At 34.7% G+C, this 61,275-nt stretch overlaps 1 protein-coding gene and 1 pseudogene across 1 annotated transcript; one reads left to right on the top strand and one right to left on the bottom strand.

The window, feature by feature from the left end:
* Positions 1 to 1,407: 1,407 nt before the first annotated feature.
* Positions 1,408 to 42,989, bottom strand: LOC149417725 (chymotrypsin-like elastase family member 2A). Its single transcript, XM_089639396.1, has 9 exons — positions 42,773 to 42,989; positions 39,736 to 39,842; positions 20,703 to 20,829; positions 19,271 to 19,413; positions 11,519 to 11,625; positions 10,191 to 10,343; positions 3,337 to 3,445; positions 2,366 to 2,497; positions 1,408 to 2,057 (listed from the first exon to the last, which is right to left on the bottom strand). Exons 1-9 carry the CDS (start codon positions 42,840 to 42,842, stop codon positions 1,899 to 1,901), a joined length of 1,107 nt encoding a protein of 368 aa, XP_089495522.1. The 5' UTR covers positions 42,843 to 42,989; the 3' UTR covers positions 1,408 to 1,898.
* Positions 42,990 to 58,113: 15,124 nt separating this feature from the next.
* On the top strand, positions 58,114 to 58,843 carry LOC149417724 (uncharacterized; annotated as a pseudogene).
* The last annotated feature ends 2,432 nt before the right edge of the window (positions 58,844 to 61,275 follow it).

The following is a 61,275-nucleotide window of genomic DNA, read 5'->3' as shown; positions in this document are numbered from 1 at the left end:
TATCGATAAAACCAAAAACTTTTTAGCGGCAAGTCCGGATGGCCTTATCGGTGAGGATTCTATAATTGAAATTAAATGCCCTTATAGTATAGCAAATATGTCACCAGAAGAGGGAATTGCACAAAAGATAATTGATTACTGTAAATTGGAAGACCATTCTTTAACATTAAAACGGAATCATAATTACTTCTACCAAGTACAAGGCCAGTTACATATTACTCGTCGTAATTATTGTTATTTTGTTGTATGGAGTCCAAAAGGTTTGCTGTATGAAAAAATTGAGAGGGACGATGAAATCTGGCAAAAAATCGTTCCACTGTTAGAAAATTTCTACCACCAATGCCTTTTACCAGAAATAATTGACGGTCGCATACCAAGAAATTTACCGGCGAGGGAAAGGTCTGGACCATAAATTGTTTTAATTTCATTGTGTAGATGTTAAACAGTAATTTTTTTTACAATAAAGCGTTTAAAAACAAAATATATTAGATCATTGAAGAAGATTGAAAATGTCAAGTGATGTAGGAGGTATTCCCAAAAGTGCATTTTTCTGTAATAATATAACGTATTAAAAAAGTTAAATAAAAACTAAACTAGTTATGTGTATGTACCTAATATGTAGCACAATAAACAATATGGTGCCTCTTATACATAGATTTCAATATTCATTTGTATAATATGATATTATAATAACATAATCGATTCAACAACATGTGGTAGATGCATGTACCACTGAACATACGCTGTACCAGCATTCCATCAAACGATCAGTGGTGTATGTACTTACCATCACACATTTTCTTGTAAAATATAATTTATTTTTTTTTAATCTAGAACAATAAATTTAGTCAAATATAAAAGTTTTTTTTTGGTTCGGTAGTTGTATCTTAAAAAAAGTGTCCTATAAAGGGATAATATTATGTTGAGTACAACCTTCAAAAGTTATCAAAAAATATTTTAATTAATTTTTGTGTTCCATATCCAACTCGGCAATACGGAACGGAATCATCTCGGGGTCTGTCTGTAACAGGTGTTTTTTTCCAATTTTTTTCCATTAATTTATTTGACGTAAACAAATTAAATTTGTCACAATAACTTTAGTAAGTAAGCTCGGTAAGTATTGGCACACTCAAGATAAGTCACCAAACAGAAAAATAATTTTAAAAAAACATCGATAACTCGGGACATGACAACACTAGTGGACTAGTGTATCGACATAATTATTGAGAATGTCACATCACTTCGTTGACTGTATACGTATTCAACAAAACCCTCTCCGCCCCCCCTCACCCCCGAATACTGAGAGAAAGGGACACATGCACCTCAGCCTGATAATACCTAAATAAAATTGTCAAAATCGAGGTTTTGTAGTCCTCGTTTTTCTACTCCAAAACTGAACCGATTTCCAAGATTTTTTTTACCAAATGTATTGGAAGAAAACATTCTATGTCTGTACGTTTTGTTTTTTTTAAAAATACATCGTCTTATTTGTATACTGAACGTTTGTTGATGGCGTTAAAAAAAGGCAATTTTAACAATTTTTGAAGGGTTATAACTCCTATAAAAAGTAACTTATCAAAAAAATCAAAACGTACCGACACGCTTGCGGTCAATATTCATATTATGTAAAAAAAATATTTTCTCTAGTGTCAAAATCCAGAGAGGGAAATGAGGAATACGTTTGTATGGAAAAAAACACCACCCGGTTTCCTCTTAACAATCAATGTAGAAAATTACAACACGCGTACTTATGGAAAGCACAATACTCGTACATATTGCTTGTGTATCGGTTATTCTCCCACCGAGCTGTTTGAAGCCACAAACGTCAAGACGTAACGGATTCTATTGAGGGTTCTTTAATGCCATTCTGCAGTATCGCTGTGCCGATTGAAGAGCCACTACGGCCAGACGATGGTCTCAATCCAGGGAACGAAGGCGGAGACCCGCGAGGCCAGTGCGAGGCAGTCCGGGGCGTATATGCCGACCCCAACCAGCAGGTAGGTGCACGCCACCCGGTCACCGTTGTACACCTGCAGCGGCCCTCCAATCCCGTAATCCTGAGGACACGACATTATATTTGTATTATCACTCTATTCTCATCTACTCTGAAGATGTAACTTGGATTTTATATCTATGAAACATGCTGTTATTGGCATATGATCAATAGCCAAACCTGATATTGTGCACTATGTTTGTTTCTGTGATAAATATGGCAGATTATAAAACCGTTGTTACAGATTTTTTGTGCCATACATTTGAATTATCTCAAAACGGTCGTAACTTAAAAAGGCAGTCGCATGTAATACACATGCCACATATGTACTAAATCTGTTTCACGTGTATAGCAATAGAGGTTGTCACGTACCAAACATTGTGATCCCCCGGTGTCTATCGGCCTCGCACAGATTTGGGTGGTATTCCGCACCCCCCCTAGTAGCCAGCTGTCTTCGGGGAGCTTTTCAGTGCACTCCGCGTAACTCAATTTTTCCATGGTCCACTGAAATATTACAACTGAATTAAAACTCTAAAACTATTTAATAGGTTGGGTTTGATGCGATATTTCTGAAATTTCATTTCCCCGCGAAACCTGTCCTATAAAATTGTCATACCTGCACACCCAAACGGATTTGTTAACGCCCACCACTAATAAATTCAATAGCTACGTACAAGAGTTCCATAGTCGTTCAAAGATAAGAGATGAGAAATCATAATGTTCCAAATTTTGGATTACCGCCGTCTTTTGAGATCATTCCAAACTAAAATTACAAATACTCTTCACGTGTCGTGTAATTAACTAAAGCCGCCATGTATTTAACTGCCATTTGTAAAAAGGGGCGATATAACTCAAGATTATTTGACATAGACTAATAACCTTTCCACTCGGTGAACATTGCTGGCAATATTATTCTGCTTATCGGTCGGTAAAATGCCGATGATTCTCAACTTTTAAAAAATTACCCTATAAATTAAATGATTTAAACATATATTATACAGGGTGGTTGTTAGAGGGTAAAGTGCGTTTACTTCGGGGGGGTCATTCTACATGATTGTACAAGTGATACAAATAAATAACTTTTTAAAAATTCCAATGTTAAGAAAATAAACATTGGAATTTCGAAAAAAGTTATTTACCTTTTTTACTTCTACCATCATGTATAATCAACTCCCAAAGTTATTACGCTTTATCCCCGGACACCATGTTTTAAGTATTTTTAATACATATTCATTCTTTAAAAAATATTGTAAACTGTGTCTGTACTCAACACGGGACTAAGATTAATAAAAAAAATAAAATGAAAATATACATCCTTCTATCCTTGTTACATATGTACTCACTTTGTAAAATTCCATCCCATCATCAAACCTAGTGAGGATCAGTCCATTGCTCTGCAGAGGGGTTCCAGTATGGAGGCAGGCTGGGAGGACTTGTTTGGAAAACGTGACTCTGAAAATGTACATTTGAAAGCACCGTTATCATCCAGGTTCTAATAGACCAGTAACCTCGTCGCCTGTAAGGGGGGACCTTGCATCAGATCCGCTACCTCTGGTTTTATGCCGAGTTCTTTATGATGTTGGCCCAATGAATAATTCATGTTTTTTAAGTTAAAAGAAATATACACGTTTCACTTTTTTAACTTATAAGTACACATTAAAAATAAAAATCCAAATATTATTGTTTACTACATAACTTACGTAAGTACATTTTGATTTTGCTCACTGATCTTAAGAGCAAACAGTTTTTTCTGAAATATATTCGTTCTATTTACTGATGTCAAGCGAATGTATAATATTGGGAAGGAGATTGTGTATGTGTACACACTCGTGGCCTATGTTTCTTTTACCACGTTCAGTCTTTGCTGAATATGCGTTTAGTTTATTACGTTGTCTTGTGTAGTGTTCATATACTTGTGATGTTTTTATAAATGTTGTATTCGTGTGTATAAATCCATTCTGGATTTTGTAGATTAATAAGAATATGTTTTATTCGTATGGTTTTCGGATTTTCAATCATTTCGTTTCTTGGTATACTTTTTTGCCAGGGGTATCTGGGTTATAATTAAAAAGTTTTTATAACTCTATTCTGTATTATTTGTAAGTCTGTTTAAATACGTAATGTATGTGTTTCCCCATACCAAATATACCAATTAGTGGAATATATTTTTTTCTAAGTTTTTGCATGTGCTGATTAAATGATAAGACAGATCTTAGAAAAAACGTTAGAATACAATGTCGAGACTCATCACCTCTTTGTAGACTTCAAGGCCGCGTATGACAGTATTAATAGGAACGCATTGTATAATGCAATGAGTGAGTTTGGAATACCGCGTAAGCTGATCAATCTGGTGAAACTGACAATGTCCCCAGTAACGTGTAGAGTCAGGGTTGGCAGTGATCTGTCCGAACCATTTGAAGCGCTCTACGGGGTGAGACAAGGAGATGGATTGGCCTGCCTCTTATTTAACATAGCCTTAGAAAAAGTTATTCGTGACTCAGGCATTGAGAAAAGAGAAACGATATTTAACAACTCTGTGCAAATATTGGCTTACGCTGATGATATCGACATAATTGCGAAAAATCCCGATGATTTACAAGACGCCTTCATAAATCTTGAAAGTTCTGCCAAAAATATGGGTCTTGTAGTAAACCAGCAGAAGACCAAATACATGGCCGTAGGATGTACCCAACAAACCCCATCTCTCGTATGTGGAAGCCAAAATTTTGAAACGGTACCAAGATTCACATACCTGGGCTCCCTGATAACAAACAATAACAACACTACAGAGGAGATCCAGAAGCGCATCGTGAATGCAAACCGCTGCTATTTCCGCCTACAAAAATAAATAAAATCCAAACTGCTTTCCAGAACCACCAAGGTATTAGTGTACAAAACACTAATTAGACCAGTGCTTACGTACGCAGCCGAGACGTGGGTTCTAACTAAGAAGAATGAGCAAGCACTGTACGTTTTTGAAAGAAAAATTTTGAGGCGCATCTTCGGACCGGTTCTAGAAAATGGATTTTGGCGCAGACGTTATAACAATGAGCTCTATACTCTGTTTAAGGAGCTAAACGTCACAAAATTCATAAAACTGGGAAGACTTTGGTGGCCAGGTCATGTGGAGAGAATGACCGAGCATCAAGAACCAAAGTCCCTGCTGAGCTCAAGACCGATAGGGAGAAGGAGCCTGGGAAGGCCAAGGTTAAGATGGAGCGACAACGTCCTCAAAGATTTGTCTGCCTTGGAGCTTCGAAACTGGAGAGAGCTGGCGCGGGACCGAGATGAGTGGAGGAAGACTCTTGAGGAGGCCAAGACCCACCAGGAGTTGTAGAGCCAAAAGTGATGATGATGATGATGATTAAATGATAAGTGTTTATCGATATGCAGTCCCAGATATTTTTCACCATCTGAAATTTGTAGGTTTTTTTCTTCTTAGCAATGGTTTATGAGATGGCGTTTTCTTTTTGGTGAGAATTTAAGCATTTTGACTGATCATGTAACTCGATTTTTTTTAATTAGTTGTTTATATATTTTTAATTGGCAAGTTGTTTAATAGGTTTAGATCCAGTTGTGATTTTTCAAAGTTTTTACCGAAGTAAAATATAGCGGTATCATCTGCGTAAAAATAAATTCCGCCATTTAGGTTTAATTAATATATCATTTATATATATATTGGAAAAAGGAGTGGCCCTAATATGGACGATTTGTTTGTTAGTATGTTCCACATTTTCTGCGAACCATTTTCGTAATTTTTAAAGAGAGCGGTATAGTGTTTTTGTTTTAATATTGTTTTGTAATATTATTTCATTGTAGAAAGCAATCACTTTGTGGTTTGACATATTTAATAAAATAAAATACTTTTTTGTTTTAAAACCACGATATTTATTAATTTAAGAACCGACCGGTTTCGCTTTACTTAAGCATCATCAGGGTACAAATTAATACTAAACAAGAAGTACATAATGTGTGTATATATATATAACAAAATATAGAGGGAGACAACATGATACAAATATAAGCAACACAAAGACGGTCATAAAACACATTAACATAAGTGCACAAGTAATGGAAAAACCGCTAGATAATTATGTAGACTAATGGGTTATATCAATTTTTTTTTTTTTTTTTTACAGTAATACCGCACAAGAGTCCTAACTGCTCCCGTCTGGAGCCAGTGAGACTATGGCATCCCCAATTGGGGTATGTTGTGAGGCTGAGGGTATTGGGGAGGGGAGGGAGATGGGGAAGAGGAAGGTGGGGAAGTACCTGGCTATTCAGATCTGGTCACCAAACACGGCTAAAGCCATTTCAAGCAACGTTTCAATTCTGAATGGTGGTCTTACACCAGGGCGATACTGAGAGTATCTTCCACTCTGGAACGTGCCGCAAATATACTATATATTATTTTAAATTAATTAATTGTGAAATAACACAAATTAATCAAATAAAATTTATTTGCGCACGCCGGGTTCGAACCCGCGACCTTTGGATCTGTAGTCAAAAGCGTATACCACTAGACCACGCCGGCCGTCAAATAATATCAATAAATCGGGAGAAACAAAGTTTGTGTTGCTTATATTTGTATCATGTTGTCTCCCTCTATATTTTGTTATATATATATATATACACACATTATGTACTTCTTGTTTAGTATTAATTTGTACCCTGATGATGCTTAAGTAAAGCGAAACCGGTCGGTTCTTAAATTAATAAATATCGTGGTTTTAAAACAAAAAAGTATTTTATTTTATTAATATTATTTCGTACGTTTAGGAATTCAGTTTTCAATGATAAGTTTGTAGGTTGTTTTTTTTACTTTAAGGTGTATTTTTTTCTTTTTCAATTAGTTTTAAGAGGTCTTTGGTTATCCAATCCCGATGACGTTGATTTTTTTTTGTGTACAATAGATAGTAAGAGTTATTATATTTATCAGGCAGTTCATAAAATTGTTAGAATTTGACATCGAATCGTCATTTACGTTGATAACAAAGGGATCCTGGAGGATATCATTATTTAGTTTATCTAAATTAATGTGTTTGTACTCGTACGAAGACGTTATGGATGAAATATTAATATATGTGTGAAGGACATCAAGGAGTAATAGGTATATTGTTATCGGATATTGAATTATCGCAGTTCGTTAGTGAATACGATAGTGTGATATCGGAGAGAAGGTGATCTATGATTGTGTTTGTATTTTCTGTGATGCGTGTTTGTTGTTTATTTTGTTTTTTAAAATACTATAATTATTTAATCTAATTGTTTATGTGTACTTACGTGTTTGTGTATTTGTTGTGTCAAGTAAATTAATGTTGAAATTTCCAAAAATTATATACCTTTTGTGTGCTTCTAGTTGAGGAGTTAATCTTATGCTACGTATACACCCACCAGCCGAACTGCCGTACTGAACCTCAACTTATGGGAAAGAAATTTCGCGTTTCGGTTCGCAAATGTATTCGTACCCTAAAAAGTCTAAAGAGTTACGCTAGGTTTTTTATACACTACACTGATGTTTAAGTTAAGTTTTTTTTATATGTATCCGGAGGAAGTTGTTGTCAGAGTTCGTGCATGTTGTTGATAACATTATAATCCATGGTGTCTCTGGTAAATATGGAGACCAGCTCCTTGTGGGCGGCAGGATGCTTCAATTCAGTAGCCTTCAAGATTTACATATTTTACTTCTCCTTCTTTAAGCCAGGTCTCACTCACCAGAATAATGTTGAAGTTGGACTCTGTGGATTTGAGTAGACACTCGATGTCTTCAAGTTAACCTTTTAGACTTCTTACGTTCAGGTACATAAACGAAAGAGAAGTTAGTCCTCTTGATGTTCTTGACTACTACTTGTACTATTTAAGTTATTTTTAGGGTGATTTCGTATTATTTGATAGGCACAGTTAGTGAATCTAGCATGTTTAAATATATTTTTTTAATGTAACACGTTTAGCTACTTGTTTTATGTGACCGGGTGTATTAAAATATTTGAGTGTTGAAGATTTTGTATTATATAATGGTGATTACTAAGCCGATTTGTCGGTGATTTAACTTGTTAACCTGAATACAGAATAACAATATCCATTTTTGTTAGATTTTTGCTTTATTTTATACATTTGACATTTAATTTTCAATCGTAGCATCCCGGTAAACGTGACGAGCATTTTGAGTGAATCGGATTCTTTTTAAAATTTTCTCCTCAGTCGTTTACCCTGTTTGTCACCCAATATGATAATATTTCTTTTTTCTCCCTCCAAAGGAGGACCATTCGTTATTATTTTTATTCTCTACTCCTTGATTTGCTGTCTGTGTAGTGAAATTATATTTTCCGGTGAAGTTGTGGTTTTCAGAGTAGTCTGCTGATTGGTCTGCTTTCATTATATCAGCTATCAGCCTTCAGCGGTTGAGTATTGCTGGTCGTTTTTCCACGGTTTCGAGTATATTTTTTGTAGAGTTTTCCAATGATTGATTTTCATTGATGTTTTGTTCTATGTTTGTAATTTTAGCTATTATTTCTCGTTGAAAACTTTCAAGTAAAATGTATACCTATATTGATCGACATCTTTTGGAAAGTTCCGAAGTTTTCATTCAGTTGCCTTATTATTGATATCAATATATGATCGCTTGATGGTTCATAATTTTACTATATAATTGTGAAAATAAATGTTTTATGCACAATTTGTTAAATGACAAAAGATTATAATTGTTTAATTGCTTTTTACAACACAAAAGTTAGTTTATGTTAGTTCAAAGTAAGATTTCGAACAAAACAATGACAAGTTCGACGTACGTATTTCACATTCATTAATATTTGATGTGCAAAATGTTTGTTAAATAGTGTCAAAAGGCAGCGTTGTTTAAATTGCTCTTCACTATAGTTTATTGGATAAAATAATTATTTAAGACAGTTTTTTTAAATTTTCGTTTCTGTAGACACCAATAGTTTCGACAATACAGTTTTTTAAAATATGTATTTTTTCGAACTAGGAAATTTTCAGAAATATTTTGTTATTCTATGGGAATTTCGATCCTCTGGAATAAAAAAAAATTCAATAAATCTGGACCTCGAAAAGGAAGCTACCATTTTTGTCAACATAACCTCTAAAACTGAATAAATAGATGTAGCCTGATTAAGGGAGCGGATCACTGTTACAAAGGTATATCAAATAGAAGAAGCCTGATTAAGGGAGCGGATCACTGTTACAAAGGTATATCAAATAGAAGTAGCCTGATTAAGGGAGCGGATCACTGTTACAAAGGTATATCAAATAGAAGTAGCCTGATTAAGGGAGCGGATCACTGTTACAAAGGTATATCAAATAGAAGTAGCCTGATTAAGGGAGCGGATCACTGTTACAAAGGTATATCAAATAGAAGTAGCCTGATTAAGGGAGCGGATCACTGTTACAAAGGTATATCAAATAGAAGTAGCCTGATTAAGGGAGCGGATCACTGTTACAAAGGTATATCAAATAGAAGTAGCCTGATTAAGGGAGCGGATCACTGTTACAAAGGTATATCAAATAGAAGTAGCCTGATTTACCTTTGTAACAGTGATCCGCTCCCTTAATCAGGCTACTTCTATTTGATATACCTTTGTAACAGTGATCCGCTCCCTTAATCAGGCTTCTTCTATTTGATATACCTTTGTAACAGTGATCCGCTCCCTTAATCAGGCTACTTCTATTTGATTTTCATATCAAAAAACGTACTTGAAAGGTCAAGAATACGGACAGGTTATCACGAAAGAACCTTGTTCAGCTGTCGAAGATGGTGGTACAGAAGTTATTTCCAAGGAGAAAATGAGTGAAGTTTATGTTAATTTATTTAAAAAAAACCGCAAATCCTTCCACAGTCGAGATGTCGAAAACAAGAACTCATGTCGAAAATAAATGTCAACCTGTTATAATTGTTGAGTAAGACTTTGTGTTTTGGTGCGGCTGTTTGAGAAATACTTACGCGCTGTCAAGCTGTGCTAGAGCGATGTTATTGTGAATGCCGGAGTGACTCCGGTTGAAGCCCGGGTGGATCACTGGGTAATAGTTTGTGTTTTGGTGCGGCTGTTTGAGAAATACTTACGCGCTGTCAAGCTGTGCTAGAGCGATGTTATTGTGAATGCCGGAATGACTCCGGTCGAAGCCCGGGTGGATCACTGGGTAATAGTTTGTGTTTTGGTGCGGCTGTTTGAGAAATACTTACGCGCTGTCGAGCTGTGCTAGAGCGATGTTATTGTGAATGCCGGAGTGACTCCGGTTGAAGCCCGGGTGGATCACTCTCCGGGAGATGACATAGACGTGACTTAGCGCTGAACTCCCTGCACCCATCCCCAGACCCACGAACTGTACTTCAGGACTGCAAATTAAATATTAAATTTGTTAGGGTTTTCAATTTTAAAATAACTTACATCATTTATCAATACGCTGCATTGCAGTATTAATCAATGAATATTTTTTGCATTATTACACCCATACGTAATACAAAATATTTTTGTCCATCTCCCCTGAATATTAACAAAATTTACATATAAAATTTGGTGTTATTTTGCTATCGAAGATTGGCAATCAGCAATCAGCAAGGTCAATAAGGTCCATTAAGCAAAACAGATCAGTCCTCCCAAAGGCAAAAGAAGCGGTGGGGATTCGTGAAAAATCCGCACATCTGAAAATTTTACTTCTTTTTAAGGCTAGTGAACACGAAGTTAAATTGCCTGATATGAGAAACTCTAGCATTCAATAAAAATTACCTTTAAAATTATTTCTTTTGGAAAGAATAATAATAAAAATTGGAAACAATTAAATTGGTTTTAGTTAATTTTTACTTTTGTTTAAGAATCTGTTATCTCTACTGCGTACGTGAACCATTAACTTTTATGAGAAGGTCATTTAAGACATGTGTAATATATATACGACCGGTCAGTGATTGAGTTGCGATCGCCTCTGGGTCCCAGCCAAGCGTAGTGAGTTCAATTCCTCGGTTGGCTAAGTCCTCCGTCACGACACAAGCAACATATACCGCTTACTGGGATAGTAGTAGGAGCTCTTTGTTACACGAGAATGATTGTCTTACTTAAAAAAAGTATAAACATGTATATGCATTTTTTAATGCAATTTGAACCTTATTCACAATAGATTTTTATGCTTTATCTTATCAATAGTCCCATAGGTACACCAATAACTGGTGAAAACTTAACTAAAAATGATATCGCTGTATTTCTATATATATATATGTATAAATATATATTTTAATTATCCACAAAAAAGTGAATTATATAATAAAATCACAGTACTATCTTTGTCAAGTGAGTATGTATGTCTGTTGTTCGTGAGGTTTTCACAACAACTTTGAACCTGTATCCCTTTTAACAAAATCATTAATGTTCTATGATATAGAGTTCCTGCAATAGTATCTGGTACGCTGTACAGTCGAATTTAAAGCAATACGAGGGAATAGTTTATTTATTACCCGAAACACAATTGGTTACTTTGCCCAACTCTACCTTAGAAGAAGGTAGTTTTGGTGTCGCTCACCTCGGAACCGTGAGACAAAACACGGCCGTCAGCACCCATCGCTCGCTGATGAGGGAGCCAATACATCGCCATCTGATATTATTAGTATCTCCGTTGCCCATACGTGCCTGGAAATAAAATAAGTATAATACACATCACTGTTTAGTGCTCCAAGAATAATAAGTGGCTGAAACCAAGAGTCACGGACATCGTATAAAGACATAACGAAAGCAACTGAATCAGATACACGAGTCACGTCATACCGGGAGTCGGAATAGCATACAAGTATTTAAGAGTCCTCACCGACACCTCCGCGTATTAAGTAATAGTTAAATAGAGTTCATTCAATCACTCAATACAAATTACTTCTGTGTAGATATTATGCCGCGCACCTTCTTCGTGTGTTACAACTATTCTCATAAGTGCATAAATATGTGAGAAAATATTTCAGTAATAAATAGAGAGATAAAAGTTCATGCATTTAAATCCTCAAAACATACTTATCTATATTCGAGTATTATTTTAGACAGGCGTTCTTGACCCAATATTCTTTTACCGATTTATAACGTATTTCCGTTGAACGCTATAAGATTTTAAGCTCTTAAAAAAATTATTTTTTATTTTATTTTATTTGGAAAACCAACAGATATAATTATTACAAGGTGTGGTGTTTTAAGTGTTTATTATTTAACCAATAATAGGTTTTCACTTAGGTATTTTAATAATTGAGTGAATATATATAATATTTATGTAAGAAAAAAAGTTACATTAGCCTATAGGGATGGGATGGCGGAAGGGAGGGGTATGGGATGGATCTAGTCTGTGTAATGTGTAGCATGTACGTATGTGTAATAAAAAAAATAATGATAGTATAATTATTCTTTGATTTTAGGTTTGAAATTGTGGGGTGCTGAGTTAAATAAGTCTAATTCACTGTATGAAGTATTAAGATTGTATGAAGCACGGTGAATAAAAGCATTTTGTTTTGATTAAGTATTACATTTTTTTTAACATTATTTCTGGCTTTCACCCTTCAAGGGTGTTCTTGGCCATCATTTAAAATTATTGAGAAATGGAAGGTGAATTTAAATATTAATTTTATTGAAATGGGCAAATTTCAAAATTATAATGAAAATTGGAGTCGAGTTCAGACTTAGAAGAGATGAGATGTTGAATGGAGGGGAGGCAATTTTAGATAAGGCTTGATAGAATAGAGGATATTATTTGTTTAGAGAGGGACAACCAAAAAATATGTGATCTAAAGTTCCCACTTCTAGACCACAGAATGTACAATCTGAGGAGTCAACGATGTGAATTTTAAAAAGATGGGAAGGAACGGAACAATGTCCGATCCTCATTCGAATGAGTAAAGAAATTTCTTTTTTGGAAAAATGAGGGAATTGCTGAAACCACGGTTTTGATGGAATAGTCCTTTGTATTGAGGCATAGCAGGCTCCCTTGGATTGACTAGCAATATGCCAATACTCAGACCAAACATTGCGGGATCTATCTTTGATGATGGAAAAAATGTCAGATAGGGGAATGTGGTTTACGAGGGTAACAACAGGGTTGGACGCTCCTTGTTTTGCCAAGGCATCCGCAATATCATTACCCATGATACCAACATATCCAGGAATCCAAATCAGAGTTATAGTTTTACCAGAGCTTTGAATGGAGGCTATCATCTCTCGAATAAGGCATACAAAGTGATCATCAGGATGAAGAAGAGGACTGGATTTAAGTTTTTGGAGGGAACTGAGAGAGTCAGAGAGAACGAGGGAATGTTCGAAATTATTTTTGATTATATATTTGAGAGATTCTATTATTGCAATGCACTCGGCTGAAAATATTGAAAATTGATTTGAAATTGAATGAAATATTCTGTCATTAGAATTATTGTGGTAAACGTATATACAACCTATACCACTGTTAGGAGAGTCGGGAGATTTGGATCCATCAGTAAATAAAAGAGAAAAGTTGGGCCATTTAGATGAAATAATGTCATTGAAAATATTATTGACAGTTCGGGCCGGGAGATTGGAATGACTTTAAAGGATTCCGATCCCTTCAAATATTGTTGGGGATAGGGTGACGTGACTATATTTTAATTTGTATAAGGGAAGTAGATCATTTTGGATGATGTGAAGCTCTGAGAGAGACTTAAAATTTTTACAGATGTCAGGAAGAGGTTTAGTTGAAGCTCTGATTGTAGATGAATGGATTGAGTCAATGAACAACAAGAGGCTGGGGATAACCTGATGACATTTAGAATTTAAACATTAAAGAACAAATTTGTCAGCAAATAGTTGACGCCTTAAATAAAAAGGAGGATCAGAACATTCTACTTGAAGGGAATTGATGGGTGACGATTGCATCGCTCCAGTCATAATTCGCAAAGATTGAGATGGCTTCGAATAAGTGCGTTGTAAAGCAACTTAATGCAAGTAGGGTGAGCTCCCCACCAAACGCCAGATAATGATCTGATGATATTTAATTTTTTTTCGCATTTAGTAACTAAATTATTAATATGGGAAGACCATTTAAGTTTCCTATCAAATGTTACTCCCAAAAATTTTACTTCAGAAGCGTTGGGGATTGGAGAATTTTTAAATAAAATTTGAACGGGGGGGTTTTTATGGCGGTTTGAAAAGGTGACACACTGAGTCTTTTGGATTGAAAGTTCAAAACCATTTAAGGTGAGCCATGTGCAAAGGGCATTCATGGCTTCGTTAAGATATTTGACGGCGAGAGGGATGATTTTGGATGGTAAGAAGAAAGCTGTGTCATCTGCAAACTCAATAACTTTTCATATGTGTATATATTATACAGTAAGGGGGACAATACATCGCCTTGTGGTAAACCCTTCCAAACAGACCTACTTTGAGGAGAAAAATCTGGAAGTTCAATGATAATTTTTCTATCTAGAAATAGATTAATAATAGATTGGACAAACATGGAGGGAAGGCCAAGGCCTAGAAGTTTTTTTTTCAGGATTGGGATTGAAACATTGTCAAAGGCGCCTTCTATATCTATAAAGACGGCAAGACAAACTTCCTGTTTAGAAATTGATAAATTAATATCAGTGCTGATGATGGCAAGGTTATCTTGAGTGGATTTTTTTTTCCTAAATCCAAATTGAGATGGAGAGAGAAGCTGTTTACTCTCAACAAAAAATTCTAATTGGTTTTTAATTAATTTTTCATAAAATTTACTGAGGGTGGATGAAAGAGCGATTGGCCTGTAGTTGGATCCAGAATTTGGTGATTTGTTTTTTAAAATAGGGATGATTATTTGAGAACTCCAGTCATCAGGCATTATACCAGTCTGGAAGATTTTGTTTAAGATGCTTAAGAAGTGGTTTAGAAAATTATCATTACTATTTTTGATTATGCTGTAGGGTATACCATCTCTGCCTGGAGATGAGTCCTTGACTATTGATAAACAATTTTTTAAATCAATTAAGATGAATGGAGAGTCTAGCCAATGATTAGACAAAGGAGTATTATAGATTGGCGTTATTTCATCTAAGTGAGGTACAAAAGGGGGGGGGCAATTTTGTCCAAGAATTCATCTATCCATTTAGAATGAAACGCTCGAGGAGATGGTGAACTAAAGGAGGATCGAAATCTTCGGATCATAGACCAAACTTCCGAAATTGGAGTGTTCGGAGATACTGAACTGCAGAAGTTGTACCACCCAGATCTTTTTTTTGACTTCAATACCCTTTTGGCATTGGATTCAGCGTTTTTTTATATAAGATAGTTCTCCATAGTCATATTGTAACGATAGGAGAGAGATTTACTTTTTGAATTCTTACTACTTTGGAACATTCCTCATCCCACCAGGGAGTTGGAGGGAGTTTTTTTAAAAGAGATTTAGTTTTAGGGGGAGGATTTGATTTCTTTATTGCAGTTATGAGCATTGATTTGAAGTTATTATAATCATCTTTGAAGTAAAATATATTGGTGGCGGGTAAATTTAGAAGGAACTTGTCCATATGAGAGTTAATTTCATCCCATTTGGTGTGTTTCGTTTTAATCTTTGTCGAAATATGAGACTTGTCCGATTGGAAAGAAGTTTGATAAGTAATGGTGATCGGGAAATGATCGCTAGAGAAAGGGTCGGGGGACACCACCCAAGAGGAGAGAGAAGCCAGACTAGTAGAACATATCGCGAGATCCACTGCACTGGGGTTTGTGCTGGGGCGTGAGATCTTAGTAGGAGATCCGTCATTCAAAAGGAAAAGGTTGGATTGATCTAGGAAATCCATCACACTTCGACCATCTCGGTCGGAGAAAGCAGAACCCTAGATTGAAATAAAGGATGTGTCCTTTATTTAAGCTGCAACCATTTGGAAGTCAGCATTGGGGGGTTTGATATTATTTATTGGGGAAAATGATATGTATTTCTTAATAAAAAGGGCAGCACCGCCGCCCGAACCTTCCGGGCGGTCGTCGCGGAGACAGGAATACCCTCCCACATTAAAGTGGGTGGATGGAGTAAACCAAGTCTCCGAGATAGAAGCCAAAGAAATAAAGTTGGAATTTAATAGGTTAAGGAGATCAGATTTGTTAGAAATAGCACTTCGGCTATTCCACTGAAATATTTTGAAATCTTGAAGAGTTATTTTGAATAAATGATTTTAATGTGGTAATAATAGTAGCAGTGTTGGACGGTAGATTAGTTTGAGAAGAAATAAGGTCAATTAGACGCATAATGAGAGTTTGGATAAATGAAGAATTGTCTTAAGAGAATTTTTCAGAAAGTTTTAGAGAGTTCATTGAGGACGGATTATAATTATTTGCACACCCATTTGTGGCATTTGAAAGAGATGAACCATTGGGATTTAAGAGCAGTGAGTTTTGTTGTTGCTGATCGTATCCAGGAGCCGGTTTAGAGATAGCGTTTTTGTATGTGAATTTAGTTGAACGAGAAGAAGTTGTTGTAGAAGAGGGAAGAGGATTGGATGAGGAGTTGCTGGATAAAGCCTCAGCAAATGATTTTTTGACAGGCGGGAATAGTTTAGAAGCCTGCAGAAAAGACAAGTTCTCAGAGGCCATAGAAATTTTAATATTTTTTTGGCGAGATTGTTCTGGGCAAGAAGTGTTGATAGCTGTATGTGAGCCTGAGCGGTTAAAACATTTGGGTGAGGAGGAAGAAGGACATTGGTCAGCTGCGTGGTTTTCTCCACATTTAAAACATCTGGGTTGAGATCTGCATGCAGCTTTGGTATGACCAAAACGGCAGCAATTGAAACATTGAGTGGTGGAATAAGTATACATTTCAACTGGTAATGAGTTGAAGAATAAATATATATGGGAGGGAAGAAATTGACCTCCAAAGGCGATAACTACAGATTGGGAGGGCTTCCAGGAAATTATACCCTCAGAGGAGTCCTTGTAATTTAGCCTCCTGGCTTTAATGGGATTGCCAATGTGTTGGGGGGTTGAAAGTGAAGACAGAATTTCTTCGATGGACAGATCGGTCGAGATACCTCTGACCAGGCCCATGCGAGTGACATTAAATGTAAGGATATATGCCTTGAACTTTGAATTAGATGAAATGAAGATATTTTTGATGAAACTGTTGGCAGCTGACCCTGAGAGGAATTCGACGGAGATTCGGAAGCGACCCTCGGCTTTTACACCTCCAGGCTTGATTGAAAGATTCTTGCTATTTGATAGGAATTTGCCAAATTCAAGAGGGTGGATGGTTTTTCCTTGCTCAGTTTTTTGGGCGTATACTATGAATAGGCCACGGGAATGAGGAGAATAAAAGTTTGTTGGAGGAAGTTGAAAAAGTGCTGGTGGGGACTGTGAAGTCGAAGGAGAGTCAAGTTTTATTGGGGAAGAAGGAGTAAATTTCCTTTTTTTGGTAGAAGTCAAAATGACAGAATCACTGTCAGAAATTTCTCCATTTTCCCCGTCTGGGGGGTCTGGAGAAGGATCTGGGGGCTTTGTAGGGGGTCCAGGAGGGAAATCTTCCTCCATTATTCACAACAGTAAACAACTACAATAATAGTATGGAAAATGACAGAAGTAAAAAAAGTTTATAAATATCTGGAAATCAGCAGCAAAAAGTGACTCCTGGAAGATCAGGAGGGAGAAGAAACCTCAAGGCACAACACACTACACTTTTTTTTTGCCAGAAAACAAAAAAGAATGGTAAAAAATTAATTTTAGATAGAGCAAAACAAAACAACTGATGACAGCCAAATGTTATTGTTGCAATCCCTGAAAAAGTTATAATCATATATTTTTTAGAACCATTGAAAGAATCTAGTATTACATTGAGGGATGTTTATTATGTTTAATGTGTGATTTTGTCTTGTTTGTCTGATGGGTACTCTTAATTGAATTCTTTCTAGTAATTCCGGGCAATCTATCACAGAGGTGGCAATTTTTTGAAAAAATAGTACGTCTGCGGAGTTTCTACGACTTTCCAGTGAAGAAATCCTGAAAAACGCTGCTGACTCCTCGTGACTCAGATGAGGATGATAGGCCCGAAAATCAAAGTATCGTAGAAAACGATATTGCATTTTCTCAATTCTTTCGATGTATGACTTATACGTGGGATTCCAGACTTGAGAGGCGTACTCCAGAGAACTGCGTACATACGCAAAGTACAGCATTTTCATCGTATTTACTTTTTTTAAATTTTTGCAGGTTCTGAGTACAAAGCCAAGTACCTTGGAAGCTTTTGTAACCATGGATTTGATATGGCGCTCAAAAAGTAATTTCGGATCTAACACTACTCCCAAATCCTTATCCTTTGTCATTTTGCTCAGTATTGTGCCGTTAAGGGAGTAATTAAAATAAATGGGATTTTTGTTTCGGGTGAAGCTGATAGTGCCACATTTTTTTACATTTATTTGCAGGTTGTGTTCTGCACAATAAATATTTAGGCGATTTAGATCTTCTTGCACGCGGGTACACTCATTGATAGACGTGACAGGGGAGAATATTTTCATGTCATCTGCGTATAGTAAATTTCTGGAGTGGTGAAAACATTTCCCAATGTCATTAATATATATTAAAGAGTAATGGTCCCAATAATGACCCCTGGGGTACTCCCGACGGCACGGTTTCCCAGTTCGATTTATAGCCACCGACGACTACTGCTTGGCTACGGTTTGCTATATAGGACGAGAGCCATCTGAGGAGGTCTCCCTGTACACCGATTTGTAAAAATTTTCTCATCAAGATATCATGAATAACTAAATCAAAAGTAAAACCTGTATACGCTGATCCATGTTATAAGAATTATTAAAATAATAATGAATTATTAAAAAAAATAATGTTATTTTCGAGAATAATTGTTAATCATTGCTTTGCCTAGGTAAAATAGTAAATAAATTCCGAAAATTACTATTTGACATGTTTTGTGTGAAAAAAAAATTTCATTTTTTTTTACCCAAAACAGTTTCCTTTAATTGGTACTAATGAAATTTTTTGTAGAGTTATATTTGCAATATTTTCAATAAATCATAGTTATTTTCTTGTTTGAATATTCTCGCTAAAGCATATTTATTATAATCACTTCTTTGTTTGAACGCGCTTCCTTTAACATTTGTATTTACTAACATTTAAACCATTTTTATTCTTTTTGAATGCTTACTACGGAGCCTAAACGTAAAACGCGTTTTATTAGTCATTATTTAAGCAACACGGCGAGATAGTTCATTTTATAAGAATATAAGGTTACAATATTGTAGACTGGGTTACCGAATAAAAAACCCACTGCTATAACAATAAATAAATAGTTGAAACTAACCAGGTGCGGGAACTCCGCAGAAGAAGTGGCAGTTCTGCTGTGCACCGCGGCGTTATCCGGAACAGGCGGGCAGTAGTCTCCTCTGGTCCATATATAGTTCGTTTCCCGGCAAGGATATATCTTCTCCGTTAGGTTAATGCAATCTACAGGAAAAGTAATATTAAGGGCCCGTTCCCACTTCCGTTTTAAAAACGAAGGCGGGTCCCGTTTTAAAAACGGATGCCTTAGTGGCTGTAGTGGATGTATGGAGCTGTTCACACTTGTCCGACACGATTTGAAAACGGATCCGACATTTTTTGTCGGATGGATCGCCAGCGCAGCGCGTCCGTTTTCAAATCGTGTCGGAACACGCTCGCTCATAGTGTTGTATGGAGCTGTTCACACATGTCGTCTAGTCATTCCGGCAGAGTCCCCGCCACACCCCGACCCCTCCCCACCCGCTCCCAGTCGCAAGGAAGCAGGCACGCTGCGTGCTTGTATTTGGTTATTTTGTTAAGTAAATAAATCAAAACTACAATAATGGATAAGGAAATAAATCCCGAAAATTTAATACCACTGGTCGAAGAAAGAGTATAGTAATATTTTATTTTTAACTACTTAAATAAAAACAAAACATTTGGTGTACTCAACTTTTGTATATCAAAATTTATATTTTGATTTTTTAAAGTTTACTTTTTTTAAAATTTAAAGCTTTAATGAGATGCACGATGCACGGGAGAGCGTATTAGTTTAATAAACACATAATAACAAAATATTTGAGTTGTTATTGTTTTCTTACTTTAAAATATCGATAGCCTTTCTTCAGGACAAATGCACTCTCTCAATTTTGTATTTTGATATGTTAAGCTCTCTAAAACTCATTCCAGTAGATGGTTAAAGGAAGTGATAGATATTCTCTTAAACCATTAAGCGCCCTTGAGGTAATTTTCTCACGGTGAAAACGGCGCTATATAAATAATCCAATCATTATTATTCTAAAATAATTAAAGAACTTTAGTTCATCACTTCTCAACTCACCAATTAACACTTGGAAAATTCCTACAGAAAATCATTCGGCTATGATTGGGTGTACCCAAAATTTTCTTTTTACTTTTTTCCTTCTTTTTAATAAGTACCACATGACAACAAGAGCTTCATCGTCGTCCATTGCGCACCATTACTGAAGAATGAGCAAATAACATGTTTTTGTTGAATCGACAATTACTTTTTTTCGTTGAGTATGCTCCGTTTTTACAACGGATCCGTTTTTAAAACGGAAGTTTAAACAGGGCCATTGGCCATCCGTTTTTAAAACGGGACCCGCCTCCGATTTGAAACCACTCCGCACACCTACAACAGCTGTGTAGGAGATGGGCCCCGGCTCCAGAGCGGTCACGCTATGATAATACCCACGTGAATATAGGTCTGTATGTGTGAGTGGACAAGAGCTTACAGTCCCCGGCTTTAGCGAAGGTGCGCGGCACCTTGACCACGCTGGAGGGCAGGCGCAGGCAGGTGGAGCGCGGTGGGGAGGAGGGCGAACAGCAAACCACCTCCAGTCCGCCGACCACTCCGCACACCTGCAACACATATATATTGAACACCCCTTCTGAAGATTATATTCTAAATTAGTTAGGTTTTATTTTTATAAGGTATAAGATAGTAATTTGTTGTTTCCAAAATATTTTATTAATATTTGTTTAAAATGTACGAGCTATTAGCTAAGTGCGCAACCATTTATTTTACAGACTCCTGCCTAGCACCTAGCGGTCAGTAGTAAAACTAGGGCCTATAGATAAAACAGGTGTTTTAATCAAAAACAACGTCACTACTACGCTTCCATTGATCATTATCACGACACTAGACATTCAAGGAGGAATCCAGTTGTTCCACCTACTACTATGACATCCTTTGCCCAAAGACAATTCTATTACCTTGGTCCAAAATTATTCAACCTCTTACCCTATTTATGGAAATCGAAAAGCATAAGCATTCTGCGTAAATTAGTTTATTATTGGCTTCTAGACTTAGGAAGAGTCGAAAGCGAACTTATGATGACCAACAGATAAACAAAAATGTTCTGTACTCACATTTATTCATTGTTATTGGCAGTTAAATAAAAAATCCTACCATGCATCTGATTTATACAATTTTTTTAAGGTTCGGTAGCTCAAATATATTATTTGTAAGAATTTGTCAAGGTACGGCTGGATTTGGTTATTTCATTATTTGTGTTTTCAATTATAATACGATTGCGCAGAAAATATTTTAAAGGGAACATTTTTTTTTGGTTTTTACGCAATTAAGATGGATAATATGAAATCGCTAATCGCCAAACGAGGGGTTTTAAAAGGGAAACTCACGAGGTTCGGGGATTCAATAAATAGTTTATCGTTAAATGAGATCCAAATTAGGTACGAAAAAATTGAAAACATATTAAACCAGTTTGAGTTAATTCAAGATCAAATAGAAGCTCTACCAGATTCTGACGACATCGAGAATAATTCCCAAAGGGAAAGTTTTGAGAATCAATATTATTCGATTTTAGTTAAAGCAAAATAAATGTTACAATCCGTTGAGCAAAACAAGATAGCAATAAAACTTCTTAACCTCCAATTAAGGGAATTCAATGGTGATCAAAAAACATGGGTAAACTTCTAAGAGACATTCAAAACATTAGTGCATAGTAATCAAACGTTAAATAATGTGCAAAAATTCTATTATCTGCAATCCTGCTTAAAGGGAAATGCAGAAAAAAGATTCAAAGGTTTGGAAAGAAATTTTTTAATGAATCCTGAACTGAAATCTCAGTATGCTCAATTTATGAAAGAATATGAGCAATTAAATCACATGGAGCTATGTGAGAAAACAAAGGACCATTCCTATTTTTTGCCGCATCATGCGGTAATAAAGGAAGCGAGCAGCACTACTAAAGTGCGTGTAGTATTTGACGGATCGGCTAAAACGTCGACCGGTATTTCCCTGAATGATGCATTAATGGTAAGAGCTGTTATTCAAAAAGATTTATACACTCATCTTTTACGTTTTAGGAAGCATAGATACGTCATGACGGCTGATATAGAAAAAATGTACCGTCAAATCAACGTACGCCCAGAGGATCGCAGCCTGCAGAAGATTTTATGGCGCGACTCTCCAGAAGAGGAGCTCAGGCATTATAAATTGAAGACAATCACCTACGGTTTGGGACCTTCCTCTTTCCTGGCAACTAGATGTCTACGGCAAATCGGTATGGACAATCGCATTAAATTTCCCGTAGCAAGCCAGGTCATAGAAAACGATTTCTACATGGACGATCTGTTGACCGGAGAGGACGACTTGGACGCATGCGTCAGGTTGAAACAACAGGTACATGATATTTTACTGTCCGCCGGAATGACCCTGCGGAAGTGGAGATCGAATATTTCGGAATTGTCATCTGGGTCGGGCCAGGGTGAAATTGCTGGGAAAAGCAATGGTGAACAAATGATCACTAACAATTCCAAAATTGAAAAGATCTTAGGTTTGATCTGGGATAATGAATCAGATTGTTTATCATATGAAATTAAAAGACCGTCAAGTAAGACGGAAAGTAAGCGTCAGATATTGTCGTGCATAGCTTCAACTTTTGACCCATTGGGTCTCCTAGGCCCCATAATAGTGGTGGCCAAATTAATTATGCAGAAATTATGGCAATCAAAAGCAGCATGGGACGACACACTACCTGATGAAATTTAACTACCCTGGAGGGCCTATCTAGGTGAACTATCACAACTAAATGTATTGAAAATCCCGAGGGGAATTAACCACGGAGCGCCAAGGAATATACAATTACACGGTTTCTGCGACGCTTCGGAAAAAGCATATGGAGCCTGCGCTTACGTCGTTTCAACTGATCAAGAGGGTAAGCGACATGCACATCTACTTACTTCTAAGTCTAGAGTAGCACCACTGAAATGTATTTCACTGCCCAAGTTGGAACTATGCAGTGCTGTGCTACTAGCCAAACTGATTAAGAATATCAAGTTGGAGCTAAGTATAGAGGGATCGGCCACTCATTACTGGTGCGATTCAACTATAGCGTTATGCTGGTTGAAGGGTCAACCAGCTCGGTGGAACACTTTTGTGGCTAACCGGGTAGCGGAAATCCAGGATATCAGCGATCCAAACTAGTGGCGACACGTATCATCGGCCGAAAATGCAGCAGATATACTGTCCAGAGGTACCACAGCTGAAAGGTTAGTCAACGTTTCAATTTGGTGGAAGGGACCAAGCTGGTTGACAGAAGAGATCAGCGTTTGGCCACTATCCAAGGTGTCCTGTTTGAATCCCCCTGAGATTAAGAGCAAAAATGTATTACTGGCAGCTAATGTTCAAGAATGGGAGATTTTCAAAAAATTTTCATCGCTAACCAAATTGAAGAGAATTACCGCTTTGGCGTTGAGATTTATAAATAATTGTCGGAATCCTAAAGATAAAATCGGAGGTAATATAACTGTCACCGAACTAGAAGCAGCCTTAAAATGTCTGCTGAAATCATCTCAAGAACATTCCTTTAAAAGAGAATTAAAGGACTTGAAAAATCACGTGATGGTAAACAAAAATAGTAGATTGAAAGCCCTCAATCCTTGTTTATTAGATGGTTTAATTTGTGCAAATGGTAGACTAAAACTAGCTACGTACTTATCACATCAACAAAGGCAACCTGTAATATTATCGCCTACACATAAATTAACCGAATTAATCATAAAACATTATCATTATGTGCATTTACATGCCGGGCCACAAGCGCTGTTAGCAGAAATACGCTTGAAATACTGGCCCATACTAAGAAAAAATACTGTTAAACGAGTCTTACATATGTTTTTCTTATTATATGTTTTAGATACCAACCTCGAGTTTGCCAGCAGATTATGGGAAACTTGCCTGTTGAAAGAATCACTCCCAGTCGACCATTTGCGGTGACGGGGCTTGATTATGCTGGACCTATTGACATGAAGAGTGGAGCGCTGAGGAAGTCTCCACTTATCGAATCGTATCTTTGCATATTTGTTTGTTTTTCTACTAAAGCTGTTCATTTAGAACTTGTAACGGATTTGTCAAGCGATACTTTTTTTAATTGCTTAAAGAGATTTATCGCCCGGCGGGGTCAACCTGAAAAAATATTTTCTGACAATTCAACTAGCTTCAGAGGAGCTTCCAACAAGCTTCAAGAGTTGTATGCCAGTCTAAAGCTGAACAATGACAAAATTCATAGGTTTTTAGCAGATAAAGGTATAGTTTGGAACTTCATTCCTCCTAGGGCGCCAAATCACGGCGGGTTGTGGGAAGCTGCAGTTAAATCTACCAAGTTTCATTTATATAGAATTACCAAAAATAATCCATTACAGTTTGAATTATTATATACTTTACTTTGTCAGATAGAGGCTTGTTTGAACTCCCGTCCTTTAACTTTCTTGTCTGATGACGTCAACGACCTACTCCCCCTCACCCCCAACCACTTCTTTATGGGCACTGAGGCTTTTATCATCCCTGAAGTAGACGTCCGCGAGCTACCAGAGAACAGACTAAGCCAATATCAAAAATTAAATGCCTTAATTCAAACTTTCTGGTGTAGATGGAAACGAGATTACCTTGCTGAACTACAAAAACGGACCAAATGGCAGGCCAGCAGCCAAGAAGTCATAAAAAAGGACGATCTGGTCATCTTGAAGGAGGACAATCTGCCTCCTGCATTATGGAGGATGGCGCGCATAACAGCAACTCATCCAGGACCTGATGGCGTAGTGAGGATGGTTACCCTCAAGACGTCCCAAGGCATTTTTGTGCGACCTATCACAAAAATATGTTTGATGCCAATAGAATCAAACCAGGATCTGCATCTCCCGACCAGGCAAACTACAGACCTTCTCAAGGTCACAGCCTAATGTAACCAGGGCTGAACCAATGCGACCACACAGGACTATTGACCATAGAGCATCGCTTTGGTTAACCGACTTTATATCCAGAAGCCACTGGGGCTTCCAGTCAACCAGGACCAGGGGTATTCGCTGCCTACCAGGACAGGGCACCCTTAATATGAAACTCAACCCCCTGAGTTAACATGTACCACCCTTGACAAGATGATCACCACTGGACCGAATGCAGAGTGAACGGTCTACACAGTGCAGTGATTACAGTGTTTTTGTGTTCTATTAAAAGAAAAGAGTCAAGTATGAACTCATAAAAAAAAAACAAACTTCAGTTTTTGAACTGCTCTATACGGGAGCTAGAATATTAGTTAATTAAGTGATCTACATGTGTGAATGTTATTAATTTTATGAATTTTATCAATTTTATGATTTATCAGGTTATGGGTTTATTAATTTTATGGAATAATGTGATTAATTTTATGGATTATGTATTTGTATGAGGATTATTATATTTTTGATTGTTTTAAATTATATTCCCGATCCCTTCAGGTTTAGGTAGTTTAGTTATAATGAACTATTTTAATATTTGTTGAAAGTTTTTTGTATTGATATCAAAAAAAAAACCACCAGGTTTTTTTTTCTCATCCCGGCGGTGGCAATATGTTTAAAATGTACGAGCTATTAGCTAAGTGCGCAACCATTTATTTTACAGACTCCTGCCTAGCACCTAGCGGTCAGTAGTAAAACTAGGGCCTATAGATAAAACAGGTGTTTTAATTACCAATTGGCTTTTCTTTGACAGTGTTTTGTTTTTGATAATTAGCTTGTCAGTGTGTGTTATTTGATTAGGTTATAAAAAGCCTCGCCAAGTGGATTTTTCACTTCTTCTCTCCAAAAAATAGTAACAGTCAGTCATTACGGTCAACTGACCGTTAGTAAAAGTGTTTTGTACGGGTCGGGAATAATTTTTAAACTCGTAACATTAAATAAATTAAAAAATGCAGTTTGTGCAGTAAAAACGAAAACCACGCGTCTGTTATTTTGAAGACTTCATCAAGCGCCAAAATATTCTCAACAATATTAATAATTAAATAATAAATTATATGGGTTGTAAAACGTTGTCATTTCATGTCTCCCTGTGTCCCAGGTTCATTTTTTATCGATAATTTTAATGTTTTGTAATTAATATAAAACATTAAAAAAGTGAGTTTTTCATAATTGTGTTCACAATTTTAGTGGGAGAGCGATGATAATGAGAAAGTAACGTAAGTAATATTTTTGATTTTCACAAACTAGGGATACCGTTTAAAATATGTGGCAGATTTGAAGTTTATTTTTCTGGTTATGATGATTATCGTTCTTTAAGTGTGAAATTTTATTATTTTTAATCGAAATTATTGATTTAAAAAACGACCTTCTATAAACGGCCCGTGATTGGTTGATCGAATCCTGACGTCATGGGTGCTGACTTTCAGAGGTTTGTCGCCCTAAAAACCTAAAGATTTTTGTCTTATTTGTGTTTGTTGAGGGTTTTTTAGATGGTTGTGTAATGTTCTTATAGTTTAATCTAATATTGTGAAGCTGTAATGCCGGACAGTGGTTATTTTACAGGAGAAATAGACGTTATAATGAGTATCATAAATAATATAAGGTTATTAATAAAGCAAGAAAAACACAATGTATAATATATTCTCATACTATACACAGTACAAAATGCATCCATAATAGTGTTTATTCTGACTCTTTTAAATTAAATTAAAACAAAACAGCAAGTTCGTTACTTAACTTCCCCGTCATAAGATGAGCTGTAAATCTTTGGCCATTCTAAAAGCAAATTACTGTTTAAAACTTACAACTGTATGCTAGGAGGGTGTATGGGTGTCGTTTAGATATCCACTTTACAACTGTATGGTGAGGGTGTATGGGTGTCGTTTCCACCTTTTAATTGTGAAGACAAATAGTTGAATGTTCTTATTGTAATGTTAAATGTCAGCCTATCAGAAGCTGGGCGTACTGTACTATAGAGTCCGCAGATATTGCAGATAGAACACAACTGTACTATAGAGTCCGCAGATACTGCAGATAGAACACAACTGTACTATAGAGTCCGCAGATACTGCAGATAGAACACAACTGTACTATAGAGTCCTCAGATACTGCAGATAGAACACAACTGTACTATAGAGTCCGCAGATACTGCAGATAGAACACAACTGTACTATAGAGTCCGCAGATAGAACACAACTGCTTTAAGAGTTCCAACAGTCTGGAGCCGGGAGATTATGGCAACCCCAATTGGGGTATGTTGTGTGGCTAGAAGTTGTGGGGAGGGGGAGGAGATAGGGAAGAGGAAAGAGATGGGGGCAAGGAAGGTGGGAAAGTACCTGGCTATTCAGATCTGGTCACCAAAAACGGCTAAGCCATTTCAAGCAACGGTTCACTTCTGAATGGAGGTTTTACACCAGGGCGATACCGAGAGTATCTTCCGCTATGGAACGTGCCATAAATTTACTAAACATTATTTTTAATGAATCAATTAAAATGTACTTGCCCACGCCTGAATTTGAACCCGCAAACTCCGGATTGCTAGTCGAGAGCATTACCCCTCGACCGCAAAGGCCTTCCCTATTAACCCTACACAAAACCTTATTTCTTTTAGGGTCTATGTCATCTTGGGGAATGCTGGATATATTTAAGGAAAGGAAGAAGAGGAAGTTATAGAGAGTTAAATTTATGAGGGATGGGTGGAAATCTAGGGGTCAGTATGTCCTGGAGTGACAGACGTATGAATCGACAGGTTGAGAGAAACTAGTCGAAGAGGTCAAAAGGTCTATCCAAAGTGCCCTCTCCCGATCCGAACCCGCCACGCATCCGCCGCCAAGACCTGAACACACCTCATCCGATGAAACCGGGCACCCCTGTTAAGTTTTGCATTTGGGGTGACCTATGTCACAGTTCTTGGTTATGCAATGAACAGGCGGTACCCAAGTTGAGTTTAGCAGCCACCTGTGCTTTAGAGCCGCAACACACTTGACTCTTTAATTATTATTTTTTTGGTAAACTAATGTTTTTAAGACAAGATTTAAGAGATTAAGACAAGAAAAATGTAACAAGCAGTAATTGTTGAATGAAACACATAATTTCGCGGGTAAGAGATAAGCCGCCATAGCTCAGTGGTCAGAGCTGTCGACCGGAAATCGAAGGGACACGGGTTCGAGTCCCGTTGGCGTCATGTATCTTTTATCAGGAGATTTTTCAATGTGGATGAGTGTTTCAGACGAATAATTATTGCTTGTAAAATAATTGTTACACTTGACTGTGCGTAAACGGGCGGTCTGTTCGATAGATACCTCTATCTTAATAAACGGATTGTAATATTTAGAACATGAGTGTCTGGTGGGAATGCTGTCCTTGTTTTACCGGTATTTTAACGGAATATGTTTCAAGGAATACCGTCATTCATCCCTTTGGCACCGGTGTATACGCGGGAAACACGCCAAACGCACGCCCAACGGAGAACGGGTCATTTAAACACCTTATTCAGAGTTTTTAATGTAGTATTTGTACAGATAGGGTACAAAAAATACATATTTTGCAAGTGGAAAGATATTACAAAAATACAACGATATTAATCGAGCACACTGGAAGGCTACAAATAACACAAACTATATCTTACGAACTAACTACTGCAAGATGTTGGGAAGCCATGACGTCACAGAGCTAAAACATTGTTTTTGACGGCATTTAAAAAAGGCGTTTCTTAAATCGTTCTAATATACACATTCGTAAAGACACAAATACAATTAGTTTAAATAATTATACCATTTTGAACAAAATAAACTAACTACTGCAAGATGTTGGGAAGCCATGACGTCACAGAGCTAAAACATTGTTTTTGACGGCATTTAAAAAAGGCGTTTGTTAAATCGTTCTAATATACACATTCGTAAAGACACAAATACAATTAGTTTAAATAATTATACCATTTTGAACAAAATAAACTAACTACTGCAAGATGTTGGGAAGCCATGACGTCACAGAGCTAAAACATTGTTTTTGACGGCATTTAAAAAAGGCGTTTCTTAAATCGTTCTAATATACACACTCGTAAAGACACAAATACAATTAGTTTAAATAATTATACCATTTTGAACAAAATAAACAAAAAACACGCATCACAGAAAATACAAACACAATCATTCATCATATACTCACCGACATAAAACTAGAATACTCATTAACGAACTGTGATAATTCAATATCTGACCACAATATTTTACTCCTGGGTGTAATTCACACGTATACTAAGAACACATCTATAAAGTCGTCCCGATAATATACACATATTGATTTTGATAATCTAAAGATTCAGTTCACACCAAGTGCTACAACAGTGCGGTCGTACGCAGTATTCGTTTAGTGTATCGTATCGAGTATTTTACTACATTCCAACCTCGCAAAGTACCTCGCCCGGACGGGCTAGCGTATTAAGAAAGAACATGGATGACATTATCGAAGATATTAAGAGCGATATCGCAAAGATCACATCTGTTAAAGATTCAAGAATAAAACTGAGTTTGGAAAACAACCTAAAGAAACTAGAAGAACTAGTAAAAAATATAAAAACATATGCGCAAGCCACAACAACAATTAACAAAATCGAGAAACAAATTCCACAAAAGCACGCTATCATAATATCAACGACTAAAAACTTCAAGGCTGAAGAAATGAGAAAAAGAATCGAAAAAAACATATATTTAACCAAAATGAAAGTTGGTATAACTGAATTTAAAAAAAATTGGTGATCAAAAAATCATAATCTCATTTGTAAAAAAAGAAGACGTATAAAAATTGACCACAAAAATAAATGAAAAATTCGGCGAAGACATAAACGCTGAAGAAACAAAAAAGAGAAGAGCAATACTGATCGTAAAAAGATTACAATCAAATTCGTCAGGGGATGAAATTGTCTTAGGCATAACTCAGCAAAACGAGGGGCTACAAAATTTCCGAAAGGATGATTTCAAACTCATAAGAGAAATCAAACTCAAAAAATTCGACCAACAAAAGACGTCCCAACAAGACATGTCAAACTACTTACTACAAACGTCAGGAGCCATCAGAAAAATAGTAGTTAACATTGGAAAAATCAATATAAAATACCAAAGAGTCCCAATTGAAGATTTTAACCCCCTTACGCAGTGTTATCATTGCCTGATGTATGGACATACAGCATTAAGATGCCTGAACAGAACGCAACCTCCTACCTGCCCACATTGTGCAAAAGATCACACCCTAGCAATATGCACAGAAAGAAACAATAAACCAATCTGTTACAATTGTTCCTGCAATCATAGAAAATTCAAAGCAAACATATCGGACGACCACAGTGCTGATAGCATCAACGGCACATACAGACAAAAAATGCTTCAAATCGCTAAAGAGAGAATAGAATATGAATAAAATTGCACACCTCCTTATTAGCGATAAAAAAAACACAAAGGCTCTCAACAAATCCGTTCTCCATAAAATCTAACTCCAACAGTGAAACGAACAAAGGTGATTCACGGCTACTAATGTAACTTTGTGGTAAATGCTATAGATAAAACCATATCAATAGACGAAAGAATATATACATCGGTGAACGAAACAAACAACACATTAGCGATAAATTCCGAAGTTAGCCTAACCATATTTCATATGAATGTAAAGAGCATAGAACGGCAACTAGACGAACTCCCGAAAACAATAAAATCACTTAACAGACTAGAATGCATAATGTTAACAGAGACGCATTCATCGAGCGATATAAATTATAATATTCCGGGTTATTTATTTATTTATTTATTTCATATATACGGCACAACATGTGCCATTCACATACTAATTTACAGAAAATAGTACAGCAACATAAGGAATGCAACAATATAAATGTAAGTATAATGGTATCATCAGTAAATAGTAAGTAAGGTTAAAAGTATGAAAAAAAGAGATATAAATATAATATAAGTAGCAATCTGTAGTATAGTAATAAGTCAAAGTAAGAAATTATATGTAAATAAAATAAAGTAGTGTAAGGAAGAATGAAGTGCTTATAAAATGTCTAAAAGGCATTAAGAGTTTGTAAAAAATAAAATAAAAGATATTAGAAAGGTATATACTATTAGAAAATGAAAGGAATAAAATATATACTATTATAATATGAAAAGGAAACAAAAGTAATAAATTACGTAAATCTACCGGCAGAATCGCGTGTATAATAATAATGTGCGAAAATATTATATAAAATATTATAGTAAAATATTATATTATAATTAATATTATATTATATTATAAATATTTTATATTTTAATATAATAAACATACCATGCAACAAATATCCTAATTAATAAAAACAGCCATTGACATTGACAGAGAAATCCACATGCTCAATGTAAACATATTAAACATGGAAATCAGTTTCCAAAACTACACCTTTAGCATATTCGCTATATATAGAACCCATGCCTCGATATTATCAACCTATGTAGATGAACTAAAACACATTCTTCTTGCAAACAGAAATAAGAAAACCATCATTGTCGGAGACATTAACCTTAATATCGCAAATGATCACTCATCCTATGACAAAGATAATTATCTAAATATGATGGCAGAATTAAATTATATTTCGTGTATTAATTCATTTACGAGAATTATCCCAGGTCAACGACCTTCGTGCATAGATCATGTGTTCACAAATATTCAAGATATAAAAAAATAGTATCTGCAGTCATACAAACGACAATCACAGATCGTTTCGGGTGCATTTTTACGTACAATTACGATAAAAAATGTTTACCAATACAAACTCTAACTCCGGAGAAGGACAACGGCCGACGCAAAAATAAAGAGAAATGGCACGACATCTTCAATTGTAATGACACGAATAAATGCTTCGAACTATTTGAAAAAAAAACTATCAACGCACGTAAGTACTGCACAATTCATTGATTCCAGAAAACAATCATCAAAATTTAAACCGGTTAAGCCATGGATAACTTTTGGATTAATTGTATCAATCAGACACAAAGAAGCACTATACAAAAAATTTATCAACCTACAAATCAAACAATAAAGAATCATCTAAAAGCATACAAAAACAAACTTAATTATTTAATAAAAAACACAAAAGAAAACTATTTTCGGCAAAAATTGGAAGCAACGGAGAGCGATGCAAAAAAGTCTGGCACGTTGTTAATGAAATCATAGACAAGAAAAACATAAAAAATGAAATACATAGCATCACACATAACAATATCAAAATACAATGCAAAGAAAAGCCTTTAGATGCCGCTAACATATTCAACAACTTCTTTGCAAATGTAGGCAAAAAACCTTGCAAATCAAATTCAAAAAGTACCGTCCAATGACGTACAGAACCTGAACATTAATATCTCAAACAAAATTGACATGTTTCACCTTACTTCAGCACAGGAAATTGAGCAAATCATTTCAAGCATGAGGGGAAGATCAGCACCAGGTTTCGATGGAATTACTGTCGAAACACTAAAAAATATCAAAAAACATATCTCAAAACCCTTAACACATTCAATCAACATAAGTCTCCAAAGCGGAGTTTTTTTACCAACTGTATATAAACAAACCATCATCACTCTAATTCATAAATCTAGCAACCCAGAAGAAGTGTCAAATTATCGTCCAATATCGCTGATCTCAAACATTGCGAAAATCTTTGAAAAAGTTATCAAATTGACTGAATTTATTGACAAAAATGACGTAATTCACGACAACCAATATGGATTTATTAAAAAAAGAAGTACCCAAGATGCAATTGCCAAATTATTGAACATAATCCAGGACACATTAGATAAATCTTTGAAATGTCTCGGAATCTTCATAGATCTTAAAAAAGCTTTCGATAGTATTTCTCATGATAAACTTATTGAAAAATTGAATTGTGTTTGGATTCACGATAAAGCTTTAAAATGGATAAAAAGCTATTTATTTGAACGATGCCAAGTAGTCAAGATAAACAACTCACTTAGTCTACCACTAAAAAGTAATTTAGGGATACCGCAAGGCACAGTCCTAGGCCCCCTACTATTTATAATTTATGTCAACGATATTTTCAAACTACCACTTAACGCAAACATAATATCCTATGCCGACGACACAGCTATCATAGTGAATGGGATCGACTGGAATATAGTAAGCGAACAAGCAAATAATTGAAACAATGGTTTGATACAAATCTTCTCTCATTAAACACTAAGAAACACATACTATATACATTTCTCAATTAACAAACTACAAACACTCCCTAACACGAAAATAATTATTCACAATAACAAATGTAATAAAAACATATGTATCCAAGGCTGTTCAATATTGAACTCAGTATCAGAAATTAAATATCTCATGTGATAAAAGAACAACATATTTATTTATTTTAGGAAAAGTTGACAGCAAATCTTTAATTATACAACGATAAAATAATAATATAATTAATTATGCCAATTATGAACTTTCCACTGATGAATAGTTAATGGTAAGGTGTACAATGTCATAGAGAAGTTCTCTTAAATTAATTTCTTATTTAGTTAGAAAATATTAAAATAAAGGAAGGTGGAGGGGGGGGGGGGGAGGAGGAAATATAGGATTAGGATTAAGAGGCAAAGGACGGGAATATATAGGAATTGAACCTCTAGTTTGAGTTTTGTTGATTATTGAGTTTTTGTTTTATTTCGCGTAAAGTCGAGTTAAAAATGTCAATATGGTAATTATTTAAATTAAATGAATGTGTGGATCTGTAGATAAATGAGATTTGTTTGGAATTGGTCTTACAATGAGGGAGATTAAAAGTAAGCGACTGTCTGCTGTTGCGATTTTTTTTTTTTTTTTTTATAGTGAATACCTCACAAGAGTCCCAACTGCTCCCGTCTGGAGCCAGTGAGACTATGGCATCCCCAATTGGGGGATGTTATGAGGCTGAAGGTAAGTGGGGAAGGGAAAGAGGAAGGTGGGGAAGTACCTGGCTATTCAGATCTAGTCACTAAACACGGCTAAAGCCATTTGGAGCAATGTTTCAATTCTGAATGGTGGTCTTACACCAGGGCGATACTGGTAGTATCTTCCACTCTGGAACGTGCCGCAAATATACTACATATTATTTTAATTAATTAATTGTGAAATAACACAAATTAATCAAATAAAAATTTATTTGGGCACGCCGGGTTCGAACCCGCGACCTTCGGAATGGTAGTCCAATGCGTTACCACTGGACTATGCCGGCCGTCATGGATTGAGAACATGGAATAGTAAGCGTTGAAGAAGATCAGGACTACCGATTAAATTATTTGTAATTTTAAATAACATTACCGAATCTGCTATATTTCTTCGGAAAGTTAACGTTTTTATATTGAAGAACTTTGCATTACTAATATGAGATCGAAAGTGATACGATATAAAGTGGAAAAGACATATCTGTTAATTGGTTAAGCGTATCAGAAAGTGTGTATACATATTCATAAGATTTATAAATATTTAAAAAAGAAATAACCAAAAAAGAGTATACTACGCACTAATTCAGTCGTTAATTCAGTACGGAATTATTGGATGGGGGGGGGGGGTCATACAATAAGATTCTAACCCCGATCAAAGTGGTCCAGAAGCTAATCCTCAAAGTAATCCTCAAGAAACCCTCCACGTATCCAACAAAAACGCTATTTACAGATTTCGGGGTGCCCCGAGTAGAAGATATATTCAAGAAAAATGCAATTATCCAAATTTATAAAGATAATATAATCAAAAAATTTGAAACCCACTTATCTAAAAGATATCAATACAATATCAAAATTCCAAAATGTAATACCAAACAAATGCAAAATAACTATAAATATTTCGGAATAAAGTATTTCAACAACCTTCCGATTGAAATAAAGAAATTAAAGGATATTAACATACTTAAACTAAAACTGAAGTTACTCTTTCAGAAATAATTTACTAAATAATTGCCTGTTTTTTTCATTCATTGATATTTATTATCAGTCTATACTCATCTCCACTGTATTTACATTTTGTCTCTTTATATATTGTTTCTATCATATATATACTTACTTATAGCATAATGATATTCTATTTTTCTTATAATTAGTGTAACTCTCTCACCAAGCACAAGAACCAGTTTCTTCATTGGTGAGATTGCGAACATAAATATATTTTGTAATGTAAATATATTTTTTATGTAGGTACTCATATTATATCCTGTACCCACTTAAATTTATTAAATAATAAAAAAATAAAAAAAATAATGATATCATCCAAAATCCCTTTCATTTTAATATGAATGACGACTCAGTATTAAACTATGACAATCTTGTAAACTACCTCACAAATAAAATTAATTATAATAGCATCACTAAAATTAACACAAAAACATAAATAACCCAGACTGGATAACCAAAGACCTTATAAAATTAATCAACAAAAGAAAAAGATTACACCTGAAACTAAGAAAACAACCAAACAACACGTTATTGAAAACAGAATTCCTAGTAGTAAGAAATAATATTACTAAGAAAAAACGAACAAACACAATACGGTAATTTTTTTAAAAAATGCGAAAATAACAGTAAAAAAACCTGGAATTTAATAAACATCATACAGAACCAATCGAATACTTTGAATACTTTTTGTCATATATTAATCATTAACAACGAAATAATCACAAACAACGTAGAGATATGCGACCACTTTAACAATTTATTTTGTAACATTTGCTCCTCCTTAGTTAATAATATACACAACAAAATCGCACACAATCTAGCCAATGAAATAACATTAGTACCTGTTAGCATGGAATCATTATATCTTCAACCTACCACAGAATTAGAAAAAAGTAATAAAATAATAAAATCCTTAAAACTAAATGCAAGCGCTGGTTATGATCAGTGGCGGCCAGCTAATATGTGCTCCCGAGCGCCGAACAACCAACAAGATTTCCGACATGGCTAATCACAATACGAAACTCGGTTCGGTTATAATATCTCATTCAAAAGGTACCTACTTATTAGGCGCGCTTAACTTGCAGACCGACTTTGACTTGTGCCTATGTTCGTAGCAGTTCGTTTTCGATTGCGATCCAAAATTTAACTGCTTTGTCGCATATTCTGTGGAACAGTCGAAAGCGTGGGTACATACCAGTTCATACTATTCTTTGCAAATAATACCATATCAAGGACGGCGTTCGGGGTTTTACCACCACATCAGAAGGAACGGTTTATTCAGTAGAAAGTTAAACTAAAACGCGTATGTTTGATATTATTGTCGATATCGTGGTTTCAATTTACCATCTGCTATTTTTCAGCGAATGTTCCGCTTCTCCGATACAAGCATACATGATAAAACTTGTCATTAAGAGATGAGTGATGGTCTTATTATCAGTTTAGTCAGTACTCGCCGTTGCCGGGTACGGGCATTGTCTGTTGAATTTAAAACTTTTCTTACTCTGCGAAAGTTTTGAAGTTTAATTGCAGGTTATATCGATCTTGTATATCAATTATTAATAAGGCATAACAATTGTAGGTTATACTAATTTATGATTACTTTTGTGTTTGTTCAAAGTATAAATTAAGAATGAGTTTGAATGTGGAATACATTAAGAACAATAGGTCGAGTTTTGAAAACAAAGTGATAATAAAAAATGCCGTTCCACCTAAAACCTGAACTGATAATAAAACAAGAGTGAAAATCTGGATCGAAGAAGTTTACCCGATTATTTAACAAAACATTGTATAACAAAGCTTGGTAGCTCTGTGCATGTGATCAATTCAATAGTTTATTTTGTTTTCCGTGTTTAATTTACGATGTTGATTCAGTTTGGACAATCAGCGGTGTTACTGATGTAACTCACCTTTCTGAAAAAATCAAAAAACATAATTCTTGTCATTTACATTTACAAAAGTTTTGAGCTTAAAGGTTTTAGGAAAAGTTGACATCAGAATGCAATTGGATTCAGGCTACCGTGCCTAAGTTAAACACCATAATGAGCTATTTAATAAAAATCGATACAGGTCAAATTTCCCAGAAAATGATTTAAATGTGACGCTTAAAACGTATGACTTCCTAAATAAAGATCAGTAAAAGGTAAACTCTGTGCAATTTACACCCGTGACGATTTTTCAAAAGCTAACGGCGCTTTATAAATCTCTTTTCCAACTTTTTATAGTATCTACTTGTTTATTAGAAGACTTTCCCGAGACTGTGAAATTACTGAAACTTTTGTGCACCATTCATGACCTTTGGAATGACCTCAGTTGAAAGCTAAAGATGTTTCTCAACGTTAAAAAGAATAAAATCTTTTTTAAACACGTTGAGCCAGGACAGACTGAACGCACTATCAGTGTTGCATTGATAGAGGTCTTCGCTAAACAAAAGGAGCAGAGAATAGAACTTCTTTATAAATAGGTATCTACCTTTATTTAATTTATTTTATGACTTAATGTTGTAATCCGGTGAACCCCCACATATTTACACCACCGGCCGCCACTGGTTATGATACACTCAAATGTAAGACAGTTCTATATCTCTCCACAGAATTGGTTTCTAATTAATCAAAGTTAATTAATCAGTGTCTTAAAGAGGGAACTTTTCCAGATATTTGCAAAATTGCTAAGGTAATACCAATTCACAAAGGTGGGTCCAAAACGAATACCTCAAATTACAGACCCATTTTTATCTTACCAATCTTATCTAAAATCTTTGAACGCGTAATCTACGATAGATTAAACAACTTTCTATCAAAAAAATCGTTCTTATATAAAAAAAATGGCTTTAGGAACAAATCAAACACACTTGCGGCAATAAATGACTTAATCAGTAAACTTAGAAGCAGCATTAATGGTGGAAATTATATTTTATCTATACTAATTGACCTTCAAAAAGCCTTCGATACAGTAAGCCATGACATACTTCTCAAGAAACTCGAGAAAATTGGTGTAGTTGGTCCTGCTCTTATTCAAATCATATCTTAGCAACAGAAAGCAATTCGTTAGCATCAATAATCAAAATAGCAACCACCTACCAATAAACTACGGAGTTCCGCAAGGATCCATACTAGGACCACTTCTGTTCCAAATTTATATAAATGATATCTCCCAATTAGATTTAAACGGTGATATTTTTTATATGCAGATGATACTTCAATTTTATACTGGGGAAAAGATTTAAACATCTTACTAGAAAATGCACAGAGTGACTTAGACAAAATTAACAGTTGGCTCCAATCAAATATCCTAACAATGAATGTTAAAAAAACAGGATACATGATTTTAAGCTCAACTTGTAAAATAATTCCTCCTCATGTGCCCTTAAAAATTGAATATAACAACCTGCAAATCCTGATACAGGAGAAATATCTTGGGCTGTGCATTGATAAACACCTAACTTTTAAACAGAATATTCAAGATATTAAAGATAAAATCACCCCCTTCATTAGCGTATTTAACCGGATATCATATCTGTTACCAAATAAAATTAAAAAAGGTCTGTATTATAGCCTCGTACACTCACAATTAAACTACTTGATTGAAATCTGGGGAAATGCATGTGAATATATATAAATGAACTACAGGTAACACAAAACAAAGTAATCAAAAAGCTATTTCATTTCAAACCTAGAACATTAACAAAAAAATATACATGGAAAAAAAACTATTAAAATTTGAAAATCATATGAATATAATACATGTATCCTTATTTACAAAATGAATAATAAACTCATACATACAAATACAGAACTCATTGAACGTCCCAAGTACACACACACTTTACACGGTAACACGATAAAATACATTTAAACACCATACATACTCACTATGGAAAGCAATCCATTGGTTACGAATGGAGCAACATATATAATTGCCTCCCAGACGAAATTAAAAATGAAAAAAGTGTAGGTACATTTAAAAAAAAATTGTTCAGTTTTATGCTCAGTCAACAAAACAATGAAAGTGAATAATATCGTTGTGTAATATATTTATGTGTAATGTAGGTATTTGTTATTTCTAGTTAAATAAGTGAAAAATGTAAGTTTCTTTTATCTAGAATAAAAAAAATATATATTTATATACATTTTTATTTAAATTTTTGTGAAGACGAATATTTATACTTATAATATATAAAATAAAAATTCCGTTATCATCGCAATTATTTACTTGTTTTTTGCGATGGTAAAATAACTGTGAAAATACCCTATAGATGGGTTATTAGTATTGTATAAACAGCTTTGTGTGAACTGTTAATTCACTCATAATACCCTATAGGTGGGTTATTAGTATTGTATAAACAGCTTTGTGTGAACTGTTAATTCACTAATAATACCCTATAGGTGGGATATTAGTATTGTATAAACAGCTTTGTGTGAACTGTTAATTCACTCATAATACCCTATAGGTGGGTTATTAGTATTGTATAAACAGCTTTGTGTGAACTGTTAATTCACTCATAATACCCTATAGGTTGGTTATTAGTATTGTATAAACAGCTTTGTGTGAACTGTTAATTCACTCAAGTTACCTGAACATCAATTCCATAATATACAGCCCCTTCTATTGCCTCTGTGCAGTCTCCTAGAACTCTGCACACTCCTCGCTCTCCTGTTTTTTGTAGTAAGCACGAATCACCTTAAAAACAATCTTAAATATTTTTTATTACCGTTCCGAGAAGGGAACTTTGGCAGCTATATAGCTGATATCATCAATCAATTACTAATAGTTGTAGTGGCTTTTCCAGCGAAAAGGTCGATAGTGGTTAAAAAATATAAGCCGGTCACTGGACAGGACTGGACTGGACTGGACTATAAATTTTCAGTAGAGTCAACACAATGAGGAACAGCACTCCTTTTTAATTTTTATAAATCAATAAAGACCTTCCAACTAAAATACCAATATTTTTTTCACTGTTTAAGACAGATTTTAAAAATTAAAATAATAGGTGACCGGGTATCTCATCAATATGACAGTTCAACACACCTAAAAAAGTGATATAAAGTCATGAACAGTAATAAAACAAAAACTAGGTTAAATAGATTACATAGGTAACTATTTAATCTAGTTTTTGTTTCATCTCTTTTAATGACTCTATATCACTTTTTAAAAGAGTGTTTGTCATTTTGATGAAATATCAAGCGACCAAAATAATATAACCCCGAAAAGGACCATATCTGTCGTTTGTTAATGTAACATTACCAGAAACAAAAACCTTTCTTTTATTTTAATAAAAACTATATTTTGAATGTCGGAGTCGAGACGTTATTTCTTCTGTTTAACCGCTTTTAAGGTATAAGGTATTATTATTGTTATTGTATTCTACCAAAGTGCAAATTACATCCGCAATTGCACCTGGTTCAGTGTTCCAAAACCCTCATTACTAAGAAGAAAATTATGTGACGCCATCAAACTAACCAATAATAAAAATGCTCCTTTAGGAAATTTAGGTCAACTACGCTTTTTGGTGGGATCATTATAAGGCTAGTACAATAGTTTAATTTAGGCAATCTAATAAATCATTTTAGGATTTTCATAATCAACGATGGTAATTACATATTATACACATTATGCAAGCAGATTGCCATACACATATTTTGTGTTATAATACCGCTCTAATAATTTTGCCACTAACTCAACTTCTATAATTATTATACTTCATAAAATGATACACCTGTAACTATCATTAATTTTCAACAATAAAAAATATTATAGGCTCCTAAACGATCTTTCAATTCCGTTAACGCTGTGAATCAACAAAAATAAAATCTTTTAACTCTTCCAGTACTTTTAACACTTATGTTTGCAATGTTTTCCGTGTATTTCAAATGCGCCAAATACACTTTTTTTTTTAATTTTTCGTAATAACAAATACTGTTTTAAAAACAAAATACAATTATCTTTCGGGTGTACAAATAAACAAAAAATAAACATTACTATTTATAATAATAATAAAATTTTAATATCAAACGTCAAAATGTTGTCAAAAACGCTAATCACAATTTTACATATTTTTTTACTCCAATCGTAGAAAAATTGAGAGAACTCAAAATTTCGAAAACACATTCGTTTTGTTTGGAGATTTCGAAAGTAAACTGTAACTTTATTTTTATCTTGTTCATTTAATAAAAAAAATAACAAATTTATAAAGCTTTGCCAATTATTACGATAGCGGCGCGAATATGAATTATTCATTTTGGCTATTTTTAGGATTTTATTAATGACATCCAGTATAAATATTTGAGGCAAACTTTCTCTTTCTAACGTTTGACACCCGGACATAAATGACCTTAAAACGCTGGAGGGGATAAAAACACCCAAATTCTAAATACAAAATCAGATTTAAATGTGATTGACCAGTGACGTCAGAATCAAAAGTTTAAGTCTTGTCATTGGATCTCACTGGGAACAAAGAAGAGCATCTACAAAGGATTTCTTTATTTTTCTCCATATGTAGAAATGTCGTTGTAGATATTATAATACTGTATTAAACATTATCCTCACGTTGATAGCGGCGAGCGCCCAAGCATTTATTTCTCGACCGGTAAACTTTCCGGTTTTGCTTTGGAATAATTAATAAATGATTTATTTTTCTGTGATCTCTTTCCTTAAATAGTTATCTTAATAAGTTTTGACCTTACCTTATATTCCTAAGAGCAAACGGTCACAAGTAAAAATAAATTAAACGCAGAGAAATTCGCATCGAAAGAAGGAACGTCAGATCCGTTTTTCCGTAAATCTTTTTCCATGTCAAAATTTAAAAAAGTTTTTGCTGTTTATAATGATACATTTTGTTTACTTTAATATCTTTATTTTCCTATGTATACGAGTAATAATCTCTATTTACCTAGAAATAAGTCGAGAGCAAAGCAACTATCTTATTTTTTTAAATTATCTCGCCAATAATAATTGATACCAACTACTTAAATAACCGAATACTTCAATGGAATGTTTTAAATTGTATTTATTTATTCTTTTGAACATATTTTCCGTACCGAGAAAAATAAAAAGGTTTTATGCCAGTTCTATTAGCGATGTGCAAAATAAGAACAGAAGTTCTAAAACAAAATAATAATTTTGTATAATATTTTTCAGTGAATAATGTTTTAAGACAACAAATAGTAAAATAATCACCGGAAGACAATTATTTAGAAACATTTACTGGCTGAAATTATTTACTGTCTTCAGAAATAATTTTTCAGCACACTTAATTAGTAGTTATCAAAAGAATCCTTGCTGGCCTAAATAAATTATTGCAATACCCAAATACCGACTATTTTCACCGAACCTTTACTTTATAGCGAAGGTTTTGTTACCCAACGAGGTTGTCAATTTATCATTAGAAAAAGTTACAAGCCGATGCACAATTGAACTACAAAATTTCGTTTCACTACCAATTAAGGCACATGAATTCTTTTGACAATATCTTAAAACGCAATATTAAATACGATATATTTTTCTCCAAAAAATCCGATCCAGATCTTGATTTCTTTCAAGGGCAAATATTTGGGCACTAAATTATTTTTAGGAGCACTGTTAAAAGCGAGACACAAAAAGGCATGGCAAACCTTCTCGATTCTGTCCATTTGCACCGGCAAACACCAACACTGCAACAAATAAAACTTTAGTGACCCACATCCTCACTCTTCGTATACAAGACGATGACTATCCAGACTATCACATATAATAAACGAACACAATCATCGTCGCGTCGCTGGGAACTATAGACTGAGACTGAGACTGAGAAGCCGAGAACCGAGGACTGACCGGTCTGAGCCCACTCGGTGCCGCTTGCCTACTGCCTACAGTGCCTACTGCCAGTCGAGTCACTCCTATCTGGTGTAATGGGTCACGGGTCACATCTAAACACGAATGCTCCAACTGTGCGGCCATTTTAGTCATATTTTAATGCATCTGTACCGACCGAGACATTATACGCTTATGAATGAATAATTTACTACCTAATTTTATTATTTATTTATAGATAAATAAAAAATAAAGTACAAATTACATATTAGGAAGCTTTGCCTGTCTAACTAGGAAAGTATCCCGTTCCAGGACAGACAAATTGACAGGTCTAGTTCATATTATTCCAAGAAATGTACTTAATTACATAACAAAAAAAATATTTTTTTTCTGCAGCTAAGTTGTGTATAATGAAGAAAAATATATATGCATAATAGTAGTGGCTTTGTAAAGATTAACATGGTAACATGTATTGCATTCGGATTTATTGTATAAGAGATAAGCTAGGTATTTAGTAGTAATGAAAAGTAGAAATAGAGTTTTTTGTTGTTGTTATGACAATGTAGAAAAAGTAACCTGGTAGCATGTATTATTTAACGGAATATAATTTAACGGAAGACAAGCTCAATACAGAAGACCCTCAAATGGGCTTCAAAGATGGATGCTCTACTGATGCCATATACAAGGTGTCCGGAAACTCGTAGTACAAGCGGAAAACTGGTGAATCTACATCACATTTGGAGTCGATTTTGTAGTATATATTTTTTTTATTTGAGCTTTCGTTATCGAGTAAATCGAGTTTGAAGTTGATTTTTTTTTTTTTTTTTTTTTTTTAATCAAATTCTTATAAATTATTACTGAAGACCAAAGTACCCAACTTATTAAAACTATTTGAAAGTAAAACAAATGAAGAAACTTGGATTTGAAGCATTATTTAGAAATCACCCTTCATTTAACCCGGTGTAATCATAAAATATTTCTGCTCTGCAGGGTTAAAACATCTGTTATTCAACCCTAAACACCAGAAAAAACTTTAACTCTAAAATAGCCGAAAAATATTTTTTTTTTTTGAAAATGCTCAAATCAAAAAACTTTATGTTTTTTTGGGTTCCCCATGTGGTGTAGATTCTCCAGTTTCCCGCTTGTACTACGAGTTTCCGGACACCGTGTATAGCATGAAACAAACAATAGAATACTATAAAGCCAGAAAAACAACGGTGTACGCATGCTTTCTAGACCTAAGCAAAGCCTTTGACAGGGTTTGTCATAATGCGTTGTGGAAAAAACTGACCGAACGACAAGTTCCACCACAAATTCTTAATATATTGAGAAAATGGTACAACCAACAGGAAAACTTTGTCAGATGGAATGAAAGCCTATCAGAAGCAGCCAAATTAAAGTGCGGCGTTAGACAAGGAGGCTCAATGTCCCCAGTGCTTTTCAACGTGTATATGGATGAACTTAGTAAAACACTAAATACGACAAAAATCGGATGCCATATTGCTGGGGTATGTATGAACAATATTAGCTATGCAGACGACATGGTCATACTAGCTCCATCGATAAGAGCGAAGAGAAAACTTCTGGCAATATGCGAAGCTTACATTGATAGTCATGGGCTGATGTACAATGCTAAAAAGTCATCCCTGCTGATATTTAAAGAAAATACTGGTCCCACTGTCATTCCACCCATACGTCTCGGCGGGGCCAACCTGACAATTTGCAGCGAAATCAAATATTTGGGGCATATCATCACCGATGACCTAAATGATAAAAAAGACATAGAACGTCAAAGAAGAGTACTGAGTGTGCGAGCTAACATGCTTGCCAGGAGATTCAACAAATGCAGTCCTCCGGTGAAGAAGCAACTTTTCCAAACATATTGTATGAGCTTCTACACTAGCGAGCTATGGACGACATACACACAAGGCGTCATGAACACACTCCAAGTACAGTACAACCACGCATAGAGAACCCTATTTGGCCTCCCCTGGCGATGCAGCGCCTCACAGATGTTCACCAAAGGAAGGGTGCATGGGTTCGCTGCTTTGATGTGCCACAGAATAGCCGGGACGAGTCAGCGCTACCAGAGATCGGACAACACTCTTGTCCAGGCCGTTGCCCAGTGGCAGGGAGCGCCTCTACATCAGAGATGGAGAATTTCACTCAAGCCACCATAAAGTTCTAATGGGCTCATCAATGAATTAATTATTTTTATTTATTTCTTTATTCATTTTATTTTTATGTATTAACTTAAATGTAAACTTTTATGGCAGGCAGAGCATTGCACACACCGCTCTGTCCAGCTGAAATAAACATTATTATTATTATTATTATATTTGGAATTTACCGAATTAACCTGGTAACATTTAATATATAAGGATTTAAGTGTATGAGATAAGTTAGGTAAGTGAGTAGTATTGAACAATGTAAAGCAGGTACCTGATAATATGTTGGAGGAGTTAAATTAAGATTTACAACATAAAGAGATGAAGTTATGTTAGGTTATGTATTTACAAGTAGTGAACTTATAATACATAGTACACTTATAGGAGGATCTACATTAAAATTTACAATATTAGATATAATTTATGTATGTAATAATATATAACATTTTTTTAAGCGTTGTATCTACAATGTGTAATACTTTATGTGCTAACATGATTATTTTCACTGATTTATATGTAGACATATTTTCAGTACATATTATATTATACGGCAATACGAATATGCACTGCGCCACGTTATTGAACTACTCCTGCTAAAACATAAAAAAAAACAATAACTACCAATATAAATAGAAACTATAAATATAAATAAATAGTACCTGATTGAGTGCTACTTTAGTAACGGTACCTATAGTGAAATTGGTGCATTATTACGTAAGTCGTACATATTGTGTTATGTATTGCTTATTTATTATAAATCATCACCGTTATAAGGTACCGAGTTTCACACAGCGAGGCTTAGGACGGGTTGTTTCGGAGAATTTGAATAATTCATCAAATTTCAACGTTCATTTTCGGGTTCTGTGAAAGACTTATTCAAGTTCTGTTTTTATATTATTGTAGGCTAGTTGCTTGACAAAACTGAAATAAAAACAGAACTTGAAAAAATCTTTCACAGAACTTGAAAATGAACGTTGAAATTTGATGAATTGTTCAGATTCTCCGAAACAACCCGTCCTTAGTGTTACTCAGAGTACTCGGAGCAAGCAGTCTTCAGAGGGGCAAAACCACAATGCTCAAAATGCATAACGCATAAAGCGCAAAACCTAATGTGTATGAATAATTAATTAAATTAATCAAATATTTGCCTTACGCGTTTTTCTTATTGAGCCTCAGATGACAGACATTTTTATTAATTTTAAATTCAACAATATAAAATAAATCATGTAATATCAATATGTGAATTACCTTTTATAAAGTATATGTACTATACATATATTAATTTTCAACAAAATATTTTATTTAAACCTTGAAATATCGGGCTTCCGCCACCTAATGCTACTAATCTGTATAGGCTTAATGATTATTGTATCCGCAATCGTCTCAACATGAACACTTCTAAATGTTATGTAATTACCTTCTCTAGAAATAAAATTAAGTTTGACCATAATTATCATATAGCTGGCCAACTACTCAAAAAAGTTACACAAATTCGTGATTTAGGTGTTATACTGGACAGTAAACTTACATTTGAGGCTCATATTGATATGATTGTTAAGAAAGCCCTTAGAATGCTAGGATTCTTATTCCGTATTGGAAAAGAATTTAATAATATCATAACACTTAAAATATTGTATTTTTCTTATGTTCGCAGTCATCTTGAATTCGCTTCTCCCATATGGAATCCTCAATATAATATTTACATAAATCGCATTGAAGCCATCCAAAGAAAATTTGTCCATCATTTAAATTTCAAACTAAATTCAAACCTTGACGTAAACAGCTCGATGGACCTTTATGGACTTAAGCCATTAAAAACTAGAAGAGACTCCGCAGATATAATATATCTCCATAAAATTATCAATGGCTTTATTGACTGTTCTCCCCTTCTGTCTGAAATTAATTTTAGAGTCCCGAGCGTTAGAACTAGAGAAAAATCACTTTTTCATCTTCATAAATGTTCCACTAATATAAGACAAAATGCGTTTATATTCAGAGCCTGTAGTATATTTAATAAGAATTTTAATGATATGGACATATTCTCAAGTAATTTAGGAACCTTTAAAAGATATGTAATAACTAACATTAAATAATTTTAAATATTCTACTTGAAGTTATCATGTTATTGCTTTGAATCCTTTCCAGTTACTTACCTTCCAATTTATACTCATGTGTTCAATTTAGTTGTAGGTATACATTTATTATATTGTTATTATTGCTATTGTCTAGTGCTTTTATTGATTGCTGCTGTGTTGAAATTTTACAATACATTTTGTTTTGAATTTTAGTTGGTTATTAGTATATCAGTTAAATTTAAATTTTTGAAATTTAGCTGGTTATTAGTATATTAGTATATCAGTTAACTTTGAATTTTAATTTATTTGTGTTCCTAGATCTGTTATTATTTTTTATTTATTATTTACAATATTGTATTTTTTGTAAATTTCTCAGGCCACGGGTACAGAATCCTTAGTTCCTTGTTTTAATATTTTTTATTATTATTATAATTTTAAGTGAAAATCTGTTATTGGATTTTATCTTTATTATTTAGTTTATTCTTATATATGTAAATAATCTGTTGATTTTCCCAAATAAATAAAATAAATAAAATAAATAAAATAAATAAAATAAATAAAATAAATAAAATAAATAAAATAAATAAAATAAATAAAATAAATAAAATAAATAAAATAAATAAAATAAATAAAATAAATAAAATTAATAAAATAAATAAAATAAATAAAATAAAATTAAAATAATTTATTTATTTATTTATTAAACGCCATAAAAGGCTTTTACAGTAATGTGAAACATTGGATTATAAGTACACAGTTCAGGGCTGTCAGAGACTTGACAATTAGAAATAGCATTTTTCATTAAAATAATACATCCACAAGCAGTTTTTATTGATGCTATACATATACATTTCACATATATGTATATATGTGGAATGTATATGTATAGAACACCATATATATGTTACACATAAAGAAGAACACAACAGTCAGTATGATGCAGTACAAACAGACATTTAAAATTTCACAAACATATCAATTACATTCATAACCAAGTATTTTTGCCTTGATGCGAGACGGTGAGGTTTTGAAAATATCAAAAAGGTCTGTATACGTGTTGGCAGTGCGGTGAAAACGCGCCAACGGTGAATGATACAAATAGTTAGTGCTATGATTGTCACTGTGGAAAAGATGGTGGAGTCGAGTTGATTTAACAGGGACACGAAAATTTATAACACTTAACATTTGAGGGCAGTCTATGAGATTGTTCAGTAATTTAAAAAGTATAAGAATGTCATTAATAGTTCGCCGGGTAGAAAGAAGTGGTAGATTTAGACCAGACATTAATGTATTATAGCAGATATCAATTACAGGCTGTCTCAATTTGAATTGAACGTATCGAAGAAATTTTCTTTGTACTTTCTCCAAGCGGTGTAAGTTACAGGTATAAATCGGAGACCATACAGGAGATGCATATTCTAGGTGCGATCTCACAAGAGAGCAGTAGAGTAATTTAATTGACTCAATGTTTTGAAAAGTCCTTGTGTTACGCATTACAAAACCTAGAATTTGCATGGCCTTATTGGAAATTGTTTCACAGTGACGATCAAAGGTAAGTTTTCTGTCAAAAATAACACCAAGGTCTTTGATAAATGGTACTAATGCAATTTCATTATTGTTAATTGAATACGATATGGTTATTGGAGTCCGTGAACGGTAAAAACACATGTGGAAACACTTTTTTACGTTTAGGAATAATTTGTTTATTTCACACCAGCTAGCAAGTCTATCTATATTATGCTGAAGGATAAGTGCATCATTTAAACATTTTATAATCTTAAAAAGCTTTAGGTCATCTGCAAATAGAATGAATTTGACATTTTCGAAACATAAAGATAAATCATTTATAAACAATACGAAGAGAAATGGGCCCAGATGAGAGCCTTGAGGAACTCCAGATGTTACTTTAAATTTATATGAGACTTTATTATTTAATTTTACCATCAGTTCGCGGTTACAGAGGTAACTATTCAACCATTTTAGGAATGATCCATGTATACCAAGGGCTTGCAGTTTCGCGAGAAGGATATTAATATTTACTTTATCAAAGGCTTTTGAAAAGTCAGTATATATTGAATCTACTTGTGCACGAGACGTGAAAGCTTCACAGATATAGTGTTCATACAATAGAAGATTGGTTGTGGTAGACCGACCGGTCACAAAACCATGCTGTTCTGGAGTAATAATATGCCTAAACTTAACAGCAATTTTATCTAAGACAATACTTTCAAACATTTTCGGGGTGGTAGACAGTATGCAAATTGGTCTATAATTTAAAACACAATTTTTATCACCTGATTTAAATACAGGTGTCAAGTGATTAAGTTTCCAAGGATCAGGATATATTCCAGTTTGAAGTGACAGATTGAATATGTGTTGAAGTGGAGCTGCTATAAACTGAGCGCATTCCTTTATGAATACCGGTGGAATTTTGTCAGAACCTGACCCCTTCTTACAATCTAGAGATCTGATCTTTGTATTAACATCATCCAGAGAAATGTGGCATGTTGATATGTCAGTTACATTGGTGTATTTAAATTCAGGTATAGTTACATTATCATTTTTCTGTTCATAAACACTTGAGAAATGATCAGCAAAGAGGTCAACTATTTCTTGATCACTGTCAGCATGTTTTCGCCCTGAATACATTGATCGAGGACAGCCGTTGTTGTCTTTAAGAGAATTCACATAATTCCAAAAATGTTTTGGATTTGACTTGATAGTCTGCTCTACATCTGTAATATAATCTGAATAGCATTTTTTAGATAGACTTTTACATTTATTTCGTAAAACAGAAAAAATTTTATAGCAGTCAGTGGAGTTATCGGATTTAAAGTTAATGTGGGCAATTTTTTTACATTGAATGAGTTTTTTTAGTTCAGTACTAACCCATTTTGGGTAACAGTCGTTACGTTTTACAATAGAAGTTGGTATGCAATTTTCAATAGTATCATAAAGGTTTGAGTTGAACACATTTGTTGCTTCTTCTACGTTTGTAGACATAAAAATGCGGGACCAATTGAGCGAAGAAAGATATAACCGCACTTGATTATAATCGGCTTTCTTGTAGTTTAGTTCGTGAACGGGAGGTTGGGGACTAAGGAGTTCAATGGGTGCCAAATAAATGGTCGCTTGTAAAGGGGGATGATGAGAGTCAATGGATACTATTGATTCACGCGATTTGCTGACATTACTATTATTTATGTTTGATATGACAAGGTCAAGAATTCTGTCATTTATATTTTTAACATGATTTAATTGTTTAAAGTTGAGAAAGTTGATGATATCAATGATTAATTGGGCTTTAGCAGAAATGGGATTTGAAGACTCGGTGGGTTGTACCCAGTTTACATTTGGGAGATTAAAATCCCCAAAAATTATTAATTTTGCATCAGGATATATCAATTTCAAAGATTCAATTTCATCACAATGTTTACAATACACATCAGCACTAACTTGGGGGGGGGATATACACACACACAATTATTATTTTTGTTGCTTTGAGTTTCACTAATATAGCTATTTGTTCAATGTTTTTATTTTTTAGTTTTAATAGTTTTGAATGGAACATCTTTCTGATCGATATTAAAACCCCGCCGCCAATAATATTTTCACGATCCAGCCGGTAAACATCGTAGTTGGTGAAGCCTAATTCAGGGAAAGATATATTTTCATGAAGCCAGGTTTCTGTAAGGCAGTACACATCGTTATTTATCGTTGGAATATTACACCTTAGGGTGTTGAGCTTGGTACGCAAACCTCTAACATTTTGGTAGTAAAATGTTAGTTTAATGTGCCATGTCAGGATGAATGTAAGGCTCCCGCGACCTAATGCTACTGGTGCGCCATGTCAGGATGAATGTAAGGCTCCCGCGACCTAATGCTACTGGTGCGCCATGTCAGGATGAATGTAAGGCTCCCGCGACCTAATGCTACTGGTGCGCCATGTCAGGATGAATGTAAGGCTCCTGCGACCTAATGCTACTGGTGCGCCATGTCAGGATGAATGTAAGGCTCCCGCGACCTAATGCTACTGGTGCGCCATGTCAGGATGAATGTAAGGCTCTCGCGACCTAATGCTACTGGTGCGCCATGTCAGGATGAATGTAAGGCTCCCGCGACCTAATGCTACTGGTGCGCCATGTCAGGATGAATGTCATGCTCCCGCGACCTAATGCTACTGGTGCGCCATGTCAGGATGAATGTAAGACTCCCGCGACCTAATGCTACTGGTGCGCCATGTCAGGATGAATGTCAGGCTCCCGCGACCTAATGCTAATGGCACGCCATTCCAGGATGAATGCCGATAAATAATGTTTTGAAAATTGTACGATCTTACAAAATAATGAGTTTTACATTTATCAAAATTGTATATTATTAACACCTGGCGCTGACTCATATAAACACCTGCATTTAGAACAGTAAACAAGTTTGTTTTTTTTTCAAAATTCACAAGAACGCTTGCTGGCGAAATTATAAATACCCAGTTAAAACAAAATATTGGGAGAGTCAAATTTAAAAAATTATTACGAGTGGACGGAACACCTACAGTTAAAACGCAATTTGTTAATTATAATTATAAATTCCAGAGTGTCAACTGAAATCTGTAGTCGCTTCTGTTCCTCCATCACGGCACAATCATTTTAAAGATTACAACTATTTCTAACGAGCTGTTTACGGCCGGCACTCTATCAGCTAAGTCAGACGCATCTTTCATCATTACAATAACGGGGCGTCTCCGTGTGCCGTCTCTTATAATGAAATACCCACTACCGGTGATCACTTAGAGGCTGGCCAATCCCTGCTGCATTGATGCTGACAACCTAGAGGCTGATGAATACTTGCTGGCTACCGACTGAACTGCCCACTGCCGGTGATCACCTAGATACTCGCCAATCCCTGCTGCATTGATGCTGACAACCTAGAGGCTGATGAATTCCTCCTGGCTACCGACTGAACCAGCCACAGATGCTGACAACCTAAAGGCTGACATATACCTGCTGGCTACTGACTGAACTGCCCACTGCCGGTGATCACCTAGAGGCTGGCCAATCCCTGATGCATTGATGCCAACAACCTAGAGGCTGATGAATTCCTCCTGGCTACCGATGCTCACCAACCAGCCACAGATGCTCACAACCTAAAGGCTGACGAATACCTGCTGGCTACCAACTGAACTGCCCACTGCCAGTGATCACCTAGAGGCTGGCCAATCCCTGCTGCATTGATGCTGAAAACCTAGAAGCTGGCCAATTCTTCCTGGCTACCAACTGAATTAGCCATTGATGCAGAAAACCTAGAAGCCGGCCAATTCTTCCTGGTTACCAACTGAATTAGCCATTGATGCTGAAAACCTAGAGGCTGGCCAATTTTTCCTGGCTACCGACTGAATTAGCCATGGATGCTGAAAACCTAGAAACCGGCCAATTCTTCCTGGCTACCAACTAAATTAGCCATTGATGCTGAAAACCTAGAGGCTGGCCAATTCTTCCTGGCTACCGACTGAATTAGCCATTGATGTTGAAAACCTAGAAGCCGGCCAATTCTTCCTGGTTACCAACTGAATAAGCCATTGATGCAGAAAACCTAGAAGCCGGCCAATTCTTCCTGGCTACCAACTGAATTAGCCATTAATTCTGAAAACCTAGAGGCCGGCCAATTCTTTTTGGCTACCGACTGAATTGGCCATTGATTCTGAAAACCTAAAAGCCGGCAAATTCTTCCTGGTTACCAACTGAATTAGCCATTGATGCTGAAAACCTAGAGGCTGGCTAATTCTTCCTGGCTACCGGCTGAATTGGCCATTGATGCTAAAGCCTAGAGGCTGGCCAATTCTTCATGGCTACCGACTGAATTAGCCATTGATGCTGACAACCTAGAGGCCGGCTTATTCTTCCTGGCTACCGACTGAATTGGCCATTGATGCTAAAGCCTAGAGGCTGGCCGATTCCTGCTGGCTACCAATTGAACTGGCCACTGCTCAGCAGTCGCCTACGCCATTTGCGGTATCGTATGGCGCGATGATGGAAAATGTGCTCGAATCTGAAATTATCCCTGAAAGGATTCCGATTGTATCAGTTTTCTAGCTGTGTTTTAAATCCCAGTTGTATTGAAATACACATAACTATTTCTTGTGAATTGGGTTGGCTGTAAAAAATATGAAATACCTATAAGCTACACCGCGGTTTTTTCTCGCGGTACGTTCTGTATACCAGTACAATACTTTAATTAAAATGTGAATTTTGATTCGAATCGTCTTTCTTTTATGATGGTTTGGACAGAACGCCTCGCGGTGTTTTTTTTTAAATCATTACCCAGGTTGAGGACTGATGTGTGCCGGTGCTTATTATTTACAGTATTTTCTTGTGCAGGCAAACACGTCCCGTACAGTTAGTAACAGGCAATTGGCCGTTAAAATTGATGGCTTTATTTTTTATAAATTTACTGCTACTAGCGGTGTCCCCCCAAGGGTCAAATTTGGGACCAATTTTATTTTTGATATTTGTGAACGATGTGCTCACTATTGTAGTTATGTTTGGTATTCTTTTTATTAATAAATAACTACGAAATTTGGCTGAAGCGGTTTTTAATAATACATCCGAAAACAATAAATAAACATAGAAAATACAACAAAATGATTTACGAAAGGAAGGTTCGAGAATGTTCCGAAGCGCGTAAAGTAGGCAAAATAATTCGATCTCAATGTCGCGTTTGCTGGTACTTTACTGACCATTTCATTCACGTTGTCCCTTATGTAGGCGGAAAATAAAACATTAAACAAATATTAAAATAAAATAAAATCCAAGAAGCTTGTTTGGAAACTTCTAGAATAACGTTCGAGTTAAGTAGTGGCGTACCATTACACTATATTCAACGATGTTGAAGTTTCAATGTTTGCGGAAATGTGAAAATATACAAAGCGCTAAGAAATATGAATGACTGTCAAACATTGTCAAATAATTTGTTTAAACTAAATTTAATCGTCCTAACTATCTCCAAATACCAAACTTTGTACATCCAGAGATGATGGGCTTTTTTAATCTTTCATGTTTTCTGAATGTAAAACATCTTGTATTAGGTCTGTTTATTTTTGAGCCCGTATTTTTTAATGTATTTTCTTGATTTTGTTTTTATGCATTTCTATAGTTCATCATTGAGGATACTTTTTTAACTTTTTGACACCAACAATAAATAAATCAAATGAGTGACTATAATAATTCATAAAGTCTTATAAGACAATTTTTTTTGTGACATATCTGTAAAGTGATTCTTCATATGTTGTGTCTGTATGTTGCTTCTGTGAAATGTTTTGTAAATTTTTTCTTCATACATTGTGTCTGCACATTGGGTTGGGTTGGGTCTAATTTTTTCTGTACAAAACTCTTTTTTGATATTTTTACTCTTCTATTTCAAAACTACCAATTGGCGATCCCTTAGTGAGTTTGATAACTCATGGGAGTGCAACATCGTTCGTTGTATGTTTAAAAAAAAAAAAAGTATTTTTTTTAGTGCCAAGAGAACTATCTTCAACTAAATATAAACAAATGTCTAATGATGAGATTTCATAGAAAAACAAAATCCAATTATTTATGATTACTCCATCAATGATGTACCCAGTTCTAACAGCTCTAACCGAGTTGAATGATTTGGGTAAGAATTTGCAGCCAATTAAAAAATATTCAAACCTACAAAAATTTTTATATCGCTGTCATAGTTCTTGTATGTTCAATAGACCTTTTTTTGCAAAACTGAGTTATGAAAGCCAATATGTTAATAAGTTGCCTATTGCGCATTAATGAAGCTAAAACAAAATATATTTTTTAGTTTTTATGTGACATTTTGAGCATTTTTTGAGTGCCAATATCCACTCACGGATCAACATTGTTTTAGTTCTTAGTTGTTCAACATCCCGGATATTGAACTTTCAAACACTCAACGCGTTATGAATATACCTAATATATTTTTTAAAGTTCATAGATATTTGATAAACATCCCGCCGAAAGTTGAGGTCTTGAATGTTCAATCTCCACTTTCAACCAATCAGGAGTCGGCTAGTTAAAATAAGCGGCCATGTTTATTTTTAGTTGTTTTCTAAAAAATAAATTGTTCCACTAAAATACGTTTAATTGTGAATATATACTGTTATTGAACTGAAAAAATGACTTCACTGACTCCAGAATCAAACCTTAGACCAGTAGCTCAAATAGAAAGGTAAGTCTTAAAATTATGTCATTTATAGGCTTTTTCACCATATTTTATACTTTTTAATATTTTCATCATTTAATATAGAGAAAGCTTTATTTATTATTTTTTTATTCAATTATTTATTACAACCTTAAAGCTTTTACCTAAAATGAGTCTTAATAAATTATATTAGTGCATTAAAACTTATTTTTATTCAAGAAATACAACAAAAGAGCCACGAAATGGAAATGTGCAAGAAGTCGACTGTCCTCATAGTCTAATTGAAAGACATCTACGAAACATATTAAGTCCGCTATCATTGCTGAGATCGCGGATGAAAAGACAAATTTGAAATTAAATACTCCGAACAAGGTATTGAAGGTATTGCCGGAACGTCACAAAAATAAAAATAAATAAGCCTAAAGAAAATAAAAAAAAAAACAAAGAAAAGAGTACCCACAAATAAAAAGTTTTTTTTTTACTCTGTTTTTCCCAAATATAAAGGTACAACAGCGTAACAAATTACATGTTACTTATCTCATAAATAATATATGCTTGTTTACTTCTGTGTTTTTTCCCTTTTCACTTTTCATTTATTATAATTTTTTTTAAATTGTCTTAATTATAAATACAAAAAAATCTATTTATTTTGGCATCATGATGTAAATCGGCTCTAGGATTTGTAAGTCCCGCACATTTTTCAAATCCCGTGAGATTGAGGAATGTAATGGAATGATTTGAATTGCAAACCCAAGTCTCGTATGTGGAACGAGCTAAGACTTAGCATCCCCAATTGGGGTATATTCATACATTGTGAGACTGAAGGTAGTGTGGAGGAGAAAAAAAAGAATAGGATAAGGAGAGGAAGGAAGAGAAGAGAGAAAGTAAGTACGTAGCTATTCAGATCTGGTCACCAAACACGGCTAAAGCCATTTCAATTCTGATGTGGGTCTTTACACCATATCTTCCTCTCTGGAACGTGCCGCAAATAAACTATATGTTATTTTAAATGAATAATTTCTGAAATAACTGAAATAACGAATCAAAATAAATTTACTTACGCCCGCCGGGGTTTGAACCCGCGACCTCCAGATCTCTAGTAAAGAGCGTTACCCCTAGACCACGGAGGCCGCAATACGTAAGATGTAAGAACATTTCACATCACGCATGCACCGACAGTCGATAGTAGTATATTAGCGGTAGTATCTTTGTACTTGTATGTTGTTTTCAAACTTACATAATATATGGATGATTTATATAGAGCAGTTTTTATGAAAAATCACCCCAAGGACGTTGTTTGTATCTTTGAAAGTAATGCTTTAAGTCAACTACTACCTGAGATAAAAATAAAGTGTTTGAAATCTAAAAATCACCCTGTATATACAATATATCACTAAATGGCTAATTGAACAAAAAATACCTCAAACTTATGGGAGCCGAATTGTTCAATCTCCAGACGATGTGTTCAATATTCAAAATAATTATTCATCATTTTCAAGCCATGTTCAACGTCCACCTTTAAAGTCATTATATGGACATATCATAGCTTCAATCTTCGAAAAATGATCTTTAAAAATTTTCTGTTACACATATGTATTAAACAAAATGACCAAAATCTAGAATTTGCCTGTAAAAACAAAAAAAAACGTCTCGTGTAAAATTGGCTAAATGGTCTATTGAACATACAAGAACTAAAGCAACGATATGTCATTGGTTAGGAGTCAAATTGAGTATAGGTAACGCAACGAAAGAAGGAAGCAATTAAAATGCTTAGAATTGATGTATTGGTCTATGCTTACGCTCACTTATTGTAACTAGTTAGAAGAGAGGCAAGTTTTAACAATACCGTTACGGGGTATACTTACGGGGTGTCCTATTCATTCAGTTCGTAATTTGATTTAAACATACGTGCACCTACATATCGCAAGTGAAATAATTACCAATTTTTGAATTTGAAATAATAAATAGTTTTCATCATTTTTAATTCGAATTAGTAGATTTACAGAGTGTTTTTAAAGTGTGCAAGTGAATATTTATTACGACATCATGGAGTCCTGTTACAAAACGGGACGTGGCAAATCACTGAATGGACAAAGTCGTGAAATTTTATTCCGCGTGTTTAATTATTTTATGCATAATATAAAAAAACGGTGGTCAATTTTTAAGCATGACTGACTTATATGATTTGACGTCTAAGGCAACTGGAGTATCGCAGACTAGTATTCGACGTATCGTAACTGGAGTGGCAAAGGAAGCAGAAACACAACCGTCATCATCGTCAACTCAACGACCAACCTTCAGCACACCAGGGAAGAAACGACGCAGACTATCAACCAAATCAGATGTAGATGATTTCGATAAGGAAGTTATTAGAAGATGTGTGTATGATTTTCATTTAGTTCATAAGTCTTTGCCAACGATGAAAAAGATTCATAGAGTTCTGAAAGGGGACATCGACTACGCAGGGTGTATAACTACGTTAAGGAAAGTTGTTCACAATTTGGGTTTTCGATGGAGAAAAACAGAAACAAACCGAAAGTTGCTTATTGAAAAAAATGATATCCGACTTAAACGTACCACATATCTCACTAAATTAGAAGAATATAGGAATGACGGACGTCCGATTGTGTATTCTGATGAAACATACATTCATAGTACACATACAACACCGCGTGCGTGGACTGACAACTCCAATAAAGGAGCTAAAGTTCCTGTGTCTAAAGGCAAACGTCTAATAATACTTCATGCATGCAGTGAAAATGGTTTTGTACCCAACGCACTGTTAACATTTAAATCTGATCAGAGGACTGGCGACTACCATGGTGCTATGAATTCTGCCAATTACAGAAAATGGATCACGGAAAAGGTTTTGCCAAATCTGGAACCAAAATCTGTGCTTGTTATAGACAATGCGTCATACCACAATGAAGAATGCGAAAGGATCCCGACATCAAGTTCAAGAAAAGGAGTTATGCTGACCTGGTTGGAAAAGCATGGAATACCGTATCCGATTAAAAACACAATACCAATATTGTATGATATTATTAAGCTCCACAAGATACGAGTCAAGAAATACATTCTGGACCAATTGCTGGAAAAGCATGGTCACTCAGTATTGCGTCTGCCACCATACCACCCGGAGCTGAACCCAATCGAACTTTGTTGGGGAATAATAAAAGGACGCGTAGCTGTCAGGAATGTTACTTTTACGATGGATTCCGTCTAGACTTTACTTGGAGAAGAAGTTGTCGCAATTAATGCCCAGACATTCAAAGACATTTTTAGAAAGGTCAAGGAACAAGAGGATAAATACGAAAAATTAGAACCCAAGATCGATACTTACACTGATGAATTCACAATACATCTTGGGGAATCAGATGAAGATACCTCCGTTGGATCATCTTTGGGATCTTCAATCAGTGGGGAAATAAGTGGTATAGGTGAACTTTTAGATGATTCTGACTAATGTGCTAAAGGTCCAGTGGGATATTTTTTATCGTAAATTATTGATATTATCTCACTGTTCTTAAAAATTTTGTTGCTTATATTTTCATTTCATTTATATACTTTTTACTAATAACTTTATTTATACTATTTTTTTCTCATGTTAAAGTATTTTATCATGTTAATATGTACTGCCTTTATTATTTATGTAAAAGCCCTCTGGACGCAAAACAAAATAAATAAAGAAACAACTAACAAATTAATGTTCTCCAAAACGAGCTTGAAAAAAAAATCATTTGTCATATTTATTTTTTATTTATTTATTTATTTATTTATTAGATACAAATAATTTCACACATATTAAGGAAGCTTTGGCTGTCCAACTAGGAAATTTTCCCGTTTTAGGACAGCCAAATTGCCTGGTTTAGTTAACATCTGTACACGCTGCTGTTATGAATTATATTTCCATACTTTAAATTAATAGTTACGCTAGTTATATAGTCTATATACATATATATTTATCAAAGTAATCAAAATAAAAACTTTTTCAGACATATTTGTACACCCGAATATTAGTTTTTTTTTTATGAAAACACCTAATAAATTTTATCAAGGTACATGTAATAATATGCAATTAAGGAACACTGTATCAGGGTACATGATAACATATTGGATTAATTCAATTTATAGTTACAATATAAGAAAAATATTAGGTGGGTTTCTTCATTTGATCGCTGTTACTGTGCTGTGTATTAATTTACATAATCAAGGTACATATAATATAATATACATAATCAAGAAAAATATAATCAAGGTACATGAAAACATATTGTATAAACATTATCAATCACAATAATTATCAATCGCATTGTATAAATCAGATGCATGGTAGGATTTTTTTATTTAACTGCCAATAACAATGAATAAATGTGAGTACAGAACATTTTTGTTTATCTGTTGGTCATCATAAGTTCGCTTTCGACTCTCCCTAAGTCTAGAAGCCAATAATAAACTAATTTACGCAGAATGCTTATGCTTTTCGATTTCCATAAATCGGGTAAGAGGTTGAATAATTTTGGACCAAGGTAATAGAATTGTCTTTGGGCAAAGGATGTCATAGTAGTAGGTGGAACAACTGGATTCCTCCTTGAATGTCTAGTGTCGTGATAATGATCAATGGAAGGGTAGTGGTGACGTTGTTTTTGAGTGTGTAATATAATTTTTTTTTATAAATAGTTGCCTTACATCAAAAACTCGTATATCTTCGAATAATATCACTGGGGTACCTAAATGGTTTTTTTAGGATGACCCTTAATAGTGATTTCTGTGCTTTTGCTAAGGGATCCAGTATTGTTTTGGTACATCCGCCCCATCCCAAAGATGCATATTCAAGTAATGAGTTACACAGAGCATAATATAAACATTTCAGATCTTTTATGCAGAGAATATTTCTAATGCCCAGGAAAAGATGAGTAAGTTTTCTGACTTTTGTGGAAATTGAGTCTATATGTAGGTCCCATCTCAGAAATTTGTCTATCATAATTCCTAGATATTTTATACTATCTACGCATTCTAGGGTGTTACAATTACAAGTAGTTGGGTTATTGCAGTGGTGTATAATAATGTTTTGTGTTTCTTTCGGTTGTCCCGCTTGAGTTGCACTGAAGCGGATGAATTTTGTTTTCTCCTGTGAGTAGGTTATTATCAAGCCATTGTTTAACACTGTTTATACCAGCTTCTGCTTTACTGTGAACTTCATTCCAGTTTTTACCTTCAAATAACAAGACCGTATCATCTGCAAAGGTAATAATGTGGTCGGCAAGGGAACTGTTACATAGCTCATTAATATATATATTAAACAAAATTGGCCCTAGAGTACTTCCCTGAGGTACACCAAATATACTTGGTTTATAAATGTGTAAAATCTACTACTTAAGAAATTCTAAAAATTATAGTACTTTATTTAAAATTAAATATCTAGTCATATAAACATTGGGAACTCATATGTCATAAATATATTGGTTTATAAATGTGTACATTCTAATTATACAATTATAAATGTTCTCTAAAAAATGGTATGGAAAGAATCTCCTACTTATGATCTCACTGAAGAAACCACTCATTCACTCTGAATGCAATTATTGATGTTTTCCGAAATGACCCTGTAAAAAAAATCACATCTTTGCGATTCTTTCAAAGACATAAAGAAACCATCCCTTCGTTAAAATAGATAAATAAATATTCTAAGAAACGATAAAATTTTGGAAATGTGGGTTAATTATACTTCTAGGAAATATATCAAATTAACATTAAACATGCTTTGTAAAATAAATATTTCTGGTCAGAATAATAATTTTTGTTATTTGTTTTTGGGGTATTATGCCGTGTTGCGCTAACTCCTTCTTTAGCCAACGTTTCGGACAGCATTGCAGTGTCCATCATCAGGGCAGATGT

This window comes from Hesperophylax consimilis, chromosome 14, assembly GCF_061612785.1.
Source record: "Hesperophylax consimilis isolate HC1 chromosome 14, BYU_Hcon_1.0, whole genome shotgun sequence".
Taxonomy (NCBI): domain Eukaryota; kingdom Metazoa; phylum Arthropoda; class Insecta; order Trichoptera; family Limnephilidae; genus Hesperophylax; species Hesperophylax consimilis.
The sequence above is the reverse complement of the archived record's forward strand: the minus strand, read 5'-3'. Positions and strand labels throughout refer to the sequence as shown.

Bases quoted from the DNA above. Each gene is read 5' to 3' on its own strand.
- LOC149417725 (XM_089639396.1), bottom strand. From the start codon at position 42,842: ATGTGGGTCACTAAAGTTTTATTTGTTGCAGTGTTGGTGTTTGCCGGT. The intron at 39,843-42,772 runs GTTTGCCATGCC...ATTGTTTTTAAG, and splicing joins AAATGGACAGAATCGAGAAG to GTGATTCGTGCTTACTACAA. The intron at 20,830-39,735 runs GTAACTTGAGTG...TATGTGTTGCAG, and splicing joins ATTATGGAATTGATGTTCAG to GTGTGCGGAGTGGTCGGCGG.